The sequence below is a fragment of the Helianthus annuus genome, chromosome 17, assembly GCF_002127325.2.
Source record: "Helianthus annuus cultivar XRQ/B chromosome 17, HanXRQr2.0-SUNRISE, whole genome shotgun sequence".
NCBI classification, from domain to species: Eukaryota; Viridiplantae; Streptophyta; class Magnoliopsida; order Asterales; family Asteraceae; genus Helianthus; species Helianthus annuus.
In genome coordinates, this window is record NC_035449.2 from 51,817,410 (window position 1) to 51,889,498 (window position 72,089).

The 72,089-nt window shown below is 35.3% G+C and overlaps 1 protein-coding gene and 2 long non-coding RNA genes across 5 annotated transcripts; 2 read left to right on the forward strand and 1 right to left on the reverse strand.

Moving 5' to 3' along the window:
• Positions 1–15,258: 15,258 nt before the first annotated feature.
• Positions 15,259–15,882, forward strand: LOC110925668. Its single transcript, XR_002584651.2, has 4 exons — positions 15,259–15,306; positions 15,443–15,515; positions 15,608–15,665; positions 15,785–15,882. It is a non-coding gene; the product is annotated as an uncharacterized LOC110925668 (long non-coding RNA).
• Positions 15,883–20,046: 4,164 nt separating this feature from the next.
• Positions 20,047–23,918, forward strand: LOC110925913. The gene is made up of 7 exons (XR_002584857.2): positions 20,047–20,140; positions 21,951–22,046; positions 22,135–22,251; positions 22,350–22,613; positions 22,730–22,828; positions 23,136–23,184; positions 23,606–23,918. It is a non-coding gene; the product is annotated as an uncharacterized LOC110925913 (long non-coding RNA).
• Positions 23,919–29,831: 5,913 nt separating this feature from the next.
• LOC118489290 lies at positions 29,832–33,157 on the reverse strand. Of its 3 annotated transcripts, XM_035987087.1 has the most exons (3): positions 32,470–33,088; positions 32,058–32,344; positions 29,832–30,028 (listed from the first exon to the last, which is right to left on the reverse strand). In XM_035987087.1, exons 1-3 carry the CDS (start codon positions 32,566–32,568, stop codon positions 29,917–29,919), a joined length of 498 nt encoding a protein of 165 aa, XP_035842980.1. In that variant the 5' UTR covers positions 32,569–33,088; the 3' UTR covers positions 29,832–29,916. The 3 variants fall into 3 exon arrangements, 1 of the variants encoding a protein (XP_035842980.1); XR_004887029.1 differs by lacking the exon at positions 29,832–30,028 and adding an exon at positions 31,068–31,110 and having other exon boundaries at positions 32,058–33,157; XR_004887030.1 differs by lacking the exon at positions 29,832–30,028 and having other exon boundaries at positions 31,996–32,344; positions 32,447–33,082.
• Positions 33,158–72,089: the final 38,932 nt, after the last annotated feature.

A 72,089-nucleotide genomic window follows, 5' to 3' on the forward strand; every position in this document is an offset into this window, starting at 1 on the left:
CTTATTTTTAATTTAATTTTATTTCTAGTTTAAAATTACGTTTCCGTCATTTGTTTAAAATTACGTTTTTGCCCCCAACTCAAAATAAAATTATAATTTTGCCCCTAGCTTAAAATTACGCTTTTGCCCTCGGTTCAAAAACTCACTTTTAATTTTGTTCACAGTTTCAAATTACGGTTTCGCCCTCCATTTAAAATTACGTTTTTGCACCCATTTCAAAATAAAATTTATTTTTTCCTCTAGCTCAAAATTACGATTCTGCCCTCAGCTTAAAATTACGTTTTTGCCCACAATTCAAAATAAAATTATGTTTTTCCCCTAACTCAAAATTATGATTTTGCTCTCAATTTAAAATTATGAATTCGCCTACAGTTCAAAATATAATTTACGATTTTGCCCTCTGTACAGACATACATGTTATGAGAGATAAATATTCGGCTTATTGCCCCGCAACACGGGCGGGGCAAAAACTAATTTATAGTGTTGCGGGGCAAAAACTAATTTATATATAACAACTAATTGTAGTATAAGTGAACGTGTATAGTAAGTATAAATAAATTATCTAAAATTTAAACATGTGTGCTAAGTGTTGTACATACGTGTTACTCTGTATCTTCTCAACGTAGATTTCTTACGAATGAGGATAAGCTGGTCACTTCCTTTTGAGCTTGGTCGAGAAGTGTTTATTATAAGGGTTATTGAATTTTATCAGCTTTAACTATTGGCTATTGGTCGCTGCCACCCTTAACTATCACTTTGACGCCTGTCACCCCCAACTTAACACTTAGTGAGTTCTGTCACCACGTCGTTAACAGATAACTAACTTTTGATCCTGTTGTTATACTTTTGAGGGTTTCATAGGGATCTTAGAAAGGTTTTGGGGATCTTTGGATACACCAAAAAGTACAGTAACAGGATCAAAACTTACTGATCAGATAACGATATGGTGATAGAACACACTAAGTGTTAAGTTTGGGGTGGCGGGCGTCAAAGTGATAGTTGTGGGTGGCAGCGGCCAATAGCCAATAGTTAAAGATGATAAAATCCAATAACCCTTATTATAAATAGGAGCATGATTTCTCATTTTGAACAAACAAAATAAATGAGCACTTTGTTATTGAGAACACAATTTGTTAATAATCGTTAATGTGGCACGAGTAGATGGACACAAGTTATCGGTGATAGTTTTAAAGTATTTTCATGTTTATCTCTAGTTATTTATTAGTTATATTTATATAATATCAATTTGTAATACATTTAGACTTTAAGTGGTTGTAATTTTTGCAGTAATAGTGTTTCATGCTTAGTTTTGTTGTACCTTTATGTGTTGGGGTTGTACGCTTTGTTAAATTATATTATATACTAGAAATTTGTAATATTTGAAACATTTGTGTGCAAGTTTGGTTATAAGTTGCAGTGGCGGACCTAAGAATTTTTTCATGGGGGTGCGGAACATTTTTAAAAATATTAGGCCCCTAGGTATATAAGTAAAAAAATCGGTTCGTATCGGGTCGGGTCGGGTCATGTAAAACAAACGAACATCAAACTAAATTTATATAATCATCAAAAACATGTCAAACCTTGTTACAAACATAATTAAAACGTCGACGCCCTACGGGTTTTCTTTTTTTTGAAATCTATCCAAAACATTATCTAAAACTAATTTCTTAAGCAATTCTTTCTCTATATAACATAAGTTCATCGCTCCATAACATAATGTTTCAATTTTAATTTTAACTGGAAAAAATGTCGTCCGGTCGCCGACACCCTCTGCCACCATCACCGACAGAGAACCATCGACGCCGAAGAGCGATGTGCGGTGGATCCCCTAAGTCGACGCCGGAGAGCCTACTCCGTTTCTGCCTCCATCTCTTCTCTGATCTCTGGCTAGCAAACCCCTTTTTTCACGCGGTGGTTTTTTGATGCGTGGCAAGTAGGGTTGAAGAAGTCATACACGTGGCTTCTAAAAACGTGGAAGGTGACGTCACGTTTGCTCCACTGTTCATTCAGTTTCTCAATTATCATATTTGAATTTTCAACTATTCAAGCCCTAGAAATCATAACGTAAGTTGTAATCACCCTAAAAATATATAAACGACATAATCACCCTAAAAATCATCTAAAAGTTTTGAGCTTTAGTTATTTTATTATTAGTTTGAAATATTGTTGGGTTTGGTTAATGGGCTATGCTTGGGTCCGCCCCTGCTCTCGTTAAACATAATTAAAAGGTCGACTTAGTGGGCTAGCTAGTTAGGAATTATAAGTGGGTAAAGGTATGGGTATTTGAGTTTAGTTAGTTAGGTATTAAAAGTTATATAATTTAGGTAGTATTTTTTTTAAATAAGAGTTTTCTAAAAAAATTAAAATATAAATTGATAACACTTTTTACCTAAGAGATGCGGACGAAAAATTTCAAGGGTGCGGTCGAGAAATTGCAAGGGGGTGCAGACGAAAAATTTCAAGGGGGTGCGGACGGGATTTTCGAGAGAACTTAGTTATTTTATTCTATGTTTTACGATGAACCTGTCAAACAGGAAAAAATAGACGCGGGTTCATCATAACGCGCAAGTCCTACATCAACTTAGTTATTTTATTCTATGTTTTACGTTTCGGTTTAATTTCTTCGCATTAACACCGCAACTTCAGTGTCGGTGGTCGCTGACAGTAGTGTGGCATTAGTGCTCGCCCCCGCCGCAACTCGAGGGGGGGGGGTGTTTAATACTAGTTATTATTATTATATATTATTAGTAATATTAGTAGTACTAATATTGTTATTTTTAGGCATTAGGGTCATTATTAGGGATGAGTACTGGGTAGTCTAGCCTTGATTAGGCATGGACTGATCCTCCATGCTTAAACAAGGTAGCGTTAACCAATATCCAGCCATGATGATAACTAGTTAGATGTATCATTACCTAACTTAGAATTATGTAATTTTTGTCAGGACCTTGAGAAAGTATCTGAACATACTAGCAACTGTTACGCAACTAACAAGAAGTGGGTTTTATGAATGCTTTCCAAATGTGAGCATGCTTTTCTCAGACTGTAATAATATGTCATGACTGTTGTACGCATGTACATAACCTGTGCACTCATACAAACGATATTTGTGGTCCTTTATACGTGCCGCTACGACGGGATTTATCCGGTTTACACCTGTGGTGTAGAGGGCATTAACTATATGATGATGTGTCACGTGTTGACGTTGGGTTATGATGATATTAGCGGGTACAAAGTCATGGTGAAATAATGTAATTTATAACTTGTGTATATTCATGAACTCACCGGGAATAACTGACGTCTTTAAAGCATGTGTCACAGGTAACAATGGTTAGTTTTGTGCAAGTTGTCTATCCCGGACTTGTGTGGCCGGTGTAACATTGTATCATAGATCGGTGTGATCTGGTGGAAGTGTTGTTACATCAGACTAGACTTAGTCGGATTAGATGTTGTAATTGAGTTTCCAATATTTGTATAATATATTTATTATCAATAAGATAAACACTTTCTATATCAAACTGTATTATAAAGCATCTTTATTGGGTGGATGTCACAGTCCCAATCAAAAAATTACAAGTGTAAAACAGCACACACTATTTTTGGTGCATCATTAGCCCCTTTACCCTTGATTTGTCAACTTAAGCACCATTTACACTCCTAACCTTTTTATTGGTTATTTGGTGAGAGTGAACTCAAGTGTATTTTTTTTGTTGGCAAAAATGGAACCTGAATATGGTAGTCTGGGCAAAAAAAGGTGTTGGCTTTTCTTACTTGTGTTCCTTTTATTGATTTATGCATTTTACAAATCTCCAAAAGTGATTGCCTATTTTGATAAATATGTTGGTCAACATGACTATTTCCATAAATTTCCCAATAACAAAATGTAAAAATGATTATTTAGTGTTATGTTTGCGTTTACAAACATGATACATTCCGAGTAATACTTTGTAAACATTTCATCTACTATTTAATTATCTTTTATCTAACTTTTTATTTAAAGCATATATCATCGGAGAGCACGAAGACTCATCGGTGGCACTATGGTCAAGCATAAGCGTTGGTGGAGTGCCAATGCTTAGCTTCTTAGATAGAGAACAAATCACCTATGAGAAGAAAACACTCGAGAACATACACAAAGAAGTTGTCCAAGGTGCATATGCACTAATTATGATATGCGTCAAATGCAACATATAAATTGTATCAAATACGATATAAAAACGACCTTTTACAGTACTAATGTTGGAATAAGTGTGTTTCTTTGTTACTTTTGATTTTCAGGAGTAAAAGAGCTTAAATAAACAGAAGGAACAAATTAACGACTAAAACCAGCATAAATACGAAGGAAAGGAAGTTGATACACTATACCGACCCTTCGAGCTTCACCCTAAGAACAAAACAACAATCTAGAAGCCAAGCACGGGGCCGTGCCTACCAAGCATCAGGCCGTGCCCCACTCAAGATTCCCTAATGAAAATGACAAACAGAAGCCGACAAGGGACACGGGGCGGTGGTCAACTCTCAGATTCGCAAATTTGGGTTCGTACAGCAAGTCGAAGGGCCACGGGGCCCCCCACGGGGCCCTGCCATTGACACACGTGGCCGTGTGTGCATATGGACTGACAAGAGCATTAAATGAAGACACAGAAGGAGAAGGACACGGGGTCGTGCCTACCAGGCACAGGGCCGTGTGAACCTACTGTTTCCAACTATAAATAAAGGTGCTTAGTTCACTTGCAACTCATCCCTTGGCAAACCATTTCTCTCACTTCCACTACCACAACACCATCATCTTCCACCACAATAGTTAGAGTTAGAGTGAGTAGTAGTCTCGGGATCCAAGATTGATAGTAAGAGCCTTTGTCAAACTATGGCCATGCTTGGCTATTCTCTTACATCACGTGGTGAAGACGCAATCTTTTATGTATTACTTTTGATTTCTAACCTTTGGTCACTTTAATTGGGTATGTATTAATGATTTTAATAACTAGTTTTTTATATTGAAAGTGAATTATATTCTATTATCTCTTCATGTTTCGTTGATTCACTCATTCATGTCTTTACGGTCTATATAAAGCACGTTAACTGCCTTGAAGAGGGGGTTTGAATGGTGGTTTGGGTAAAGTTCTTGCCTCGTTCAGTGTATGGATCCTGTGAGGACTTAGTTCAAGCTTATTAGGACTTCCTTTGAGGCATATAGCATCAAACCGGGGAAATAAGAACATCTTGAATCCCTTATAAATAAAGCACAATTAAAACTTTAAACCGGCCTTGCGGGACTGTATCCCTGTTGACTCAGACCAATATGGCCGAGGGTAGCGTTTCCTCCAAAAGAGGGACATGCCACATTTTGCACTAATAACTTCTTTAATTATCTTTCAATAATCCGGCCTTGCGAGACTGTATCCCTGTTGACTCAGACCAATATGGCTGAGGGTAGCGTTGCCTCTAAAAGAGGGACATGCCACTATAACTAAGATAATCTTTTGAAAAAACCCAAAGTGTAGAAATCATCAAAGGATACTTAAAAGATGAGTTGGAACCAAGTGATTCTTTCTTGTTTATTTGTTTCTTTTATTACTTTAGTTCTTTCTTTATTTTTACATGTTTAAAAAAACCTTTTCTCAAAATTTGGGTTGATTAGACGTTGACAATAAACCGGTAGTAAAAGCTCCTGTGTCCTTGGACGACCTCGGTATCTTACCATCACTACACTACGCCAATGATGGGTACACTTGCTCTAATGTGTTGTAGAGAGTGATAGTGTTATATCGTGTTTTATAAATTTAAAACTTGATAAAAGAGTAAAAAGTACTAAAAAATATATTAAAAATCAATACACCCTCGCTCACGACAGATTGGTTTAAAGGGTTATACATCTTGGGCCATTGGTTACTCGGTTGCTAAGCTAGCTCGGACCATATTAAGGGACTAATGCAAGGTCCATCCTGTTTCAGTACTAGCTAAAGGGTTCGATAGCATTGATGGGGGTGAGGTGTTTCTTAGTTTGCCAACACAGTTGGGGAGGAGTGGAGTGACTAGTTTGCATTTAACTGAAGATGAGTCTCAGCAACTTCAAAAATCTGCTATGACCATTTTCAAGGTGCAAAACGAATTGGGAATTTGAATTTGATTAAATATCCTTTTATATTTATATTATCAAACAACCTATTTATATTTGTATGTGCATTTTGGATGCTTAGTTTATGTGTGTGATTTACGTATTATTTTATTATAGAAAGAAGAACACATGAGTTTTATCTATCTTTGATGCTTTTACCAAAGATAATTTCAAAAGAGCGCATTATAAATATATGTTTATATATATATATATATATATATATATATATATATATATATATATAGGGGATGGATCATGAGAAAACTAGTTTAAATGAGAAAACCAAAAAACTAATTAAAAAAACCTAAAAAAAACCTAAAAAAATACTAAATTTTTTTTTACAATTTTTTAAAGAAAAATCGCTACTTTTTATGTATGGAAAAAAATTTAAAAAAAAAAAAAAATTTGTTGTACTGCACATGTGCACTAATACGGAAAGCCTAAACCACTTAACCCACCCCCCACCGACACCCCCCAAAAACCTAAACCCCCCCCCCACCCCACCCTCCAAAAACCTAAATTCACCCTCTCACCAAAAGCCTAACCCCCCCCCCCACCCCCCAAAAACCTAACCCCCACCCCCCCCCCCAAAAAAAACCTAAAACTAAACCCTAAACATAAACCCGAAAAAAACCTAAACCCCCCCCCCCCCCCCCCCCAAACCTAAACCCCCCTCCCCCCACACCCAAAAACCTAATCCTAATCCTAAACCTCCAAAAAACTAACCTTAAAATCTATACTAAACTCAAAAAGCTAATTTTAAGCATGTAATGCAATTGTAGTACATGTTATATTGCACATGTGCACTACTATAATAATAGTGTTGAAAACAAGACGACACCATAAATCTTTTTTTATGTCATAAAAAATATGCTCGAATATACTTGAATGAAAGATAAGAAAATTTGTGATCTTATGGTGCCATTTTTGTTTTAAAATGATAATGTATGGAGAAATGGGAAATGTTTGAAAAGTTATATATATTTTTTTTCCAATTTTACCCCTCCTTCATTAAAAGTCCCCCCTCCTTCATTAAAAGTCTCCATCGCCCTCCAACAATCAAATTTAAAAGAGTTTTAAAATATGACCGGTTTTAATTTGCCTTATAAGCTAAATTATATGATTTGCTAATCTTGTAAAAAGGTCGTCATCCATCTCGATACTATTACTAATGGTATCAGAGCCATGGAATAAAATGGGGGAAATGTGTTATTAGTGTCATGGTTCAATACTTACATCATCACGATGATAAACTTATTTAAAAAGAAAAATACTGTTAAAAACAGTATTAACGAGGAATATGATATTCCTCAAGATCTTGATTTATTAAATAAATGGACTATAACTCATATCAATCCAAAAGTCATATACCAAATTGGAAGTTTTGATAGCTTCCTAAAAACAAAACAAGTTGTTAAGACAACTGAAGAATCTGTTTCAATTAGTAATGAAGAAATGATAATAAAACTATTAAATCTTTTCGATCTAGTCAGATATAAACAAGATTATAATTTTATTCATATAGGATTAGTTCAGGTGGCTTTTAAACCTTTAACTCTATAAGGATTACCAGAAAGTTTTATAGCAGTTTTACGAGATGCTCGTAATTTAAATTGGAAACAATCCCTAATGGGAATTATAGAAACTAGTCTAGCACATGGTCCGGTATATTTTGATGTATACCCAGACCTACACCTATCTTTATCTGATCATAATGTAGATGACGCCTTGACTTTATATGTTAAAACTCATGGCTATAATTATGCTCCAGGATCAGAAATAATTTGTATTTGTTATAGAATATATTTTAGATTGTTAACTACTATGAATGCTAGATGCAAAAGAATAAACAAACAAAATAATGAAACAATTCTCATAGAAACAAATTATGGAAAGTCAAATATTTCCATCAGGAGACCAGTTAAGTGGGAAGAAATAACCTTTCCTGAAACATGGGTCATAGATAAAGCAATTAAAAAACAACCACAAATAAAACATAGGTTGAGTAAACTCATAGAAACTCCTGAAGGAAATATAGAGGTAGAATTTGAAGAAAATGATTCAATTTCACAAAGATTTATAAAATCTAAATCTGCAAAATCTTATATTTCACCCTTAGATTATAAAGTAGAATTTCCAGAACCATCGAGAGCTTCAACTTCTCAAATGAAAGTTAATAGAGTAGAAAATTTAAATATTAATAACGATAATTTAGTCTCAGGTGTTTACCACCAAGTAAGAGAGGATGATACAGTCTCTCAAATGAGTTTTAATTTATAAATGAATAGCAAATCCTTTGATTTTAGTCTAGGATCTGCTGCTAGGAAGCAGATATGTGAAAAATATAGAAATAAGAAATGGGAACCTTTTAAAAATTGGTTTATGGAATCTTTTCATAGAGAATAAAGATTTAGAATTGGGAAAGAATTTTATAAGGATCTTGATAATATCCAACAAATCATAGAATTCCTTGTCTGGTTCATTAATAAATATTCACATAAATATATTTCTGTAATAGAAAAAAATTACAAATTAGCCACAGGAACTATTGTAAAATCAGTATTTCCTCCTACACAAGATTTTGAACTAAAAAGAGAAAATGAAGAAATTTACTTCTCTGCTTTTAAAAAATTAATAAGCAATGATTCTCTTCAAGCAACTATTCTTCATATAAATCAAATAATAAAACAGAAAAATTATACAAACTTGTGCCTCACAAATATTTCAGATCTCCTCCATGAAACAAATAACAAACTTGAGAAATATATAGAAAATCAAAATTATGAAAAAGGAGAAACAAGTAATACAAAAGAAGACAACTTTATAAAGGTTCAGCCAACTATTCAACCACCTCCAGAAATGGAAGATTATAAGGTAAAACCTTTAGATCAACTAATAGAGACTATCAGAGAAAAACTTTCTAAAACAGAATTAAATGCTTTAGAAGAAGAAGAAGAAGAATTTAGTGATGATATTAATGCTGTTAAAAGGTTAGACAACAGAGGTAAATCTGGATCATATAATACAAAATTTGCAGATAAACCAAGGCAAAGAATGTTTTACTAGCCTTTCCAACCCCTCAAGATGTACTCCATGAGGAGCAAGAATATGAGATCACTAACTCCTATAATGGAAAATCCATTTATGAATGGAATCTAGACGGATACACCGGTAGACAAATATATATGATGACACATCGAATGATGATGTATGCAACGATAGCAAAAAAATAATCAAAACACTGATAGTACCGTTTGTAAAATGATAACTGCAGGATTTACAGGTCAATTAAAAGGATGGTGGGATAACTATATAAAACCAGAAAATCAAGCTCAAATTTATAGTCATATTAAAAAGGAAAATGAAAGAGATATCTCTGATGCTGTCTACACTTTAATAGTCACAATTATAGAGCATTTTATTGGAAGATGGTCAGATAATTCTGAAACAATAAGAACATTATTAAATGGTCTAAGATGTAATACTTTAACATCATTTAGATGGTATAAGGATGTTTTCTTAAGCAGAGTTTATGAGCTCCCAGAAAATAATAGTTCTCATTGGAAATCAAAATTTATTGATGGTCTTCCTCCTCTATTCGCGGAAAGAGTTAGAAAAACTCTTAGAGGAGATAATGTTCAGATTTTATATGACAATTATACCTATGGCAGACTTATAGGAGTCTGTGTACAAGAAGGATTAGCTCTATGCAATGAATTAAAACTAAACCACCAAATTAAAAAACACAATTTAACAGAAAAAAGACAATTAGGACAATTTTGTGAACAATTTGGTATGAAATGTACTAAAGAAACAAAAGGAAGAGAAAATTATATATATCATAAGAAATCTTCTAGGGATAAATATTTCCAGAAAAGAAGAGAAAAACGTTATAAGAGAAAGCAAACCAAAAAAGAAAATTGGACACCAACATGTTATATATGTAAAAAGAAAGGTCATATGGCAAATAAATGCTACCAAAGAAGGAATATAAAAAAGAAAATTAATAATCTAAATATTGAAGAAGAAACTAAAAACGAATTATATAAAATCTTTGAATCAGAAGAATCTACCGATTATGATTCCGATCCAACTTCAAATTCTGAGGATGTGAAAATTATTGTAAAGAAGAAAACCCAGATGACATGATTTATAGAATCATATCTCAATTTCAAGATAATGAGATTAATACAGAAGAAAGTAGTGAGATTAATGTCTTGAATAGCAAGACTCTGGAAGATGTTCTTAAAAGAATAAAAAATCCGGAAGAAAAAATCAAAATCCTTGATATGATATACCAAGAAAATAAAAAAGAAGAAAATAATATTGAAGAACCAGAAGGTCCTTATTCGATGAAATATGTTCATAACATATTAAATAATAAAAAAGAAAAATCCTCTTCAACCCCTGAGGATTTGAAAGTTGAGATTATAAAATTAAAAGGAGAAATAATAAATTTAAAAAAACAAAATTTCGATTTTGAGAAAAGAATATTAAATCTGGAAAAACATGCTGAGATATCAAATACAGAAGAGACCTCGTCAAAACCTTCTACATGGGCACAATTATTTAAAAAGGATGATAATAAAGAAGGAAGGGAAACTAATACAAATGAGGAATATTTGCAAGCAATGGAGACTATTATTTCTCAAAAATGGTTAGTAAAAATAACATTACTAATCGAAAACAGTTTCCAAAAGGATTTTATTGCTCTTATAGACTCAGGAGCAGATTTAAATTGCTTAAGAGAGGGACTTATCCCTACAAGATATTTTAAAAAAACTACTCAAGTCTTAAAGGCAGCCAATAAAAAGGATATGGGAGTAAAATATAAACTTCCCAATGTAAAAATTTGTAATAACGGAGAATGTGTTCCCACTTCATTTGTTCTTGTTAAAAACATTTCAAATGAAGCTATTTTAGGAACCCCTTTTTTAAACAAGATATTTCCTTTAAAAGAAGTTGACCACAAAGGGTTTTCAGCAACTTATAAGGGGAAAAACCTTCATTTTGAGTTTATAACTCAACCTATTGAAAAAATGATAAATGAAATCTTAATACAGGCAAAGATAAATCAAATAAATTTTCTTAAAGAAGAAATCAGTATTCATACAATAGAAGATAATTTAAAAAATCCACAACTCATATCAAAAATTGAATTAATAAAGAACCAATTTAATAATGAAATATGTAATGATCATCCAAATGCTTTTTGGAATAGAAAACAACATATAGTCTCTCTTCCTTATGAAAAGGATTTTCAGGAGAGTAATGTTCCAACTAAGGCGAGACCTTGTCAAATGAATTCTGAATATTTAGAATTATGCAAGAAGGAAATAGCCTCTCTTCAACAAAAGGGATTAATAAATCCTTCAAAGTCACCTTGGTCATGTACTGCTTTTTATGTAAACAAACATTCGGAACAAGAAAGAGGTGTTCCAAGACTAGTTATAAACTATAAACCTTTAAACAAAGTTTTAAAGTGGATAAGATATCCAATTCCAAATAAGAAAGACTTACTGGATAGGTTATATGACGCTCTAATATTTTCAAAATTTGATTTAAATCAGGATATTGGCAAATTCAAATAGATCAAAAGGATAGATATAAGACAGCCTTTAATGTTCCTTTCGGTCTCAAAAATGCCCCTTCAGAATTTCAAAAGATTATGAATGATATATTCATACCTTTCTCAAACTTTATAATAGTCTATATAGATGATATTCTAGTATTTTCAAAAGACATTGAAACCCATTTTAAACATTTAAAATTATTTAAAGATATTATTATAAGAAATGGGTTGGTTATCTCTAGTCCCAAAATGATGTTATTTCAAACAAATGTCAGATTTTTAGGGCATATTATAGAAAAAGGAAAGATAATTCCTATTAATAGAAGTATCGAATTTGCTAATAGGTTTCCAGACAAAATTATAGATAAAAACCAGCTTCAAAGATTCCTAGGGAGTTTAAATTATATAGCTCCTTATTATGAAAACTTGGCTAGAGACTCGTCTATATTATATATATTATATGATAGATTAAAAAAGAATCCTAAACCTTGGAATGAAAATCATACCAAGGCAGTTATTAAAATAAAACAAAAGGTCTCTAATCTTCCTTGTTTGTCTATTGCAAATCCAAATTGGGAAAAGATAGTTGAAACAGATGCCTCAGACATAGGATACGGAGGCATATTGAAACAGATTTCTCCTCATAATAGACAAGAATATCTTGTAAGATTTCATTCAGGAAAATGGATAGAAAGCCAAAAGAACTACGCTACTATAGCGAAAGAGATACTAGCTATTTTAAAATGCGTGTTAAAATTTCAAGATGATTTATATAATCAAAAATTTCTAATAAAAACAGATTGCCAAGCAGCTAAATTTATGTTCAATAAAGACTTCAAACATGATGTATCTAAGCAAATGTTTGCTAGATGGCAATCCCAATTAGCCCCATTTGATTTTGAAATATCATATAAAAAAGGGAGTGATAATAGTCTTCCTGATTTTCTTTCCAGGGAATATCTAGATGAAAATTAAAGGCCCTCTGAAAATCTCAATTCATAAATTATGGGATGACATGAATATTCAGGATTTAATTATAAGAGATCAAATGATCAGAATCAATAACATCAGACATGATTTTACTCAACATCCTCTTCATAAAGAAATGAGTATCAGGTCTTATTATAAAACAATTTATGAAGCACAGGGCAGAATAAAAGCCTTGTATGATAAAGAAATTATACTTTCCTGCGGATAACTTTTCTGATTTTATTTTTCAGCTATGATTCCAAGGGGAAGAGGAAAATCCTCCTCTTATGGAAGAAGCCAGACTCCTTCTTATAGGGGGAGAGGTCACAATTCTGCTAGTAATAACAGGCAGGATATAGTTTTAGCCCAAATGGGAAACAGAAGACTCATAGCTTCAAATATCGCCTCTAGTTCAAATGAGGTCATAAGCAGCTCAGACACATGAGATATCCAAATTAATCAAAATGATCCCTTATATGAAAAGATCATGGACCTTATAAAGGCCCAAAAGGAGAAAGAGATCACAAAAACTCCTACCTATGCTACAACAGTACAGGACAATGATGAAGATGACTCTTGGTTCATAACTAAGAGGCAAAAGAAACTAATAATTCTAAACCAAGAAGACATAAAACTTCTTGATGACCCTTGGGTCCTCATGCAAAAATATTTAGACCCTGCATCCACTACAAAAAAAATGCCATTTAGTGGCACACACTTTTAGTAACATTTAACTTTTGTACCACTAATTTACACTTTTAATGGCACTTTAAATCACTTTTAGTGACATTTAACTATTAAACCAATATTTTAGATTTTAATGGCATTTTATATATGCCACTGAAAAATTCTCTCCTTTAAACCCTTTAAAATTTCTAGTTTCCCTCCTACGCGCTAATTAGTTTCACCCCTAAAATTTTTTCCCACCATCTCTTGATTCTAAACCCTAACATGTCCTTCTCTCCTTTCAAATCCCCCACCCCTAAATCCAATTGTTTTGCTTCTCATGTTGACTCTCTCTCAATTTGAATCGATTTCCAGATCTTCTATCATGTTGATTCTAAACCCTATCTGACCTTCTACTTATTTAATAAATAAGTGCCCTAATTCTTAAAGTTTCACTTCCTCTGTAGGTTAGAAGACAATTGAAATTCATCTCTATTTTGTCCATGGCTTCCATCATTGAATCTTCTTATACGGTACAATCATCTATCTTTTCCGTCTATATACGATTTGGGTCTAAGGTAAAATTACATGCAATTTCTAAACTTTTTGATTCATGGTTTTTTTGGGGTCAGTTTACTTATTGTGTTAATTTTCAGAATAAAAAATAATTAATTATTGTCAGTGGGGGTTAGAGAACGAGCGATGGGAGACCAGGCACGGCTACCAGCCGACCACCTTCTTCTTCATCTTCCTTCCGTTACCTCATTTGGTTATGCTCAGAGTTACAAATCTCACATTGTCCATTCAATTTTAGTCTTGATTGCAATTCCCAGCAAAATCAATTGACATACAAGAGATGGTTATTGCTTTTTTCGATCGAAAATTGAGGGGCGACATTAGGGCTAAGAGAACTTGTTCGGAGAAGCAGACTACACTATTAAGAAAAAGCCCCAAATTGCAGTCATCACGTTGGTTTTCCAAAATCAACCCAGTTATCTTCTGTTACCGGAGTTCTTGATGTTCATGATTTTTATTATTAGATGTGTCCTTATTTGAGGACCTAAATTTGAGATGAATTTTTGGCTGGGAGATTGTCAATATCCTTTCGAATTAGATTTTGGTTTGGTTTGGTTTTCGTGCTTTAGTTGTTTTAACATACAGATTTAAAGGGAGCCTCAAGATAGTTGATGTTATGGAGGAGGCTTTTAGTTTTGGGTAGATGTACCAAATGCAAGGGGCCTTTTATTTAAAGTTGGTAGTACGGTTATTCAAGTGATTTTACGTTTGACTCGGTTGTTGTTTAGTAAAACTACAATATATTTGCTTTAGTGTACAAAAATTTGTCTGTTGAAGTGTGCGTCTTATAGCGTGTCATGATGTAACTTTACCATAATTTGTATTTACAATTGCATAAAAGGGCTCTAAGGAGCAAGTGAAATACTGTTTGCGCTTAATTTCAGATTGGTTTTGTTGTAGTTTATGGTTCATTTATACTCGAATTGAATGCTGTTCCTTTTACACGCTTTATAAAGAAATGCGTTTTATTTTGTTCCATGTATGCTTCCATAGTATCAAATTGGTTCATATGTATGATTTTCTCATCACAAACTTTTTATTTATCAAATGTGGGAAATGACAGGATGGACAATACCTTAGGCCATCAGACCTTGCCTATGAGCAAGTATTGGATTCCTTAGCTATGGTGGTACGACACACGCCTGTACCTCTTCTTGAAGCACTTCTTTGATGGAGAGAAACGTAGGTCCCCAAACTCTATTTTTAATGTGCATATGTGTGTCTTTCACAAATGTTGTTCCATTTATACCATGTTATGTCACCTGATTTGCTACAGATAGCTCAAATACGTTATGATAATATGCTTCATTAGTTCATCTGTTTGGAGTTTGACATGTTATATATCTTCTTTCTTTGCAGTGAATCCCCAAAAGGTGCAAATGATGCATCTACATTCCAAAGAAAGGTTTGTATGCCTTGACCCTAAAGACCATCATGGTTATTTACCTTGTTAAGAATACATTATTCATAGGTAATAATAACGTTTTTGTTATTGATACCATTTTATTAACTAAATAACGTTTATCCCTTGAACGGAGCAGCTTGCAGTGGAGTGCATTTTTTGCTCAGCGTGTATTCGCTTTGTGGAGTGTTGTCCACAAGAAGGACTTACAGGTTAAGCGTCTCTATATTAACTTACATTTACCTCTGTAATTAAAGTTACGGACGGTATCCTGAGATAGAATGTGCTTCCACTGTCACTTCAGAAAAACTCTGGATCGGACTTGAAAACTTTTTGTTCGATTGGCTGATAAATGCTGACAGGTAACACCATATTGGCTCAATAACCTTCATCTTTTCCCAATATCTAATTGCATCAATGCATCGTGCTGAAAACAAGATTTATCTTGTGGCATAAATAACTGAAAAGTTTCTCATTGCAGGGTTGTTAGTCAGGTTGAATATCCTTCATTGGTTGATTTGCGCGGTCTCCTTCTAGATCTAGTTGCACAACTCCTTGGTGCTCTATCATGTGTCAGGTAAAGATGTACATAAATTTATGTTAGCATATTTAGAGGATTTCATATCAAAGAGTACCACATTTACATTATCTATATCCCTCAACAGGTTTACCTCTGTAACTGAGCGTTTTTTCAACAAACTCAGTACTCCTCGGATTGATACTAGTGTTGCTCGAAGTGAAACACTCAGTATCATCAACGGAATGCGCTATCTAAAACTTGGGTTATATGCTATATTCTAAATACAATTTTTTTAAATAAAAATGAATTCACATTTGAAAGAAGTATATAGTAATATACTTAAATTACTTTTCGGCAGGTGAAAACCGAGGGTGGTCTAAACGCGTCAGCTTCTTGTGGCAAAAGCCAACCCGCTTAATCGCGCCCTCATAAACGGAAGAGTGAACTTCATCACGCCCTATGCAATATGCTGTCAAACATTTTAGCACCACTCGCAGATGATAGTAAAGGTAACTGGCCACCTCCTGGTGTGGACCCCGCACTTACTCTCTGGTATGAAGCCGTTGCACGAATAAGAGTGCAACTTATGCATTGGACCGATAAACAAAACAGACATATAGCTGTAAGTTATTCACTTTATGTTATACATTTTATTTAATTTCTTGTACATTTTTTATTATTCAACCCATGTAGTACACATGCTTTTAACTCAGTGTAGATTTATATTGTCTTATGCAGTGTGTATTCTCAATCCTCTTTGGTGTTAATAAGTTCATTGGTGAACTAGGGGACTATAAATCAACGAGGGAGGCTGATGAGAAAGTTACTAGTTTACAGGTATGTTTTAGGATATAAATGTTTTTGTTTTCATATTTATGATTTTGACTTATTTTCATGCTAATTCATCAACTAGATATTTCCATGCCACATAACTTATCTTAAGGTAACTTTGACTTTTTTTCTTTTATGTCAACTATTAATGACTTGTGCATTCATGCTCTTTTGCACTAGCTCTAAATGTAAAACAACTCTTTTTAACACATCTCAATACTAATTAAGCTGAAAATAATATCTCATATGTAAAAGATATCTTTTGATCGGTTTTTTGTATTAACTTTAATCCACTTATGCATTATTTTTTTAGGTGGCTTTTTGTTACCGAAGAAGATATTAAGAGCTTACCCTGCTTCCAGGTATGTGTATGTTCTATTACTCCTTCTAGGGACGTAACTTCTAGTTAGTGGGCTATATTTGATTAAAAAACTACATCAGTAAAAAAAAGAGATTGCATGATTAAAGAATATACTTTGAGCATCTTTTAACCCTATTGATCTATTCACCACATTTTTAGCATTGTTTTAGTTTACCAATTGACCTGTTTAAGATAGAAAACTCAGTTTGACCCATTATAGACTAATGGGAAAGATTCTCATCATGAACCCTCTTTCGTTTGGTGATGGCAATTTAGATAACTAGATGTATTGAAAGAACTACCCAATCTTTGGCTAAAGAGAGCTTAAAGTGATGTCAAAAGAAGTAAATTTGTCTTTTATTAATTGCTCTTACATCTTTAATGGATATGGTTATTAACTGAACATGAATTGTGAAATTTTAGGTTGAATATAGTGAATTGGCTTAAGCGGCTACAATAAGGAGCAAGTGCAGGGAACAACTATGAAGTGGGAAATACGATTGCTAAGAAAGAGTTAACACAATGAATATTTTACTCGCATGAAGATTGTGAAAGAGATTCATGAACGCAATGGAGTTTTCAGTTTTTGTTCAAACATTTTTTTAAATATTTGTTTTGTATGTTCGATATTTAGACTTAGGTTGACACTTATTAGTTATTTCTTTGCAAAAATTTGGAATCTTTGGAAGATGATTGATTGAACTTTTTAATTGAATTGATTATATTATTATGATTTTTACATTTTACAAATTTATTTTTATTTTTTAATGTAAATAAATAATAATTGTAATCAATAAAAATTAATATGATAAATAATAACATTTAATTTGATGTGATTTTTGTGGCAAAAAATATGTGCCACTAAAAGCCTAAAAGTTTGTAGTGGCAGATAAAACAATGCCACTAAAAGCCTATATACTTTGTGCGGCAGATCTAAAAAGTGCCACTAAAAGGCTTTAGCGTCAGCACTTCTAGTGGCACTTTTTTTGTGTGCCACCCATTCCTACAGGTGTCTTTAGTGGCAATTTTATGTTGTTTTGTGGCACTTTTTGTATGTCACTGTATGACATTTTTTTTGTAGTGATCTTATAAAACTCGTCAGTATTTTGAAAATATTCTCCAATTAACAGAAACAGCTGAAATTAGACATTTTTATCCTAGTGATAGTGAAAAACATATGTATAATTTCAGCAAAATCTTTATAAAGGGTATCATACCTCCACAAAAATGGGGGCTAATTACTCTAAAAGAGAGGGAATTTATATATCCAGAAACAAATAATAGACAAACTTATAAGTATAATTACTGGGATTATATCCAGAGTTTTGAAAAATGTATGTTTTACGAAAACTCAAAGATGAAACATTCATGGTTTATAAAAGTTAGTGATAATGTGTTCAAACAAGGAATACCTTGCTGGTTTCAAAAATGGTTCCTATTATATGGACCAACAGTTCAAATTTTGCCTGAACCATTCAAAAGTTTATATACAGAATGGGTTTGTGTATCTCTAGATCTTATAGAAGCAAATTATAACAACACTTGGTTTGAAGGTATAGCTTCGATGTACTTTTTTATAGAATTCTCTATTCCATGGATCTGGAAGTGGAAGCCAACCACAGGTTATACCCTAAGCGATAATTTTCCATGTCTCAAAAGAACTTGTTATACAATGTTCTGGAACAAGATGATTCAAACAAAGGAATCCACCAAGCTTATAGAAGCTCAAGAAACTGTAAATTTGATTAATACCAAGATCGAACAATATAAGCTGCAGATCGCAAAGAAGCAACAAAGGCAGCTTCCTAGTCCATGGGAGCAAATTTCTAGAAGGCTCATCACGGAAAAACAGGATGTTTCAAAAGAAGAAATTATAAAGTCTTATATGGAAGAGATGAAAAGGGAAATTAAAAAGCATTTCTCAACAGAAAATTCGTCTAAAGCCATGTCCATATCATCAAACAGCCAAGAAGATTATAATCAATTCTCATGTCTAGCAGGAGAAGGGCAAGAAATTGAAGAAATTGATGACAAAAATCTTGATACCCAAATAAATGAATATTTGGAAAAAATGAAAGAAGAGTTTGGGGAATTACAAGAAGACCCACAAGAACAGTCTTCTCAAATAGGGGAATTGGCCTGTAATAATCCCACCTAGACCTTATTGGCCATTAATAATCCCATCTCAGAATATTCCCCCCACTAGTCCCACCTTTTTACCTACTTTTCCTACAATGGTCCCCCGTTAAAAAAACTTAATGGAGTTAAGCTTTTTTCCAAATTGCAAACAGATTTTTTAGGGCTTTTGAACAGAACGATGATACGAGTCCATTGATATAAAACTTACTTCGAAATGGTGCTCCAAGTGACTTGATTTTGGTTAATTGGAAATTTAAACACCCGAATTAAAGCGTCGTTTTCATCGTTTGGAGCACCGTTTCGAGGCAAGTTTTACATCAATGGACTCGTATCGTCGTTCTAATCAAAAGCCCTAAAAATATGTTTGTAATTTGGAAAAAAGCTTAACTCCGTTAAGTTTTTTTAACGGGGGACCATTGTAGGAAAAATAGGTGAAAGGTGGGACTGGTGGGGGGAATATTCTGAGGTGGGATTATTAATGGCCAATAAGGTCTAGGTGGGATTACTACAGGCCAATTTCCCTCTCAAATAAAGACTGACAAAGAGAAAGAAGACAAGAAGAAAAAGAAGATATAATGTCCCTCCATTATATGAGGGAATCTCTGCATTTTAGACCTGATTAGGGTCATAGGTGCCATTATATAGCATCGAATAATTACTATAACAATAATGAAAGCAGAAGACAAGAGCTAATGGTGGGCTATACCCACTAACATAGTATCTTATTCTACTTTCAAAAAATGTATGGTGTGTATCAAAAGAAAAAAAAATTGATTGAAGATAGCTGTCTATGGGGCCCAATGAGTACCCGAGTATCTTATAAATTATCTCTTCTTTTAGTATAAATATGGGATTTGTGTAATATGGGAGACACGCCAATTTTGGGCATCGCTCTCTTTTCCTTATTTCTGTACTTGTAATAAATAAATAAAATCTTCAAGCATTGAAGACTCTCCGTTGTTCAAGTAATCTCTCTTCGATCTCAAGTAAGATAGTTTCAAATTCTATTTTGTTCATAAAAAATATGATGAGCTAAGCTCATCAAGTATTGAATCATGGCATAAGTAACATCCTCTTACCCTCTTTTACAAATGGTCCTAATATTATGAGTAATTTTGGTATAAAGTTAAGATAACAAGTCAATAGTTAAGTGATTTAAGGGAACCTTGTCTATGTTTCTCCAACAATCAAATTTAAAGGAGTTTTAAAATATGACCGGTTTTAATTTGCCTTATAAGCTAAACTATATGATTTGCTAATCTTGTAAAAAGGTCGTCATCCATCTCGATACTATTACTAATGGTATCAGAGCCATGGAATAAAAGGGGGGAAATGTGTTATTAGTGTCATGGTTCAATACTTACATCATCACGATGATAAACTTATTTAAAAAGAAAAATACTGTTAAAAACAGTATTAACGAGGAATATGATATTCCTCAAGATCTTGATTTATTAAATAAATGGACTATACCTCATATCAATCCAAAAGTCATATACCAAATTGGAAGTTTTGATAGCTTCCTAAAAACAAAACAAGTTGTTAAGACAACTGAAGAATCCGTTTCAATTAGTAATGAGGAAATGATAATAAAACTATTAAATCTTTCCGATCTAGTCAGATATAAACAAGATTATAATTTTATTCATATAGGATTAGTTCAGGTGGCTTTTAAACCTTTAACTCTACAAGGATTACCAGAAAGTTTTATAGCAGTTTTACGAGATGCTCGTAATTTAAATTGGAAACAATCCCTAATGGGAATTATAGAAACTAGTCTAGCACATAGTCCGGTATATTTTGATGTATACCCAGACCTACACCTATCTTTATCTGATCATAATGTAAATGACGCCTTGACTTTATATGTTAAAACTCATGGCTATAATTATGCTCCAGGATCAGAAATAATTTGTATTTGTTATAGAATATATTTTAGATTGTTAACTACTATGAATGCTAGATGCAAAAGAATAAACAAACAAAATAATGAAACAATTCTGATAGAAACAAATTATGGAAAGTCAAATATTTCCATCAGGAGACCAGTTAAGTGGGAAGAAATAACCTTTCCGGAAACTTGGGTCATAGATAAAGCAATTAAAAAACAACCACAAATAAAACATTGGTTGAGTAAACTCATAGAAACTCCTGAAGGAAATATAGAGGTAGAATTTGAAGAAAATGATTCAAATGATTCAATTTCACAAAGATTTATAAAATCTAAATCTGCAAAATCTTATATTTCACCCTTAGATTATAAAGTAGAATTTCCAGAACCATCGAGAGCTTCAACTTCTCAAATGAAAGTTAATAGAGTAGAAAATTTAAATATTAATAACGATAATTTAGTCTCAGGTGTTTACCACCAAGTAAGAGAGGATGATACAGTCTCTCAAATGAGTTTTAATTTATAAATGAATAGCAAATCCTTTGATTTTAGTTCAGGATCTGCTGCTAGGAAGCAGATATGCGAAAAATATAGAAATAAGAAATGGGAACCTTTTAAAAATTGGTTTATGGAATCTTTTCATAGAGAAGAAAGATTTAGAATTGGGAAAGAATTTTATAAGGATCTTGATAATATCCAACAAATCATAGAATTCCCTGTCTGGTTCATTAATAAATATTCACATAAATATATTTCTGTAATAGAAAAAAATTACAAATTAGCCACAGGAACTATTGTAAAATCAGTAACCTTCATCTTTTCCCAATATCTAATTACATCAATGCATCGTGCAGAAAACAAGATTTATCTTGTGGCCTAAATAACTGAAAAGTTTCTCATTGCAGGGTTGTTAGTCAGGTTGAATATCCTTCATTGGTTGATTTGCGCGGTCTCCTTCTAGATCTAGTTGCACAACTCCTTGGTGCTTTATCATGTGTCAGGTAAAGATGTACATAAATTTATGTTAGCATATTTAGAGGATTTCATATCAAAGAGTACCACATTTACATTATCTATATCCCTCAACAGGTTTACCTCTGTAACTGAGCGTTTTTTCAACAAACTCAGTACTCCTCGGATTGATACTAGTGCTGCTCGAAGTGAAACACTCAGTATCATCAACGGAATGCGCTATCTAAAACTTGGGTTATATGCTATATTCTAAATACAGTTTTTTTTTAAATAAAAATGAATTCACATTTGAAAGAAGTATATAGTAATATACTTAAATTACTTTTCGGCAGGTGAAAACCGAGGGTGGTCTAAACGCGTCAGCTTCTTGTGGCAAAAGCCAACCCGCTTAATCGCGCCCTCATAAACGGAAGAGTGAACTTCATCACGCCCTATGCAATATGCTGTCAAACATTTTAGCACCACTCGCAGATGATAGTAAAGGTAACTGGCCACCTCCTGGTGTGGACCCCGCACTTACTCTCTGGTATGAAGCCGTTGCACGAATAAGAGTGCAACTTATGCATTGGACCGATAAACAAAACAGACATATAGCTGTTAGTTATTCACTTTATGTTATACATTTTATTTAATTTCTTGTACATTTTTTATTATTCAACCCATGTAGTACACATGCTTTTAACTCAGTGTAGATTTATATTGTCTTGTGCAGTGTGTATTCTCAATCCTCTTTGGTGTTAATAAGTTCATTTGTGAACTAGGGGACTATAAATCAACGAGGGAGGCTGATGAGAAAGTTACTAATTTACAGGTATGTTTTAGGATATAAATGTTTTTGTTTTCATATTTATGATTTTGACTTATTTTCATGCTAATTCATCAACTAGATATTTCCATGCCACATAACTTATCTTAAGGTAACTTTGACTTTTTTTCTTTTATGTCAACTATTAATGACTTGTGCATTCATGCTCTTTTGCACTAGCTGTAAATGTAAAACAACTCTTTTTAACACATCTCAATACTAATTAAGCTGAAAATAATATCTCATATGTAAAAGATATCTTTTGATCGGTTTTTTGTATTAACTTTAATCCACTTATGCATTATTTTTTTAGGTGGCTTTTTGTTACCGAAGAAGATATTAAGAGCTTACCCTGCTTCCAGGTATGTGTATGTTCTATTACTCCTTCTAGGGACGTAACTTCTAGTTAGTGGGCTATATTTGATTAAAAAACTACATCAGTAAAAAAAGAGATTGCATGGTTAAAGAATATACTTTGAGCATCTTTTAACCCTATTGATCTATTCACCACATTTTTAGCATTGTTTTAGTTTACTAATTGACCTGTTTAAGATAGAAAACTCAGTTTGACCCATTATAGACTAATGGGAAAGATTCTCATCATGAACCCTCTTTCGTTAGGTGATGGCAATTTAGATAACTAGATGTATTGAAAGAACTACCCACTCTTTGGCTAAAGAGAGCTTAAAGTGATGTCAAAAGAAGTAAATTTGTCTTTTATTAATTGCTCTTACATCTTTAATGGATATGGTTATTAACTGAACATGAATTGTGAAATTTTAGGTTGAATATAGTGAATTGGCTTAAGCGGCTACAATAAGGAGCAAGTGCAGGGAACAACTATGAAGTGGGAAATACGATTGCTAAGAAAGAGTTAACACAATGAATATTTTACTCGCATGAAGATTGTGAAAGAGATTCATGAACGCAATGGAGTTTTCAGTTTTTGTTCAAACATTTTTTTAAATATTTGTTTTGTATGTTCGATATTTAGACTTAGGTTGACACTTATTAGTTATTTCTTTGCAAAAATTTGGAATCTTTGGAAGATGATTGATTGAACTTTTTAATTGAATTGATTATATTATTATGATTTTTACATTTTACAAATTTATTTTTATTTTTTAATGTAAATAAATAATAATTGTAATCAATAAAAATTAATATGATAAATAATAACATTTAATTTGATGTGATTTAGCGTCAGCGCTTCTAGTGACACTTTTTTTGTGTGCCGCCCATTCCTACAGGTGTCTTTAGTGGCAATTTTATGTTGTTTTGTGGCACTTTTTGTATGTCACTGTATGACATTTTTTTTGTAGTGATCTTATAAAACTCGTCAGTATTTTGAAAATATTCTCCAATTAACAGAAACAGCTGAAATTAGACATTTTTATCCTAGTGATAGGGAAAAACATATGTATAATTTCAGCAAAATCTTTATAAAGTGTATCATACCTCCACAAAAATGGGGGCTAAGTACTCTAAAAGAGAGGGAATTTATATATCCAGAAACAGATAATAGACAAACTTATAAGTATAATTACTGGGATTATATCCAGAGTTTTGAAAAATGTCTGTTTTACGAAAACTCAAAGAAGAAACATTCATGGTTTATAAAAGTTAGTGATAATGTGTTCAAACAAGGAATACCTTGCTGGTTTCAAAAATGGTTCCTATTATATGGACCAACAGTTCAAATTTTGCCTGAACCATTCAAAAGTTTATATACAGAATGGGTTCGTGTATCTCCAGATCTTATAGAAGCAAATTATAACAACACTTGGTTTAAAGGTATAGCTTCAAACCAAGTGTTGTTATAATTTGCTTCTATAAGATCTGGAGATACACGAACCCATTCTGTATATAAACGATGTACTTTTTTTATAGAATTCTCTATTCCATGGATCTGGAAGTGGAAGCCAACCACAGGTTATACCATAAGCGATAATTTTCCATGTCTCAAAAGAACTTGTTATACAAAGTTCTGGAACAAGATGATTCAAACAAAGGAATCCACCAAGCTTATAGAAGCTCAAGAAACTGTAAATTTGATTAATACCAAGATCGAACAATATAAGCTGCAGATCGCAAAGAAGCAACAAAGGCAGCTTCCTAGTCCATGGGAGCAAATTTCTAGAAGGCTCATCACGGAAAAACAGGATGTTTCAAAAGAAGATATTATAAAGTCTTATATGGAAGAGATGAAAAGGGAAATTAAAAAACATTTCTCAACAGAAAATTCGTCTAAAGCCATGTCCATATCATCAAACAGCCAAGAAGATTATAATCAATTCTCATGTCTAGCAGGAGAAGGGCAAGAAACTGAAGAAATTGATGACAAAAATCTTGATACCCAAATAAATGAATATTTGGAAAAAATGAAAGAAGAGTTTGGGGAATTACAAGAAGACCCACAAGAACAGTCTTCTCAAATAAAGACTGACAAAGAGAAAGAAGACAAGAAGAAAAAGAAGATATAATGTCCCTCCATTATATGAGGGAATCTCTGCATTTTAGACCTGATTAGGGTCATAGGTGCCATTATATAGCATCGAATAATTACTATAACAATAATGAAAGCAGAAGACAAGAGCTAATGGTGGGCTATACCCACTAACATAGTATCTTATTCTACTTTCAAAAAATGTATGGTGTGTATCAAAAGAAAAGAAAAATTGATTGAAGATAGCTGTCTATGGGGCCCAATGAGTACCCGAGTATCTTATAAATTATCTTTTCTTTTAGTATAAATAGGGGATTTGTGTAATATGGGAGACACGCCAATTTTGGGCATCTCTCTCTTTTCCTTATTTCTGTACTTGTAATAAATAAATAAAATCTTCAAGCATTGAAGACTCTCCGTTGTTCAAGTAATCTCTCTTCGATCTCAAGTAAGATAGTTTCAAATTCTATTTTGTTCATAAAAAATATGATGAGCTAAGCTCATCAAGTATTGAATCATGGCATAAGTAACATCCTCTTACCCTCTTTTACAAATGGTCCTAATATTATGAGTAATTTTGGTATAAAGTTAAGATAACAAGTCAATAGTTAAGTGATTTAAGGGAACCTTGTCTATGTTTCTCCAACAATCAAATTTAAAGGAGTTTTAAAATATGACCGGTTTTAATTTGCCTTATAAGCTAAACTATATGATTTGCTAATCTTGTAAAAAGGTCGTCATCCATCTCGATACTATTACTAATGGTATCAGAGCCATGGAATAGAAGGGGGGAAATGTGTTATTAGTGTCATGGTTCAATACTTACATCATCACGATGATAAACTTATTTAAAAAGAAAAATACTGTTAAAAACAGTATTAACGAGGAATATGATATTCCTCAAGATCTTGATTTATTAAATAAATGGACTACACCTCATATCAATCCAAAAGTCATATACCAAATTGGAAGTTTTGATAGCTTCCTAAAAACAAAACAAGTTGTTAAGACAACTGAAGAATCTGTTTCAATTAGTAATGAAGAAATGATAATAAAACTATTAAATCTTTCCGATCTAGTCAGATATAAACAAGATTATAATTTTATTCATATAGGATTAGTTCAGGTGGCTTTTAAACCTTTAACTCTACAAGGATTACCAGAAAGTTTTATAGCAGTTTTACGAGATGCTCGTAATTTAAATTGGAAACAATCCCTAATGGGAATTATAGAAACTAGTCTCGCACATGGTCCGGTATATTTTGATGTATACCCAGACCTACACCTATCTTTATCTGATCATAATGTAGATGACGCCTTGACTTTATATGTTAAAACTCATGGCTATAATTATGCTCCAGGATCAGAAATAATTTGTATTTGTTATAGAATATATTTTAGATTGTTAACTACTATGAACGCTAGATGCAAAAGAATAAACAAACAAAATAATGAAACAATTCTGATAGAAACAAATTATGGAAAGTCAAATATTTCCATCAGGAGACCAGTTAAGTGGGAAGAAATAACCTTTCCTGAAACTTGGGTCATAGATAAAGCAATTAAAAAACAACCACAAATAAAACATAGGTTGAGTAAACTCATAGAAACTCCTGAAGGAAATATAGAGGTAGAATTTGAAGAAAATGATTCAAATGATTCAATTTCACAAAGATTTATAAAATCTAAATCTGCAAAATCTTATATTTCACCCTTAGATTATAAAGTAGAATTTCCAGAACCAACGAGAGCTTCAACTTCTCAAATGAAAGTTAATAGAGTAGAAAATTTAAATATTAATAACGATAATTTAGTCTCAGGTGTTCACCACCAAGTAAGAGAGGATGATACAGTCTCTCAAATGAGTTTTAATTTATAAATGAATAGCAAATCCTTTGATTTTAGTTCAGGATCTGCTGCTAGGAAGCAGATATGCGAAAAAATATAGAAATAAGAAATGGGAACCTTTTAAAAATTGGTTTATGGAATCTTTTCATAGAGAAGAAAGATTTAGAATTGGGAAAGAATTTTATAAGGATCTTGATAATATCCAACAAATCATAGAATTCCCTGTCTGGTTCATTAATAAATATTCACATAAATATATTTCTGTAATAGAAAAAAATTACAAATTAGCCACAGGAACTATTGTAAAATCAGTATTTCCTCCTACACAAGATTTTGAACTAAAAAGAGAAAATGAAGAAATTTACTTCTCTGCTTTTAAAAAAATTAATAAGCAATGATTCTCTTCAAGCAACTATTCTTCATATAAATCAAATAATAAAACAGAACAATTATACAAACTTGTGCCTCACAAATATTTCAGATCTCCTCCATGAAACAAATAACAAACTTGAGAAATATATAGAAAATCAAAATTATGAAAAAGGAGAAACAAGTAATACAAAAGAAGACAACTTAATAAAGGTTCAACCAACTATTCAACCACCTCCAGAAATAGAAGATTATAAGGTAAAACCTTTAGATCAACTAATAGAGACTATCGGAGAAAAACTTTCTAAAACAGAGTTAAATGCTTTAGAAGAAGAAGAAGAATTTAGTGATGATATTAATGTTGTTAAAAGGTTAGACAACAGAGGTAAATCTGGATCATATAATACAAAATTTGCAGATAAACCAAGGCAAAGAATGTTTTACCATCCTAGGCCAACCCCTCAAGATGTACTCCATGAGGAGCAAGAATATGAGATCACTAACTCCTATAATGGAAAATCCATTTATGAATGGAATCTAGACGGATACACCGATAGACAAATATATATGATGACACATCGAATGATGATGTATGCAACGATAGCAAAAAATAATCAAAACACTGATAGTACCGTTTGTAAAATGATAACTGCAGGATTTACAGGTCAATTAAAAGGATGGTGGGATAATTATATAAAACCAGAAAATCAAGCTCAAATTTATAGTCATATTAAAAAGGAAAATGAAAGAGATATCTCTGATGCTGTCTACACTTTAATAGTCACAATTATAGAGCATTTTACTGGAAGATGGTCAGATAATTCTGAAACAATAAGAACATTATTAAATGGTCTAAGATGTAATACTTTAACATCATTTAGATGGTATAAGGATGTTTTCTTAAGCAGAGTTTATGAGCTCCCAGAAAATAATAGTTCTCATTGGAAATCAAAATTTATTGATGGTCTTCCTCCTCTATTCGCGGAAAGAGTTAGAAAAACTCTTAGAGGAGATAATGTTCAGATTTTATATGACAATTATACCTATGGCAGACTTATAGGAGTCTGTGTACATGAAGGATTAGCTCTATGCAGTGAATTAAAACTAAACCACCAAATTAAAAAAACACAATTTAACAGAAAAAAGACAATTAGGATAATTTTGTGAACAATTTGGTATGGAATGTACTAAAGAAACAAAAGGAAGAGAAAAGTTATCCGCAGGAAAGTATAATTTCCTTATCATACAAGGCTTTTATTCTGCCATGTGCTTCATAAATTGTTTTATAATAAGACCTGATACTCATTTCTTTATGAAGAGGATGTTGAGTAAAATCATGTCTGATGTTATTGATTCTGATCATTTGATCTCTTATAATTAAATCCTGAATATTCATGTCATCCCATAATTTATGAATTGAGATTTTCAGAGGGCCTTTAATTTTCATCTAGATATTCCCTGGAAAGAAAATCAGGAAGACTATTATCACTCCCTTTTTATATGATATTTCAAAATCAAATGGGGCTAATTGGGATTGCCATATAGCAAACATTTGCTTAGATACATCATGTTTGAAGTCTTTATTGAACATAAATTTAGCTGCTTGGCAATCTGTTTTTATTAGAAATTTTTGATTATATAAATCATCTTGAAATTTTAACACGCATTTTAAAATAGTTAGTATCTCTTTCGCTATAGTAGCGTAGTTCTTTTGGCTTTCTATCCATTTTCCTGAATGAAATCTTACAAGATATTCTTGTCTATTATGAGGAGAAATCTGTTTCAATATGCCTCCGTATCCTATGTCTGAGGCATCTGTTTCAACTATCTTTTCCCAATTTGGATTTGCAATAGACAAACAAGGAAGATTAGAGACCTTTTGTTTTATTTTAATAACTGCCTTGGTATGATTTTCATTCCAAGGTTTAGGATTCTTTTTTAATCTATCATATAATATAGACGAGTCTCTAGCCAAGTTTTCATAATAAGGAGCTATATAATTTAAACTCCCTAGGAATCTTTGAAGCTGGTTTTTATCTATAATTTTGTCTGGAAACCTATTAGCAAATTCGATACTTCTATTAATAGGAATTATTTTTCCTTTTTCTATAATATGCCCTAAAAATCTGACATTTGTTTGAAATAACATCATTTTGGGACTAGAGATAACCAACCCATTTCTTATAATAATATCTTTAAATAATTTTAAATGTTTAAAATGGGTTTCAATGTCTTTGAAAATACTAGAATATCATCTATATAGACTATTATAAAGTTTGAGAAAGGTATGAATATATCATTCATAATCTTTTGAAATTCTGAAGGGGCATTTTTGAGACCGAAAGGCATAACATTCCATTCATATTGTCCGAAAGGAACATTTGTCACACCCCGAAATTATCAGAGCATTGGCGTGACGGGACTGGTATCTTCATTGCACAGCGGAAGCAAATAAGCTAAGTCTTTCTAGAAATTGAACGCCACTAAGTAATCGACTCTTCATGGTCATCCTATTCCAACCGTGCCTTGACTTTGAAAGCAACCTGAGAAAGAAACATGCGAAAAAGTCAACATAAAGTTGAGCGAGTTCATAGTTTGTTCGTAAAAGATTTGAGATAAATCTTTTGAGTTCTGAAAGGTTTGAAATAAATCTTTGGTATTGTGAAAGATTTGAAATAAATCTTTGAATAACCGGTTTTTGAAATAGTATTGATAAAATGAATTTAAAAATCATTTTCTTACCAAGTTATATGGAAATGTTGTGTTTGTAACACGTTATGTTCATAAAACCATGTATTTGTAAAGCCTTGTATTTGTATAAAACATGGTAGTTAATTTGTATGAACAAGAAGTTTCCGTAAGTATAAAATCCCTGGTATGTAGCAAATAAGGAAAAAGAGATCACCAATGGTTTGCAAGGCCATTGATATGTGTGAAGTGCAAGTAGGAAGACTCAAACCTAGCGGATTTATGCGTCGGGCACTAAGTCACCCCGAGGTCCGTTATGCTGGACCTGGGGCTGGGCTCGCTACACCCAGATAGATCTACCGCTCCTGTCCCTCGGTCCTACCATGAGGATTAATGGCCTCAAGTTTCCGCCTACCCACTCACATGATCTAAGTAGTAAACCTCCTTACGCTAACCATACCATGTATAAAGTACTCGTAATTACTGTAACATATATTCCACCCCAGCCACCCTGGCTGAACCTCCCCAGCCACCCTGACTGAGCCTTCCCAGCCACCCTGGCTGAACCTCCCCAGCCACCCTGGTTGAACCTACCCAGCCACCCTGACTGACTCCCTAGTTACGAAAAATCATTCACATTTCGAAAATACGCATTTGTTTTGTAAAAACCGGTACGTTTAGTATAAACCTTTCGTAAATCATTTGAGTTCCTCGAAATCCATTCGTGATATGATTTAGAAATACGAGTTTTACGTTTGTTCAAAACTTTGTATGTTTCTGAAAACCGTGCATGTCTTTCCACCCCGAAAACATTTACAAAAAGAATGTAAAACAGTAAAAAGTGGGGGTTATGAACTCGCCTGAATATTCATGTGCAAAGCTAGCTAATTACGACTTCGTGATGTCGTTTCCAAGACGAGACTCGCTAGCGTGCATTCTACAATATTCCTAAAACGGAATATCTAATAAGTTTCTAACCAAAAACGGTAACTAAACCACGTGTCACGAGCCCTACCGAATCGTTAATCGAACGATTCAACGATAAGTTGTTAACTTAATAGAAAAGATTAAGTTATACGTGTTAAGTCTCGTTTAATGTCGGTAATAGTTTACTAAGCCTTGAAAGTACTTAGTTTTCGAGAATTTCAAATATATAAATATTTATACAAAAATATCCATATATTGACGAAATAATGTTAGTCGCTCCGAGAAGTCATACGCGTACAAAAAGAATATTGGTATGAAAATATCATATAACCAACTCGTATTATATATCGCGTTTCGGATGATCTTTGTCAAAATATACGTATGTGCCGTTTAGGCGTATAAAATAAATATGAAAAGTTATATTTATTTTATAAAAGAATCGTCGAGTTGTATTTGAAAATAAATATATAACAATATTTATTTTTATAAAAGAACTCGTGTCGTACGATATTTGAAATAAATAAGTATATAAACTATATTTACCTTCGTAAATGAATTCGTCGAGTTTTCGAAGTCTAAAAATAAATATAATAACTATATTTATTTGTTGTAAGAAATTTTCGACTCGTCGTTTTCGTGAGTATTAAGTTGTTTTCGTACAAAATTTCAGAGTTGTATTCGTTTTTTATAAAATAGTTACTTAAATCCGATAGTTTGATTAATAACAAAACGTAGTTATTTTACGGATTTTCTCGAAAAACGGGCAGAGTTTCCTCTGTTTTTGGACGCCCCCGACAACACCAGTTGTCGTTATTAGATCAAAATTCAACCAATAATATCAATATGTTAATTTTTCTTCGTATGCTTGAAATGTAAAACAAATTTCTATCGAGTCGGTTCAAGCTCGTGTGTCACGTAACATATAAAAAAAATAACGAGATAATCGTGCCGCTTTACCAAATTTCTAATGTTGTAACGCCAAAAATGTTGACTGAGTCGACCGGGTCAACTGAGTTGACCGAGTCGACTCGCTGAGTTGACCAGGTTGACCGAGTTGACCAAAATATACCGAGTCGAAACCGAGTTGGACTGAATCGAAGCGAAGTGCACTGAGTCGAACCCGAACCCATCTGTTGACTGAGTTGACTCGGTTGACTCGGTGAGTTGACCGAGTCAACCGAACCGAGCCATCTGACCGAACCAGAACCTAATCCATGTTGTCTTGTTGACTTCATAACTCGAACCTGAGAATGAGCCGACCCATTTGACTTGAAATCAAATATATTGAACCGAACCAAAACTGAAATCAATAGGTCAGAACCGAGCCTAAACTGAATCATGTTTACCCGAACTCGAAATGAAACCGAACCTGAACCGAATAACCATCACCTCTGTCGCCGTCGCCGGTTCTGGTGACTCCGGTGGTCATGCCGTCGTCGACCACCACCATATTCAACATCATCATCATCTTCTCGGAATATTCGTCGGACCGAGACAAGGACCGCCGGTCCGAGTCAAGGACCACCGGTCCGAGAAGCAACCACCGCCGCACTCCACTGCCACCGCCGCTCACGGCGGTGCTGCTCCTTCTCCGGCGCTTTCTCTCTCTCGTTTCTCTCTCCTCTCCCGAGCTCTCTCTCTCCTCCCGAGTCTCTCTCTCTCCTCGTTTCTCTCTCTTCTGGTTCCGCTGCCGCCGTTCACCACCACCGAACAGTGGTGGTGGTGGTGGCTCGTTTTGTTGCTCGAAATGGGGGGGGGCGTATATCGCCGGAAATCGGGACGCCGGAGAAGCTTGATGGCTCCTGTGTTTGCTAATCTTGAAAAAGAGAGAGAGTGGGGGTGCTTGTTTGGTGTCTGCTTATTGAAGGTGAGGGAGAGAGAAGTCGAGGGTGAGGGTATTTAGCAGTGGATTCGTGTGGGTATTTGAGAGGTGGGTTATTGTTGTAGAAAGTGTGGGTGTGTGTCTGGTATTAATAGATGGAGGAGTGTTTTTATTGTTCATTATGTATTCAAATTACATGGTCACATGTTTTATCCATTAAATCAGAATCTTTTGGAGAGATTTGAAGAGATTTTAATAATCTTGTGAATCTATTGCTTAGATTTATCATAGATTTTGTAAGATTTAGTGGATCCGTAGGGATCTATACATTATGCGTAGGTTTAGGCTTGTGAGTTTTGGGCTTGGGCCCAGGGCCCACAAGCCCATCTTATGTGTAAGCGGCCTGTAATTTCTACGAGACTCGATATTGCAACGCAAACTCCATAAGCATGTGTAACATCCATATTTGTCGGTGTCGTCTGTATTTTGCACGGTATCAGTTCGTTGTCGCGTAATATTCAGCAGATTTTCAGTAAATCACCACACGCGCACTGTATAGTTGAACAAACGTTCCTGGGCACTCCAAAGGCTTAATTAAGTAAATTCGCGCTGTAAACACTATTTATTATCGCGTTAATTATCTGTTAATCACGTAATTAAGATCCGTAAATTACCGGTTGTCACATTCTCCCCCTGTTACAGAAATTTCGTCCTCGAAATTTAGATTATGTTATCTCTTCAGAATTGTGTTTCAAAACTTGATGTCAAGGGAAACAATATGTATAGATACAGTCACTATTTTAACTAAGTTAACAGGATCCAACAATGAACAGGAACTCCGACCAATCGAATTCCATACGAACGTTTATAACATGTAAACGAGTTCTAGCAACAATGACATCCACTGGATGAACTTAGAATCAATAATCTCAAATATAATAGTTTGCATGAAACGCTCGATCGTGATCAGCACAAGCTGCAAGTTATACCGACGCCTCAAGGTGTCGTAATGAACGAAGCAATTCAATAATATTGGTGATCGAACAAGTATCACCTGTGTTTTGCATGAAACGATCGATCATGATTAGCCTAAGCTACAAGTTTGTACCAACACCACAAGGTGTCGTAGTGATTTAAACAATCCGATATTGGCGGTGATCAAACAAATTCACCGTGTTTGAAGTCAAATGAATGCGCAGTAATGGGAATCTGAAAGTTTGTTTCTAATGACATCATAGAATTTTCAATTGAAAATGAAACATCCAAGAATAATGTTCTCGATCGAAGATGAAGAAGCAATGAATATCGCAAAACATTCGATCGATGTTGAAAGGACCGTTAGGAGGTACACAGGAATATAAAAAAAATGAATTGGTGTACCATTGTCTTAACACACTATTGTATCAAGACAGCTTTGATATAATAAATCGAAGTGGATTTAAAGCAATCAATAAATAAATATTTAAATCCGTGCATGAGATGTCTAAACGAGTTTAGCGCAAGCCTCAAATAAGTGAAAGATACCACCACAAGGTGTCGAAATCAACAAACAATTTAGTGGAGTCGAATGTCAAACAAGTTTACTTCGACTCGGAACAAATAAAACATTTGTTAAAACGAATTTTGAATATGATGCCCTCAACACATCATATGATACTCTGAAGTGAATATGTGTAATGGACAAGTTCAAACAATTGAACTTGGTTTTAGCGCAATCCGACAAAAATATATATGTTCCAAAGAGGAAATTTCGGCATGGTGACGACGAAAACCATGTGTGTAACTTGAAGAGGAAAGAAAATTTCAAGAGAATTTGTTGACTTGATAACAAAGGAGCCAACAGTTGCGATAATGCGGGTCATTCGAATCACAAATCGATAATTAGATTTAGCGAAGCAATATTTGAACTTTAATGAAACGCTTATTCGAAACGAAACCACATGCGTAGCAAACGATGCATGTGTAACATATAAATTTTCCAAGAAATCAAGCAATTAGTGTTCGCTATACTGAAAGAAATGATCGTGACACAATGACCATTAAGAGGGGTAGAGATACGAAAATCTACTCAGTAAGTGTGAAAGTCGAAATTTCAACAAAAGAAATTTGAGGACTTTACCTGGGGTTTCGCGTGTGATATCCGGTTGTTAAGTGACATTACCATGGAATGTCGAACATAGCGTATTCGTCATTAATTAGGAAGGGGGGGGGGGGAGAAATGCGGAGACAATCGTCTTCTCCCTGGCGTGATTCGTGTCGTTGCAGGATCGCGTGACAAGTTGTCGTTTCCTGATCGTTAGTTCTTCTGCTGACAGGAATCTAGCGTCGTCATTAAATTTGCGTCATCGTTCATTCTCAAAGGCCTCGCCTCGATAATCGTATGTGTCGTACTTCAACCTCCGTTGATATATAGCTTAAGTTTCACATATACCTGTGCACTAGCGTTGTGTGCCGCGTAGAAGGTGATGTACCCCGTCATCCGTTGACGTAAAAATTGAGTTCCATATATTCTCGTGCGCTAGCGTTTTGTTATGCGTAGGCTGCCTGCTCGGGACGTTAAAATGTCATAGACAATATGGATAATAGTGTGTACCCGAGTTAATATTCGCGGTTCCTACGTGATGACCATGCACAAATAATCGATCATATAATCAAATAAGCATGTTAGTCACCAATAAGCAATCAAGTAATTCCCCTAGTCTCACTAGTCTATCCTCCCAGCCTCTCAGACTAAACTTTCTAGTCCCACTAGACTATCCTCCCAGCCTCTCAGACTGAGTCTTCTAGTCCCACTAGACTATCCTTCCAGCCTCCCAGACTGAATCTCCTAGTCCCACTAGACTATTCTTCCATCCTCTCAGACTGAATCTCCTAGTCCCACTAGACTATCCTTCCAGCCTCCCAGACTGAATCTCCTAGTCCCACTAGACTATCCTTCCAGCCTCCCAGACTGAATCTCCTAGTCCCACTAGATTATCCTTCCATCCTCTCAGACTGAATCTCCTAGTCCCACTAGACTATCCTTCCAGCCTCCCAGACTGAATCTCCTAGTCCCACTAGACTATCCTTCCAGCCTCCCAGACTGAATCTCCTAGTCCCACTAGACTATCCTTCCAGCCCCCCAGACTGAATCTCCTAGTCCCACTAGACTATCCTTCCAGCCTCTCAGACTGAATCCCCTTTTCCGAAGGTCTTAAATGCATGTTTCCTATACTCTCAGAGGGTTGTGTACTGTATGTAATTGTTTTATGCACCGTGCATGAAATACCATAATAGCGTATGTTTGAAAATAATATTCTGGCTGTTTGTTTTTCGGCAACGGTTGGAGACCATATTCGAGTACTAGGCGTTCTGTATGTGTTCAACGTCTTAATAGTCTAAGTCCCCAGGGGGAAAGGTGAGGTTAGAGCCTAGGTATCACAACAGAAACCTAATTCGCTGTAACCTACAGCTCTGATACCAATCTGTCACACCCCGAAATTATCAGAGCATTGGCGTGACGGGACTGGTATCTTCATTGCACAGTGGAAGCAAATAAGCTAAGTCTTTCTAGAAATTGAACGCCACTAAGTAATCGACTCTTCATGGTTATCCTATTCCAACCGTGCCTTGACTTTGAAAGCAACCTGAGAAAGAAACATGCGAAAAAGTCAACATAAAGTTGAGCGAGTTCATAGTTTGTTCGTAAAAGATTTGAGATAAATCTTTTGAGTTCTGAAAGGTTTGAAATAAATCTTTGGTATTGTGAAAGATTTGAAATAAATCTTTGAATAACCGGTTTTTGAAATAGTATTGAGAAAATGAATTTAAAAATCATTTTCTTGCCAAGTTATATGGAAATGTTGTGTTTGTAACACGTTATGTTCATAAAACCATGTATTTGTAAAGCCTTGTATTTGTATAAAACATGGTAGTTAATTTGTATGAACAAGAAGTTTCCGTAAGTATAAAATCCCTGGTATGTAGCAAATAAGGAAAAAGAGATCACCAATGGTTTGCAAGGCCATTGATATGTGTGAAGTGCAAGTAGGAAGACTCAAACCTAGCGGATTTATGCGTCGGGCACTAAGTCACCCCGAGGTCCGTTATGCTGGACCTGGGGCTGGGCTCGCTACACCCAGATAGATCTACCGCTCCTGTCCCTCGGTCCTACCATGAGGATTAATGGCCTCAAGTTTCCGCCTACCCACTCACATGATCTAAGTAGTAAACCTCCTTACGCTAACCATACCATGTATAAAGTACTCGTAATTACTGTAACATATATTCCACCCCAGCCACCCTGGCTGAACCTCCCCAGCCACCCTGACTGAGCCTTCCCAGCCACCCTGGCTGAACCTCCCCAGCCACCCTGGCTGAACCTACCCAGCCACCCTGACTGACTCCCTAGTTACGAAAAATCATTCACATTTCGAAAATACGCATTTGTTTTGTAAAAACCGGTATGTTTAGTATAAACCTTTCGTAAATCATTTGAGTTCCTCGAAATCCATTCGTGATATGATTTAGAAATACGAGTTTTACGTTTGTTCAAAACTTTGTATGTTTCTGAAAACCGTGCATGTCTTTCCACCCCGAAAACATTTACAAAAAGAATGTAAAACAGTAAAAAGTGGGGGTTATGAACTCGCCTGAATATTCCTGTGCAAAGCTAGCTAATTACGACTTCGTGATGTCGTTTCCAAGACGAGACTCGCTAGCGTGCATTCTACAATATTCCTAAAACGGAATATCTAATAAGTTTCTAACCAAAAACGGTAACTAAACCACGTGTCACGAGCCCTACCGAATCGTTAATTTAACGATTCAACGATAAGTTGTTAACTTAATAGAAAAGATTAAGTTATACGTGTTAAGTCTCGTTTAATGTCGGTAATAGTTTACTAAGCCTTGAAAGTACTTAGTTTTCGAGAATTTCAAATATATAAATATTTATACAAAAATATCCATATATTGACGAAATAATGTTAGTCGCTCCGAGAAGTCGTATGCGTACAAAAAGAATATTTGTATGAAAATATCATATAACCAACTCGTATTATATATCGCGTTTCGGATGATCTTTGTCAAAATATACGTATGTGCCGTTTAGGCGTATAAAATAAATATGAAAAGTTATATTTATTTTATAAAAGAATCGTCGAGTTGTATTTGAAAATAAATATATAACAATATTTATTTTTATAAAAGAACTCGTGTCGTACGATATTTGAAATAAATAAGTATATAAACTATATTTACCTTCGTAAAAGAATTCGTCGAGTTTTCGAAGTCTAAAAATAAATATAATAACTATATTTATTTGTTGTAAGAAATTTTCGACTCGTCGTTTTCGTGAGTATTAAGTTGTTTTCATACAAAATTTCAGAGTTGTATTCGTTTTTATAAAATAGTTACTTAAATCCGATAGTTTGATTAATAACAAAACCTAGTTATTTTACGGATTTTCTCGAAAAACGGGCAGAGTTTCCTCTGTTTTTGGACGCCCCCAACAACACCAGTTGTCGTTATTAGATCAAAATTCAACCAATAATATCAATATGTTAATTTTTCTTCGTATGCTTGAAATGTAAAACAAATTTCTATCGAGTCGGTTCAAGCTCGTGTGTCACGTAACATATAAAAAAAATAACGAGATAATCGTGCCGCTTTACCAAATTTCTAATGTTGTAACGCCAAAAATGTTGACTGAGTCGACCGGGTCAACTGAGTTGACCGAGTCGACTCGCTGAGTTGACCAGGTTGACCGAGTTGACCAAAATACACCGAGTCGAAACCGAGTTGGACTGAATCGAAGCGAAGTGCACTGAGTCGAACCCGAACCCATCTGTTGACTGAGTTGACTCGGTTGACTCGGTGAGTTGACCGAGTCAACCGAACCGAGCCATCTGACCGAACCAGAACCAAATCCATGTTGTCTTGTTGACTTCATAACTCGAACCTGAGAATGAGCCGACCCATTTGACTTGAAATCAAATATATTGAACCGAACCAAAACTGAAATCAATAGGTCAGAACCGAGCCTAAACTGAATCATGTTTACCCGAACTCGAAATGAAACCGAACCTGAACCGAATAACCATCACCTCTGTCGCCGTCGCCGGTTCTGGTGACTCCGGTGGTCATGTCGTCGTCGACCACCACCATATTCAACATCATCATCATCTTCTCGGAATATTCGTCGGACCGAGACAAGGACCGCCGGTCCGAGTCAAGGACCACCGGTCCGAGAAGCAACCACCGCCGCACTCCACTGCCACCGCCGCTCACGGCGGTGCTGCTCCTTCTCCGGCGCTTTCTCTCTCTCGTTTCTCTCTCCTCTCCCGAGCTCTCTCTCTCCTCCCGAGTCTCTCTCTCTCCTCGTTTCTCTCTCTTCTGGTTCCGCTGCCGCCGTTCACCACCACCGAACAGTGGTGGTGGTGGCTCGTTTTGTTGCTCGAAATAGGGGGGCGTATATCGCCGGAAATCGGGACGCCGGAGAAGCTTGATGGCTCCTGTGTTTGCTAATCTTGAAAAAGAGAGAGAGTGGGGGTGCTTGTTTGGTGTCTGCTTATTGAAGGTGAGGGAGAGAGAAGTCGAGGGTGAGGGTATTTAGCAGTGGATTCGTGTGGGTATTTGAGAGGTGGGTTATTGTTGTAGAAAGTGTGGGTGTGTGTCTGGTATTAATAGATGGAGGAGTGTTTTTATTGTTCATTATGTATTCAAATTACATGGTCACATGTTTTATCCATTAAATCAGAATCTTTTGGAGAGATTTGAAGAGATTTTAATAATCTTGTGAATCTATTGCTTAGATTTATCATAGATTTTGTAAGATTTAGTGGATCCGTAGGGATCTATACATTATGCGTAGGTTTAGGCTTGTGAGTTTTGGGCTTGGGCCCAGGGCCCACAAGCCCATCTTATGTGTAAGCGGCCTGTAATTTCTACGAGACCCGATATTGCAACGCAAACTCCATAAGCATGTGTAACATCCATATTTGTCGGTGTCGTCTGTATTTTGCACGGTATCAGTTCGTTGTCGCGTAATATTCAGCAGATTTTCAGTAAATCACCACACACGCACTGTATAGTTGAACAAACGTTCCTGGGCACTCCAAAGCTTAATTAAGTAAATTTGCGCTGTAAACACTATTTATTATCGCGTTAATTATCTGTTAATCACGTAATTAAGATCCGTAAATTACCGGTTGTCACAACATTAAAGGCTGTCTTATATCTATCCTTTTGATCTATTTGAATTTGCCAATATCCTGATTTTAAATCAAATTTTGAAAATATTAGAGCGTCATAACCTATCCAGTAAGTCTTTCTTATTTAGAATTGGATATCTTATCCACTTTAAAACTTTGTTTAAAGGTTTATAGTTTATAACTAGTCTTGGAACACCTCTTTCTTGTTCCGAATGTTTGTTTACATAAAAAGCAGTACATGACCAAGGTGACTTTGAAGGATTTATTAATCCCTTTTGTTGAAGAGAGGCTATTTCCTTCTTGCATAATTCTAAATATTCAGAATTCATTTGACAAGGTCTCGCCTTAGTTGGAACATTACTCTCCTGAAAATCCTTTTCATAAGGAAGAGAGACTATATGTTGTTTTTTATTCCAAAAAACATTTGGATGATCATTACATATTTCATTATTAAATTGGTTCTTTATTAATTCAATTTTTGATATGAGTTTTGGAATTTTAAATTATCTTCTATTGTATGAATACTGATTTCTTCTTTAAGAAAATTTATTTGATTTATCTTTGCCTGTATTAAGATTTCATTTATTATTTTTTCAATAGGTTGAGTTATAAACTCAAAATGAAGGTTTTTCTCCTTATAAGTTGCTGAAAACCCTTTGTGGTCAACTTCTTTTAAAGGAAATATCTTGTTTAAAAAAGGGGTTCCTAAAATAGCTTCATTTGAAATGTTTTTAACAAAAACAAATGAAGTGGGAACACATTCTCCGTTATTACAAATTTTTACATTGGGAAGTTTATATTTTACTCCCATATCCTTTTTATTGGCTGCCTTTAAGACTTGAGTAGTTTTTTTAAAATATTTTGTAGGGATAAGTCCCTCTCTTAAGCAATTTAAATCTGCTCCTGAGTCTATAAGAGCAATAAAATCCTTTTGGAAACTGTTTTCGATTAGTAATGTTATTTTTACTAACCATTTTTGAGAAATAATAGTCTCCATTGCTTGCAAATATTCCTCATTTGTATTAGTTTCCCTTCCTTCTTTATTATCATCCTTTTTAAATAATTGTGCCCATGTAGAAGGTTTTGACGAGGTCTCTTCTGTATTTGATATCTCAGCATGTTTTTCCAGATTTAATATTCTTTTCTCAAAATCGAAATTTTGTTTTTTTAAATTTATTATTTCTCCTTTTAATTTTATAATCTCAACTTTCAAATCCTCAGGGGTTGAAGAGTATTTTTCTTTTTTATTATTTAACATGTTATGAACATATTTCATCGAATAAGGACCTTCTGGTTCTTCAATATTATTTTCTTCTTTTTTATTTTCTTGGTATATCATATCAAGGATTTTGATTTTTTCTTCCGGATTTTTTATTCTTTTAAGAACATCTTCCAGAGTCTTGCTATTCAAGACATTAATCTCACTACTTTCTTCTGTATTAATCTCATTATCTTGAAATTGAGATATGATTCTATAAATCATGTCATCTGGGTTTTCTTCTTTACAACAATTTTCACAATCCTCAGAATTTGAAGTTGGATCGGAATCATAATCGGTAGATTCTTCTGATTCAAAGATTTTATATAATTCGTTTTTAGTTTCTTCTTCAATATTTAGATTATTAATTTTCTTTTTTATATTACTTCTTTGGTAGCATTTATTTGCCACATGGCCTTTCTTTTTACATATATAACATGTTGGTGTCCAATTTTCTTTTTTGGTTTGCTTTCTCTTATAACGTTTTTCTCTTCTTTTCTGGAAATATTTATCCCTAGAAAATTTATATATTTATTTATTTATTGTAATACCCAAAATATTCTTTTTATAATGAAAATATTAAAACTAATCAAATTTAAAAGTAATATTTATGTGTGTGAAAAAAATGGGAACATATATAAAAAAAATTATACGTGTAAAAGAAAGCAGTGATATATATTGAAATCTTGCACAACTCATTGTTTATCATTTTCTTTAGAATTTGACACCTGTAAGTATTCAACATAACACACCTTACCTAATTTGACTCAATATTTAAATTAGATATTCGAAACTTGATGGCCAAGGGAGAAGGGACTCCGCAGTAAACTTCTATTTTGCTCCCTGTTGTTTGGTTACTTTAATGGTTTTGCCCTAAACTTTTAAAAATAACAATTTTCCTCCAATAGTTTGCTATGGTTTTTCCATTTTGCTTCCCGCCTCTAACTCTATCCAAATTGTCTGTTTTTTCCATTTTGCTTCAGGAGGGAGCAAAATGGAAAACAATAGCAAACTATTGGAGGAAAATGGCTATTTTTAAAGGTTTGGGCAAAACTGTTAAAGTAACCAAACCACAGGGAGCAAAACGAAAGTTTACTCTAAAATTTAAGATGTTGCCCATACAATTTTTAAGTCATCTACATCTGCTTTATATGCTGTTACCTTCATTCATACTTACAAACAGCTTTAAAAAATTTACGGCAAGGTACGATATTGAACGTACTCTTATTTTAATAATGATTTTAAAAAATCCATTCTTTTTCTCTTTTCTTTCCGATACAATACTTTGATGTTCAATTGCAAAAAAAAAGGTTAATTCCCTCACTCACTCACTCACTCACTGTTTACTTGAAGATCTACAGCATATCCATTAACAATAACAAAGCTTCTACAATTTCGTTTCGTATTATGGAGAGAGGTGAGGTGCTCGTTTCCTTGTGGGGTTTGCGCCCACAAGGTGTTCGATGAAATGCTCGGAGTAAATTTTCAATGAGCCCGGGTTCAAAAAGCCTTTGAACCGTCGGGTGTGGGTCCTAGTTCCGTTTTTCTTCTTGTTTTGAGTTGGAGACATTGCCTAAGTGTCTTGTTGAAGTTTCTCATTTCGCTTTTTCTTTTGGGCCATGTCGAATGGTTTTTGGCCTTGCCCCTTCAAAGGGTTTCATTGTTGCCCCGATGGGGTTGTTAGGTCTAAGGGGATCCCAAGGCTTATGACTCATATTAAACGTCACCATTTTGGTTCGGATGATAGGAAAGATAATTTGAGGCGTGCCATTGCTGAAGACCCTAATCTTTTTACCTCTGTTTGTGAAGCCCTTAGATTGTCTGAACAATGGTTATGTTGGGAGTGCATGTGCCTTCATTCTTTCCGGCGGGGGTGTCACCATGAAGATCGGGTTGTTCGGTTTGTGCCAACGGAAGTGGGTGAAATGGGTTTTATTGTGGGTGTCCCTAGACCGTGTACCGTAACGGAGGCTTCCCCATCTGGAGAGGTATGTGTTGATATCGCTCTACTTGACCGAGTTTTCTCTCTTCCAATTAAAACTGTTAAGAGCATCCCATTTAGTTGCCGCATGGCGTTTGCCCAAGCCTTAACCACAGCTTTGGATAATGTGGTGGCTATGCCTGATTCGGTTGATGCATGGATTCGACTTCTGCTATTACCTCGGTGTACCTTGCGTGTATTTACGCCAGTTAGCCGTCAGGATAAGAGGTCAGGCAACAGGAAAAATGGTCAATGTCTCAGTATACAGCGGGTGTTGTCCCAATGGGGTGACCGTGAAGGGTTTGGCATTCTCATTCAGTCTTTGTTTGCTCAACCTGTGAAGGAGGGTCCGGAGGGTTTTAAGAAAATGTCTGGAAAAAAAAGCGAGGATGGGAGTTCTAATGTCAAGCAGTGTTTACGTAAGGTTGCCGATGGTCATTTTACCGCTGCAGTTAAGGTCCTTTGTTCTTCTGGGGTCGCGCCACATGATAAGAAAACTATGAAGGCTCTTGTGGATAAACACCCGTGCATGCCCCCTCCGACCATGCCCGCTTTCCTTCCGTCAGAACCTCACCTTGTAGCGGAGACCGACAGTGTGCTTGGGTGTATCAAATCCTTTCCGAAAGGGACGTCATGTGGGAGAGATGGTTTGAGGGCTCAGCACCTTTTGGACGCCCTTTGTGGTGAAGGGTCCGTGATTGCGGTTAGCCTACTCAGAGCGATTTCAGCTGTGGTTAACCTTTTTTTGCGAAGTGGGTGTCCGAGGAGTTTGGCGGAGTTTGTTGCATCTGCTCCTCTTACGCCTCTTCTCAAGCCCGATAATGGGATTAGACCTATTGCAGTGGGTTCGATCTGGAGGAGAGTGGTCTCCAAGGTAGCGATGAAGGGGGTGGGGAAGGATATGGCCAAATATCTTGGCGACTTTCACTTCGGGGTCGGGGTTCCAAACGGGGCTGAGGCGGTTCTTCATAGCGCGAACAGGCTCTTAAATGCGCACCACCGAGACGGGTCGTTGGCTATGCTTACCGTCGATTTCTCGAATGCCTTTAACCTTGTGGATAGAACTGCTCTTTTAAATGAGGTAAGGAAAATGTGTCCATCTATCTCTGCTTGGGTTGATTTTTTATACGGGCAACCAGCTAGGCTTTATGTGGGGAATGATTATATTTGGTCTTCCACGGGAGTTCAGCAAGGGGATCCTTTAGGGCCTCTTCTTTTTGCCCTTGTTTTACACCCTCTTGTTCTCCGAATCAGAGATCGTTGTAAGCTTCTTTTTCACGCCTGGTACCTGGATGATGGGACCATTATTGGAGATGCTACTCAGGTTGCCAAGGCTTTAGACATCATTAGAGTGGAGGGCCCCTCCTTGGGCCTCCTTCTCAACATTAAAAAAACTGAAGTTTTTTGGCCTACATGCGACGGGGTGAAGACTCAGGAGGGTTTATTTCCGCGGGAGATTGGTAGGCCGGTGCATGGTGTGAAACTTTTGGGTGGTGCTGTCAGTAGAGATGGGCAGTTTATTAGTGGGTTGGCCCTCAAAAGAGCCAAATGTGCGGTTGAGCTGATGGGATGCCTCAAACGCCTTAAGGACCCTCAGAGCGAACTCCTCCTGCTTCGTTCATGTATGGGGGTTGCTAAACTGCTGTTTGGGCTTAGAACGTGTCAGCCTTCTTATGTCGGGGAAGCCGTCTCTGTTTTTGACATGGGGCTTCGGAATGCGATCGAGGACATTGTTGTTTGTGGGGGTGCCTTTTTCGGGGACCTACAATGGAGGTTAGCTTCCCTCCCGACGCGTTTTGGGGGGCTTGGGATTTGCTCAGCTGAGGATGCCTCTTCCTACGCTTTTGTGGCTTCAAGGGCCCAATCTTGGGTTCTTCAAGACCACATCCTTCGCGAATGTGGGGGAGAGCTGTTGGACTCTGATTACAAAGGTGCGTTGGAAAATCTGCATAGTTCTCTTCCTGATCTTGATCTTGGCGGTTTCTACATTAAAGACACCGCCCCCATTAAAGCCCAGAAAATTCTGGCGAATGCCTTATATGGTGAAATCGTCAAGACAGTTGAAGAGAAGTTTGCCTTTTCCCCTCGTCAGCGAGCCGTGTTTGAGTGTTTGCGAGCCCCCCATGCTCAAGATTTCCTGTCTGTTGTTCCTATCGAAGGTTTAGGGCAATGTATGTCGGCTGTGGAATACCGGGCTATCCTCAACCGTTTAATGATACCCCTGTTCCCGGCTGATGACCCGTGTCCTGTATGTCGGAAGTGTTGCTTGGATTCTTTTGGGGAGCATGCAGTACATTGCAAAGAATTACCGGGCTTTAAGTATCGACATGATTTAGTTCGAGATGTGCTGTATGATGTCCTTAAGCGAGCAGGTATCTCGGCAAAAAAGGAAGCTCCGGTGAACTTCTTGACTGATCCATTAGAAGGGAGATCTACGCTACGGCCCGCGGACATTCTTGTTTTTGGATGGGAAGGAGGGAAACACGCGTGTGTCGATTTGACAGGTGTGTCCCCCCTCGTTGGGTTAAGGGACCACGGGTTTGTGGCGGGACATGCGATTACCAAGGCAGAGGCGGGCAAAGTAGCTAAACACGAAAAAGCTTGCATCGAGAATCAGCACGTGTTCGTCCCGTTCGCTTTCGATACATTTGGCGCTCTCGCCCCTGACGCGGTGCGGTTCCTTAAGCGGGTTCAACAGGTGGTAAGCAGTAACACCGCACATGTTAAGGGGCAGAATTTTGTGTTTAGCAGGATAGGGTTTGCTATTCAGAAAGGGGTAGCGGCGCAGCTTGTTGCTCGTCTACCTACCATTAGTTTGTAATCGTATTGAGAAATGAATAGTATGATTTAAAATTTTGTGAATGAAAAAAAAAAAAATTATCTATGTTGGTTTATTTACTTTTAAACTAACTCTAATGTTGGGTTTTGATTATGTTCAACTCTAAAAGAAATTGATGATTTTCTCAAATCATATTTTAACGATGTTTAGTTGTTTAAATATCAATTCTAGTAAAACAATTTGTAAGTATTTTACTCTATGTGAATTATATTTATTTTAGCTTTTGATACAAATTATGCGGTATTAACATACTATATAAATGAATATTTATAATTTTAATGATAATGATAACCCATTGAAGTATTTATATTGTTTTTAAGTTGGTAAACTGAATTTTTTATTGAATTTTTTTAAATCTCTTCAAGCAATTCCAGTTCATATATAGAGATAAGTAAATTAAACAAGATTAAGATTTATATTAAAGGTATGGGTTCTTAAATCATGTTTTCATTAAATAAGTTAAAATTTTGATTTTTAGTTACTATCACAACATGAGTTATTTCTTAAATTATATCTAAGTTATGGGTTCTTTAGTCACCATCACAACATGATTTATTTCTTAAATTATATCTAAGTTATGGGTTCTTGAATTGTGTTTTCACTAAATATAAAATCATGATTTTAATTGCTATCATGACGTTTGTTTTTAAAATTTTGTTTAAGTTATCAAGATTTGAATCATAGTATATCTCATATATACTATCTTTATTAGAACTATAAAAAAACCAAGTAAATAATCCATATGTTACAGACGTAGGGGATGGTTCAAATGAAAACCACTTTTATTGTGAAAACTCGAAAACTAACTAAAAAAAGCCTAAAAAACACACAAAAATTTTTTTTTTCAATTTTTTTTATAAAAATCGCTAGTTTTTATATATAAAAAAAAATTTCAAAAAAAAAAAAAAAAAATTTTGTGTAGTGCACATGTGTAATAATACACATGTGTAGTACACATAAATATGTGCAGTATTACACATGTGCACTACACAAATTTTTTTTTTTTTTTGAAATTTTTTTTTATATTAAAAAACCTGCGAAATTTTGATTGCAAAAAAAAAAAATTAAAAAAATTTTTTTTGTATGTTTTTTTGGCTTTTTTTAATTAGTTTTCGAGTTTTCACAATAACTAGTGGTTTTCATTTGAAACTTCCCCTATAGACGTATAGGAAGTATCAATTTAAATATGTCTAAATAAGATTATAACGATATTGTAGGACTCCGTGATTGTCCAGACGTTAAATAGTTATCTCAATTTTTAGTGATCGCCACCGAAGGTACGGACCCCTCCCCACATATGTGTACGGATTTAGATTTAGATTTCCACTACCTCGTAGTTGGAAATTTAGACCCGTTACTGTATGCTTATGTGATCTTCAAGATTATGTGCTATTATAATTAAATATTAATTATATTGTTTTAGCAAATATTGATTATGACACACTGAAGATTGATTGTGTCGCACCGAAAGGTGACGCACTAAAAAATTGAATGTGAACTACTGAATATGATCATGTGACGCACTGAATGTGAACTGACTATGCATTGAACTACTGAATGTGACACACTGAAGGTGACTAACTGAAAATGTGTTATATATAATGTCTGATATGTAGATATTGTTAGGAAATTAAATATTGCATTATTGTTGTCCCACTGAGTAAACTTTGTTTACTCAGGCCTACATTTGCCTTCTTATGTACGTTAGGTTGCAAGGATTGTCTAGAAGACTTGGATCGTTGGTTCGAGAGATTAAAGACGCACATGGATTTTCATAAAAATTTTAAAATGTTTTGTACAGTATTTCGACTCTTTGAAACAATGTAAAGTTTTACAATTTATGGAATGAAGTTTCGACCTCTGATATACTGTATAAGTGACACGTCAGCCCGAGCCGGGTTGGGGTGTTACATATATAAAGACTGGTTATTGTACAAATTGCCTTAATGTACGATGCGTACGAGATGCAGTATCAACATGGGATTTTTTTTTAACATACGATTTTGGGTTTTTGGAACAATATGCGACTTCTTTTATAACATTCAAAATTTTTATTTTTTTTAAACATGCGACTGCTTTTTTAACACGCGACCTTTGGTTTTGTACAACATGTAAGATTTCCATTCTGGGCATATAATGTGCGAACTTGCCATTACGTACGCTCGTACGTTAAGGCAAAATGTACAATACACTTTCACCATATATATATATATATATTTATATATATAGAGTAGGGTTTATGAGTGAACAATGGTGTATTTGTGAACAAAATGAACAAATCTTGTCAATTGATTCAGGAGATCTTGAGATTTAATATTAATGACAGTTTTGTAATTCTTATATGTTACATGGTTTTTAATTAAAAGATATGAGGGCTAGTTAGTAATTTCCATTCTTTCAGTTATTAGGAGATCAAATCACAAATCAAATTAAACCTCCATCTCGTTCTCTCTCTCTCTAGAAATTAAAAAGAGACGACCATTTTTTTCTGTCGGCCATTTGTTCTACACCTCCATCTTCACGACGATTACCTATTCAGGCGACATATCAAGGTACCAATTTCAAGTGTATTTTGGTTTTGGTAATTCTCCGTTTCATCTGATATTTTATAGTTCAACATTTGTTCCTGTAAAAAGCTAGGCTTTTAGATGATTGTGCATATAAAAAGCTTGACATATTCAATTAGGTTGGTTTAAGTTGCTTGATTTACATTTTATTAGAGGGTTTTGTGGTAGTTTTGTTTTTATTTTGTCAATTTTCTTCTTTGTTTTAGGGTTCATCAGATTTAACAAGAAGTCCATGTTTTAAACATATATTTAAGAAACAGTAGGATATTTAAGAAACAGTAGGAATCACGTTGTTATTTGTTAGTTTATTTTTTTCACATTTTGTAAAAGTGGTATGTATTTGATAGGGTTTATAAACAAATTTATACTCTGTTTTACACATACGTATGCTTGTGATGAAGAGATTGTTCATTAGATGCTACTTTGTTGTAATGATTCATAATGGATAAGATGTCACTATACACATGTGTATAATTATGTTATAAAAATCACATATACACATGTCTATGAACTGTTATACAATAGTTTTGGTGTTTTGTTTCGTATTGGAGTAATGTTTGGTTATACAAATATTTATAATATCATTTGATGTTGTTGATATGTTTGGATTTTGTCATTGGAATGTTGTTGATTCGATTATACACATACGAATACTCTGTTGTTTTGGGTTTATCCAATTATACACATATGTATACTGTTTTGTTGTTCTTATGTGTATAAACACCTTGTGTGTAGATATTAATTGTTTGTATAGCAGTTGATTTGTTCGGATTTTGTGAAGGGTACACATATGTATATTTAGTTGTGTGATGTTTGTAAATATACATATATGTATATTGGTCGTTGTGTGTAAATTGGTCTAATTCTTGTGTGTTTGTTTCTTATAGACGGATGTAATTGAAACGTACTTAAGGAGAGTTGGGCACCCAAGACGTTTGGAGCTTGAAAGTATTCAACCATATAGGATGGACATTATGCGGGAGACTATTGCCAATTTTGTCAACTATGGTATTTTCGTGATGCACCACATGGAAACGTGGATGGGGATTATGAAAGAGAAATGGGATGTTAGGTTTTCAATAGAACCGAAGAAAATAAAAACCAAGCTAAATAGAAGGTAAATCGGAAACAAGTTACGTCGCTATCCCTATTTAAATAGTAAAACCAAGTCTTTTAAAAACTATATCCACAGATCTCGGGGCATAACGTTGTTATACATTACCCTTTGGACTCGGCTAAGTAGATCCACACCCTCTGACGCAAGGAAATCAAAAGTATCAAAAGCAAATGGGATAAACACGTGTTGGTTGTCAAGGCACACTTTCTCAAATTTGGTTACTTTGCCCAATACAACTTTTAAAACAGCCTGACCCGCCGTGAAAGCACTACCCCCAAGCTCACTAGAGGGGAAACCCCTATTAGATCCACACAAACGTGTTTTCCTCCTATATTTACAATAATTTTTGGAGTAAAATGCCATTTTAGTCCCCGTGGTTTGGGTTGCCACTTTAGTCAAAGGTTTCATTTATCGTATGTGGGTCCAAAAGGTTTTAATATTTTCATTTTACTCCAACTGACTTAACCCCATCCAATGACCTGTGTTAGTCACGAGCAATTTTTTCATTTCCTTATTATTTTAATTAAAGCTTTAAAATTTCCTTCCTCTTAACAAACCCTAGCCCCTTCCACTTTCAAAGATTCTAAAGAGAGAGGGGGCATAAAGGGAGAGAAAAAGAGAAGGGGGAGGGATGATCGGCCACCTCATAGGTCAGTGGCCCGACGACAGAGGTCTAGGGGGTTACGGGGTTAGGTGGCGGCAGATGAGGTGGTTATAGTGTTAGACGGTGGGTGCTCGTTAGCGTGGCTTAAGGCGGCTGCAGTATTGTGGTGATGGTGGGGGCGACGATGTTGTGGTGATGAACACATGGGTGGTGGTGGTTGGGAGCTTACAACAGGGGTTGTCAAGTGTAGATCGGACATCTATGTGTCTAGATCTAAACTGATCGAGTGATGGTGACGAGATTTTAAGCAGAATCAAGGAGCAACAAGGGTGTGTATGCAGGAACATGTGACGACAACTAAGGGTTCCAGCTAGATAGGGCCACTCGTTGAGTTTCGGTGAAACTTTGATGAACCAAAACGGTCAGCCAAATGGGTCAACTGGTCAACCATGGTCAAAGCAGTCAACTATGGTCAAACACGAGTCAAATGGGGAATATTAAAGCTTTAAATAAAATAAAAAGGAAATGACAAAATTGCCTCTAACTGACTAACATAGGTTATTGGATGAGGTTAAGTCAGTTAAACTGAAATGACAATGTTAAAAACTGTTTGGACCCACAAACGATAAATGAAACCATTAGACTAAAGTGGTAAAAAGGTCCAAACCACAAGGACTAAAATGGTATTTTACTCTAATTTTAAATACATTCTTTTGGTTCATTTAGAAACGCTATTTGATTTTGTGAATTGTGAAAAACTGAAATGCCGTGAAGCCCAATTAGTCATAGGCCATAGCTTCTGACGTAACGCTGAGGAAACATAATTGAAATTTTGTATCATGTTAAGGGTATAAGGAGTGGTTAAACACTTTAAAGTGGCAAACCAAAAAACCGACCAATGAGAGCGCGCCATGTCAATTAGGCAAAAGTGTTTAAACTTTGGTGAAAAATGTTGGCAATGGTTTAAACACTTGGTGAAGTGGTAAACTATTTTTTTTAAAAAAAAGGAAAAATGTGTGATTGGTTGAGATTGGAATGGACCCCACCCCATACCCCCTCTCTCTCTCCTTCTTCCCTTTGCCGCATCGGTGTTGGCTCACCGATTTCTTCACAATTTCGTCAAACATGGAAGTGGCAAATGGGTTGGCATTGGTTTGCCACCCATTGCCGATTCGGTGAAATGCTTTTGCCGCCCCCCACTCCTTACCCCCTAATATAATCATATAAACTACATGGGGGTAGGCAGTAGATGTGTTAGAAAACCCGTTAATAAACCAGAAATGGTTATTAACCAATATAGAAAAACAGATTTCCTTTTAAATTACCTGCAGGTTCGTAACCGGTTTGTGTGTCATAAATAAATAATCGGCCTTTAACCGGTTAAACCAGTTTTTTTTCTAACGATAAAAGTCGGTTAACCGATAAATTACTTTCTATTGTTTTGATAACGTGTCAAACAACATAACCGCGGTGCAAATGGTAAAAATAAAATATAATCCGATTTGTAAGAGGGGACGGGGCGATCCGTTATCGACCCCCCATCACGCGTGATGTTCAATCAGCACACCGCCGCCACTGAAAGTTTAACGCGTTAAAACAATAACGCGTGGAGTAGATAACGCGTTGAATTTGTGAACGTTGGGGCTTTTTGACCTTTTTTTGACCGTTTTTATTTTTTGAACATTGGTTAATTGTTTTTTTTATATAAAATCCCACATATTTCAATACACAACTCATACAACTCTCAACAATTCTCACACTCTCAACAATTCTCACAAAAAATTCAAAAAACTCTCAACTATTTTCACACTCATTTTTTTACAAGAAATATGGAAGGTTCAAGCAAGAGAGGTGGTGGATCGAAAAAAAGAGGTGGCGGTTCGGGTACGAAGAAAATAAGGCCCAAGGTTCGAGCGAATCTTGGTGAGCCCGCTCGATTTAGGTTGCAAGACGAACCCGACCAAGTCCCACCCTTTCAAACCCAACAATATCCACCCTTTCAAACCCAACAATATCCACCCTTTCAATCGCAAACGTACCATAACCAACCGTTCGTTCCACCGTTTCAACCTCACCAATTTCAATCGCAAACGTATCAAACCCAACCCCACACACTCGACCCTCTACTAGAAGACAACACCCTCATTCATCATTTTGCAAAAGCGTGGAATGGACCACGTGAACCACAACCAAGTCTTGACGAGGACGAGGAAGAGGAAGAGGAAGAAGAAGCGGAGGAAGAGGAAGAGGAAGAGGAAGAAGAACAAAATGTTGAGGTTCAAGAAATCATTCCAATCGGCCGACAACCTTGGACGAGCGAGGAGGAGGTCTCGTTGACGAAGGCGTATTTATATAAAAAACAGTTTATAAAAACAGTTTATTAAAAAAACAGTTTTTTATAAAAAAACAGTTTTTTTATAAAAAACAGTTTATAAAAAAACAGTTTATAAAAAAAACAGTTTTAAAAAAAAACAGTTTATAAAAAAACAGTTTATAAAAAAAAAACAGTTTTATAACATTTTATTTTTTTTGTAGAGCCGAAACCCACAAAGTGGAGCGAGCGAGGCGACGATCATGCAACAAGCCACCGAAATGTATTGCACAACGTACCATAAGAGAACTTTTCCACACGTGGCGGCATGGGAAGTTGCGAGACATCACCCGAAGTGGGTCCCCGTTGAGTTGGTTGACACGCGTGGTCCTACGGCTCCAAAAAATCGAGGCGGTTCGAAAAGATCAAAGACATCCGATTCGGGGAACTACACGACTTCCGCGTCGGATAACTTGCCCCAAATGAACTTAAACGACGAGCCTCTAGACGAACCCGATCAACCCCTTGACGAGCCCGTTGAGGAAGATACACCCACAAAGCCACGACGCAGACGAGGTGGTGATTCGTCAAGCAAAGGGAAGGAGGCGGTGGCGGAGTCGATCTTTAGAATCGAAGAGGAGAAAATGACCCAATTCAAGAAGGCCGAACAAAGGAAAGAAACAATGATGACCCTAAAAGTTGAACGGGAGCAGGCGTACAAGGAACACTTGAAAACGATCGAAAGACAAAATGATTTAAAAATCTTGTGTGAAAACCACGCCCATCTCGACGAACCGTTCAAGTCAATTGTCATCGAACAAAAGCGCGCGATTTGCGCAAAGTGGGGTTGGGAGATGCCATCGGTTTAGTTGTTTTTTTTATTTGGTTATGTAATTTTTTTTAAAGTTTAATGAAATTTATAATTTAGTGGTTTATTTTTATTTTCTAATTTCAAAATGAAAATTAAAAAAAATGGGAGTGATAGAATTCCATCACTAGTGATTCCACCCCTCCTACATTTCTATCACTAGTGATAGAAATATGGTTGATGACATGTCATGATTTGATTGGAGAGTGGGAGTGATAGAATCCATCACTAGTGATTCCACCCCTAGTCTCCTAACAGAGATTTTTATCATAGTCAATGTTGCGCACATCATTAACTTGGTTGTGCAAGACGGGCTAAATGTTGAGCCCGTTAAAGAAGTTAGAGAAAATTGTAAATATATTTTACGTGACGTTTTTCTGGGTAGTAAAAAAAAGATATGCAGATTATAGAAAATGGTGTAAAATTAAAAAAAAATGTTATAGCGTGCATTTTGACATGCACGTCCATTGGAACTCCACGTGGAAAATGTTAGATTGCACGATTTTACAAAAGAAACCTTAAAACCATTTCACGATAGTCTTGCAATAGCCGGTTTGGTGGAACCACTTGACGACCTTGGTTGGAGTTGTATTGAAACGTTAACACAATTACTTGAAGTTTTTAAAAACCGCTACAACGATTTTATCTGGAGTTTTTATCCCACGAGTAGTTTGGTACTTAAACAACTACTTTTGATGTGTCAAAAAGTAAACTATTTTGAATTCGAATGTGACATTTATGAAACAATGATTGTTCTAATGAAAGAACGAAAAGTTTAGAATACATTTTTGAGAAATGCTACCTGCTTTTACGTGTCCCGTCGCCTTAAATCCGACTATAAAGGTTTTGGGTGTTGTGTTTATGATCACAAATATTGTTTGGATTTGGATTTCAATGATGAAGACCCAAATTTAACAAGAAATGCATTAAATCGTTTTGATAATTCTTTGCACAATCTTTTTGATCATTACGTCCAAAAATATGGTAATCATGTTATTCATACACCTAACCATGGCGACCAGTTCAAAAAGCTCGAGGAAAAAATGTGGAGTTATGTTTATATACATTAAGAAATGAAAATAGTAAACGTTCTCGAGGTGATACATCAACTAGTGAACTCGGGAGGTATAAAATAACCGATTTTTTAGTCTCTATGTCACCCGAGGAGTTTCACAACTTTGATATTTTGGCTTGGTGGAAATTACAAGAACCACATTATCCCGTTTTAGCTGCCATGGCACGTGATCTACTAAGCTCCCAAGCTTCTATGGTAGCTTTGGTTTCGGCTTTTTATGTTAGTGGTAGGGTCCTAACCATTCGATGAACAAGACTCATACCTGAGGCGATGGAAATATGCATTTGTTTGAAGGACTACTTGGATGGCGGTGGAAGAAAAAATACATGATCTTAAAGTAGTTTAAGGACGAGCGCAACCACTATCCGATGATGAACTTGCCTACGATGAATCGGTATGCTTGACTAGGCCCCCAAGCAACTAAACAACGAGTGAAAAAAAAATATTGGACGAAGGGAATAAACAACTAAATGACACGACGAAAGTACTAAACGACGAAACTACTAAACGAAGAAACGACTAAACGACTAAACGACTTGACGACAAAATGATGAAACTACTAGAAGATGGGCGCAACCACTAAACGAGTAAATGACACGAAGATGAAGTTGATTCAAGACTATTAAAAAAAATGTATTGGCTAGTTTTATCTGTTTTTAGTTTAAATATGTAATGTTAGTTGAAAAATTATAGAAATTTATAAAAAAAAAAACGTTTTTTATTTGGTTTATTTTTGTGCTTTATTATTTTTGCAGATTTTTTTGATTATTAAACCTGGAAAAACCCTGTTATTTTTAACCGATTTTTAGCTAACCGGTTTATAATAACCTATTCAGTTATAACCAGTTATGCCTTTAAGCCTTGATTAACCGGTTATTAACCGATTAGTTAATAACCGTAACTGGCTTTTTGGACCCAACCGGTTAACGGATATGTGCACCTCTAGTAGGTAGGAAGTTTTATGTGCCCAAAGTTTTTATTTAAGGGTTTATATTTAAATTTTCAAATATGGGGGTTTAAAGTTTAGAGTTCCGGGATTAACGGTTTGGTAAATACAATCTAGGATAAATTTATAAGTACTATATAACAATTGGTGGCTTCGCATACATGAAGCTTTCGTCTCCACCTAGTGCCTCAAGTACGTGTGACTGTTGCCTTCTACCTAGCGTCTCACGCCTCGACTTTCAGAACCAAAGCTCCTCGAAGTGTCAGAATTTTTAAAACCAAGTGCTTGTAGCCTTTCTATACCAAGGTGCGTGAACAGGTGTCTCTCCTCATAAGTCTTATTATGGACAAATGTATAGGAGTAGATAAGAGACCATGTGAGTTAACCGGTAAAAAGAATATCTATTCAGTTCTTTTGTTATTTTGTTTTTGTTATTATGGGCTATCTACATGAATGGATCATCTATTAAAATGGGCTATTTTAATGACGCTAAGTAAAAGCCCATATAATGTGCTTCATAAACTAGAAGCAACAACGTGACTTTTCTTACTTCCTAGAAGAACAACATAACTCTTCCCACTTCTCTACATGAGCAACTTGTATGGCAACATCAAATGATATACAATTTTCCATGTTTAAAAGCGATAGGTGCTCTGAGGTGATACATACCTCGAAGCTGAAGCGAGAGGCGAAGGCGCACCCCTCACACACACTAAATGCTCCTATTTAAAGACACATTTCTAACTTTTTTTATAAATCTTATTTCGTATACAAAAAAAAAAAAAAAAAAATTAATACTACATAAAACAACTAAAATTCATAATTTGTAATTCATATATATTTTAACTCCCATTATAATATAGAAGTTCATGATGTAACTAACTAATTAAGTAGCTGTGATGGACATCAACTAACATGCCAATAATGTTAGGATTGAATATGAACATAAACATGACACTTCCACAAACAAAAAGAAAACATATGAAGGGCAAAAAAAGCTCAAAGGCGTGCCTCACTGTGAAGTGCACAAAAGTCGACTCTTGCACATGTTGTGCTTGCACTCACCCGCACGTGAATTACACATTTACACGTCGCCTTGTTGTGTATCGCGCCCAGGGGCACTTCAACACATGTTTTACTGTTTTTGTAAAATTATTCATTATTTTGTGATTTAACTACTAGAAGTGTTTTTGCAAAACAAATGCTCCTGATTTAACTATGCCATTTCAAATCCTAAAGTCAGAACCCAAACCAGTTATTCTAACTTGATTGATAACACATATCTACAACCAATCTTAGAAGTTGCAAAACTAATTATGTGAACGCAAACATGCACCGCCTACTTGTTGAAAGACACTGGACTGTTCATTCATATTGGGTTATGCTATATTATTTATTGGGCCAAATGTATGGGCCGGGTCTTACTGATTGTTATGTTTGTTGAAGTTGTTACAACAGATTGATGGGCCAGATATTTTGAAGGTGGTTTGTTGTAACTTCAGGGGTTGTTATTGTCAAGTGGATGATCTATTGGTGCAAAGTTGAACTTGTCCTGAGCTGGAGTATATAAAGGCTTTCTCTCTCTTCAGTTGTATCGCTGCTCAGTTTTTTCACTTTCACTTTGTGTTTAGATCTAGGGTTTGTTCATCAGGATCTCTGTTGTATCTTGGCTGTTGCTCTCATCTGTTTGAGAGATCTTCTGTACTGTTGGTATAGATGATCATCTGTGGATGATCATCAAGACTGGTTGTATCGTTCCTCTTTGTATTGATCTTACGATTGTAAGATCTTAGGGTTTGGGGGGCACTTTTTTGGTTTGGGTTAAATAAGATTTTGTCACCTTGTTTTGTCGCTATTTTGTGTTGTTCTTGTTGTTTCTGTTATTGGATCATCATAATACCATTGTTTTAACATGGTATCAGAGCCTTTGAGCTCCTGTTGATGATCTGTTTTGTATATCCGCTGCGTTTGATCTTGTGTTTTCTGATTAGTTTCTTTGTTATTGTTTGTTTAGGGTTTCTGTGCTCGGAAACTTTTGTTGATATCAGATCTGGTTAGATCTGGTTATTCTTGGTGGTGTTGAACGAAACCCTAGCTTAGGGTTGGCTGTTTGTTAACAGATCTGTATAGATCTGTTCACTCTCTGGAGGTTCTTTGTATCTTCTTCTTGTCAAGACTTCTGTGTTGGTCTCTAGATCCTTAGTAGATCTAGGGCAAACTGACCAGAAGGGTTATCTTGTGGTTTTCTTGCATCAGATCCAGTAGTTCTTGAAAACTACAGATCTGGTGTTCTTTGAAGGTTTTATTGCACCCACTGTAAGATTGTTCTATCTCTCTCTTTTATTTCTGTTGATTGGTTTAGTTGAAGTCGGGGTAGTGAGGACCGGCACATATATTTGTTCTTTGGTTGTTATTGGTTGTCTAGGGTAGAGTGGCTCCTGAGTAAAGGCTTGTCCAGGCACCTTTGAGTGATGAACCTGGAATCTGGTCCCTGACTCAGTTTCGCCTTAGTGTTTTTGATTGTTTGGTTCTTTGTGTGTTTCCTGTTGTTTACCTGCTGTTGTCTGTTTGAATATTTGGTGTCTTATTGTTGATTGTCATTATGCCTCCTGAAACTGCTCCTAGTACTTCTCAGACGTTGATTGGTAAACTGGATATAGGAGATCCGTTGTACTTACATCCTAGTGACTCCAGTAGTTTAACCATTGTTAGTATTAAACTCAAAGGTACTGAGAATTATGTTGTGTGGTCTAGTGCCATGAAATTGGCTTTAGAAGCTAAAAACAAGTATGGGTTTATAGATGGTAAGGTGGAAAAGTCTAAGGATGATGAAATATTGGCAGCTCAATGGGATAGATGCAATTCTGTTGTGCTTACTTGGTTATTGAATTCTATTTCAGAAGAACTGTTTCTTGGTCAAGTTTTTTCTAAATTAGCTTCTGAAGTTTGGACTGATTTAAAAGAGTCCTTTGATAAGATTGATGGTTCTGTTGTCTATGATCTGTATAAAAAAATAAACTGTATTGCACAAAATGGTAGTACTGTTGCAGAATATTATAACAGGTTGACAACAATGTGGAAGCAGTTTGATGCAATGCTTCAACTGCCTTCATGTTCTTGTCAAGCTGCTAAGGATTATAATGATTTTTCTGCTCTTATAAAATTAATGCAGTTTCTCATGGGGCTTGATGATGTGTATCAGCCTGTGAGAACCAATATTTTGACAAGAGAATCATTTCCATCAGTTAAAGTAGCTGTCTCTATTGTTTCTAGAGAGGAGTCACATAGACTCTCAAGTAGTGGATCTAAGAGTCAAAGTGTTTCTTATGTGGCTAGGTCTAATCAATCTAACCAAAACACATCAAGAAGGAATTTTAGAGGATCTAATTCAAGCTTAAAGTGTACTCATTGTAACATGATAGGTCATACAGTTGATAGGTGTTTTGAAATAATTGGTTATCCTCCTGGTATGAAAAAGAGAAGTAATGTGTCTTTTGGTAGAAATAATGGTAATAATACTAGTAGGTCTAGTATGTCTTCTGGTCCTTCTAGTTCTGCTGTGTCTGCTTTGCCTTTTACTCCAGAACAGATTGCAAAGCTAATGAGTTTAGTTGGTGAAAAGCCTGATGGGGATCAGGAGAAGTCCAATATGGGAGGTATGTCTGCTTGTGTGTCTGGTTTTCTGAGTTGTTCTAGCAGTGTGTGTTTTGATCATGACTATAATTGGGTTGTTGATTCAGGTGCTAATCAACACATGATTAAAAGTGATAAGGACATGTTTAATTGTATAGATGTGTCTGAGTGTGGGTTAAAGGTTGGTCACCCTAATGGAACAAGTGTTAGTGTGTTAAAAATTGGAGATCTTAGGCTGATTAACAATGTTATTATAAAAGATGTTTTTTATGTTCCTGGGTATAGTGTCAATTTATTATCTGTTCACAAATTAGCAAAAGATAATAAAATAGCTGTCTTGTTTAATGAAGATAACTGTATGTTACAGGATTTGAGGTCAAAGAAAATTCTGGTGATTGGTAGGCAAGAGAATGGGTTATATTTTGTTGGTAGAAATGGTAATTTTGCTAACTTGTGTTTTAATAGTTCTGTTAGATCTGATCTTTGGCATAGTAGGTTAGGTCATCCTTCTGATCAAGTTTTGGCTGTGTTAAAAGATAGTTTGGATGTAAAAAATGTTGAGCATAATCCTTGTGAGGTTTGTCACAGGTCCAAACAAGTTAGAGTCCCTTTTCCTTTGAGTGAACATAAGTCAAAGGAATTAGGGGATCTAATACATTTGGACTTGTGGGGACCTTATAAAGTATCTAGCTATGAAGGTTATAAATATTTTCTAACTGTTGTTGATGACTTTACTAGAACTGTTTGGTGTTATATGCTTAAAAGTAAAGTTGAAGTTTTTGAAAACTTGAAATACTTTTATGAGCTTGTGTTAACACAGTTTAAAAAGAAAGTAAAGATGTTTAGAAGTGATAATGGTACAGAATTTATAAATAATCAAATGAACATGTTCTGTAAACAGAAAGGTATTATTCATCAGAATTCATGTTCATATACCCCACAGCAAAATGGGGTAGTTGAGCGTAAGCACAGGCATCTTTTAAATACAGCCAGAACTTTAATGTTTCAGAGTGGCCTACCTTTGAGATTTTGGAGTGATTGTGTGCTAACTGCTGTATATATTATTAACAGGCTGCCATCTTCTGTGTTAAGTGGAAAAAGTCCTTATGAGCTTATGTTTGGTTTTAGACCCTCACTGTCTCATTTTAGAAATTTTGGGTGTCTTTGTTTCAGTACTATTTTGAATGAACCTGATAAATTTGCTTATCATGCTGATAAGTGTGTTTTGATAGGGTATTCTAATGTGAAAAAAGGTTATAAACTTTGGAGTATAGATGAGAAAAAGGTTTTCTTCTCTAGAGATGTCAAGTTTTATGAACATGTGTATCCTTTTAAGTCTAAACAGATTAATGATGATGTTAATGTTGATAACAGTTTAAACTTGGTCAATTTTTTTGATAAAAACGAAACAAATTCACCTGAGTTTTCTTTAACTCCCGATGATGAAGAGGGTACTACTGATTCTCACGACACAGTCAGTGATGATCAGCAGCCAGGTCCCTCTACATCTGCCACTCCTAGTCCAAGTAGTTCGTGTCATAACTTAGGTTCTAGTGTAGAAGGTAGTAGTAGTAGGGAGTCTGGCACGGCAGAGGACACTGTTGTGTCGACTGATGAGATCAGCCCAGCTGAGGGAAATCTAGAAGGCCTTAGACGGTCTTCTAGAAATGTGTCTGTTCCTAAACGGTTTCAGGATTTTGTGTTAAATAGTAATGTGAAATATGATATTAACAAAGTGGTAAACTATGCTTGTTTATCTGCTGATAATGTGAGTTTTATTAGTAAACTAAGTAAATCAACAGAGCCAAATAGTTATAATGAGGCTTCTAAGGATCCTAAGTGGGTTGAGGCAATGAACCTTGAAATGGAGGCCTTAATGCGGAATAACACTTGGGAACTTGTTGATTTACCTAGTGATAGGAGACCTATTGGTTGTAAATGGGTTTACAAGATTAAGTATAGGTCTAATGGTGAAGTTGAGCGCTATAAAGCGAGGTTAGTTGCAAAAGGGTATAACCAACGGGAAGGGACTGATTTTGGTGAAACATTTTCACCGGTTGTTAAAATGGTTACCATAAGGTGTGTTTTGAGTTTAGCTGTGCAGAATAGTTGGTCATTGTATCAATTAGATATAAACAATGCTTTCTTATATGGCTCAATATCAGAAGATGTTTATATGTCACTTCCTGAAGGTTATTATAGCAAAAATGAGGCTAAGGTTTGTAAGCTTGTCAAGTCTTTGTATGGGCTGAAACCGGCCCCTAGAAAATGGAATGAGAAGCTTACTAATGTGTTACTTGATATAGGTTTTATTCAAAGTTCTTGTGACCATTCGTTGTATGTGTTATCCAAGCCCTCTGTATTTGTTGTATTACTTGTGTATGTCGATGACATTATTGTGACTGGTAATAGTGATTTGGAAATTAGGAAAGTAAAAAACTTACTTAGTAATAACTTTCAAATCAAGGACCTGGGAATTCTTAAATATTTCCTTGGTCTAGAAGTCGTGTATGATAAAGGTGGTATATGTTTGAATCAGCGTAAATATTGTTTGGAACTGTTGGCTGAGTTTGGGTATCTTGGGTGTAAACCTGTGAATACACCGATTGAGTTAAGTCATATTGTAAATAAGAGGGCTGATAGTGACAGGGCTGAGTTGGTAGATGTTACCAATTATCAAAAATTGATTGGTAAGTTAATCTACTTGTCTATAACTCGTCCTGATATTAGTTATTCTGTTCAGTACTTAAGCCAATTTATGCATAAGCCATTGGCTGCTCATTTGAAAATTGCTTTAAGATTATTACGGTATCTAAAACTTAGTCCAGGAAAAGGTTTAATGTTCAAAAAGGGTGGTAGTTTTGATCTGTCATGTTATGCAGATTCTGATTGGGCTAAATGTTTAGATACTCGTAAGTCGGTCACTGGTTTCTGCATATTTTTGGGTCAAAATCTTGTTTCGTGGAAAAGCAAAAAGCAATCCACTGTTTCAAGGTCGACTGGAGAGGCTGAGTATCGTGCTATGTGCTCAGCCACTTGTGAGCTTGTGTGGATTGTGAATGTTTTAAATGAGTTGAATGTTAAGTGTGAACTTCCAATACAAGTGTTTTGTGATAGTAATGCAGCTATGTCAATAGCTGCAAATCCTGTGTTTCACGAGCGTACGAAACATTTTGAGATTGATTTGTATTTTCTAAGGGAAAAGGTGTCAAATGGCTTCATTGTTACAACAAAGGTTGAGTCCGAGGATCAACTGGCAGACATCTTTACAAAAGGGTTGAGTGTTACTCAACATAATGGCTTTTGTGCTCGTTTGGGATTATTGGATTTGTTTAAACCCAATTGAATGAAGGGGGAGTGTTGAAAGACACTGGACTGTTCATTCATATTGGGTTATGCTATATTATTTATTGGGCCAAATGTATGGGCCGGGTCTTACTGATTGTTATGTTTGTTGAAGTTGTTACAACAGATTGATGGGCCAGATATTTTGAAGGTGGTTTGTTGTAACTTCAGGGGTTGTTATTGTCAAGTGGATGATCTATTGGTGCAAAGTTGAACTTGTCCTGAGCTGGAGTATATAAAGGCTTTCTCTCTCTTCAGTTGTATCGCTGCTCAGTTTTTTCACTTTCACTTTGTGTTTAGATCTAGGGTTTGTTCATCAAGATCTCTGTTGTATCTTGGCTGTTGCTCTCATCTGTTTGAGAGATCTTCTATACTGTTGGTATAGATGATCATCTGTGGATGATCATCAAGACTGGTTGTATCGTTCCTCTTTGTATTGATCTTACGATTGTAAGATCTTAGGGTTTGGGGGGCACTTTTTTGGTTTGGGTTAAATAAGATTTTGTCACCTTGTTTTGTCGCTATTTTGTGTTGTTCTTGTTGTTTCTGTTATTGGATCATCATAATACCATTGTTTTAACACTACTTTACTATGAGTTCATGACCTCTCTCCTCGAAAGCAAGATGCACCATCGTTGTCTCTTACGAGGACAATAGGTCAAGTGATAAGCTCGAAACCCATACAAGTGTGTAAGGGATGACAAAAACGACTATTATACACACAATCAATCAAAGCAATGTAATAAGTTTTGGTCTTTAGCCACCACTTGCTATGTAATATCGGATTTGTTCAACTTTAAAAAAGATTTTAAGTTGTGTTGGTCACACAACTACACAAGATGTTGCTATCACCATTTCTGTTATTTATATAAATTCCATCGTCAACGGTATCCAACCAGATCAACGCTAAGAGCACGGGATGCTACACACCATAAATTTTGATTTCCGTGTATGGACCACTTCTTTTTCTCCTCTAGACAGATTTTGTGGGTTCATGTTCATCATATGGCAGTTTATGATTTTTCTCTCCACGTCATTTACTATATCTTATTTTTCGTTACAAAGCCTTATTTTGGTATATAAAATATTTTGAAAAAAAAAATAGCCATAATTAATTACTATATAGAGTTAAATGCCATTTTAGTCCCTGTGGTTTGGGCCATTTTGCCAGTTTAGTCCAAAGGTTTCATTTTTAACCTGTGGGTCCAAAAAAATTTCACAGTTGCCATTTTAGTCCACTTGGTTAACTTCATCCATTTTTCTGTTAACGAGAAGGACAATTTGGTCATTTTGTATGTAATTCTGTTAACTAGAAGGGCAATTCAGCTATATAGAATGACCGAATTGGCCTTCTCGTTAACAGAAAAAATGGATGAAGTTAACCCAGTGGACTAAAATGGCAATTGTGAAACCTTTTTGGACCCACAGGTTAAAAATGAAACCTTTGCACTAAACTGATAAAATGGCCCAAACCACTGGGACTAAAATGGCATTTAACTCTACTATATATATAGAGTTATTAATACTTTGATGTATGCACAAATTTAATGCTTATTCCATTTTACTACAAGGAAAAGACTAAAATGAGAAGTAAAAGATGTGATTAAACTTAATAAAATATACTTATTTCTAACGTGTAATATGTTACACTCAACAGCCAATGGATTTTTTTTTGGCATTTTAGTTTCTTAATTAATAGCTAAAAAATAAAATGTATGGCAATCCTTACTCCATGTGGTCCTCTGTCTATAACCTATTACTACTTGCATGCAAGTTGCTGGCTATTTAACTGTTTGAGAACGATATTGTTTGCTATTATTTGTCATGTATATATATAATTTTTTTAATTAAGACAGAAAAATAATCAACACCCATTTAAAGTCTGATACATGCGCATACATATACACATACAGGGATGGGTTAAAATGAGAATCACTATGAGTTATGAGAACCATGCATGAAAACTTTTTGATTCTGTGCGTGTTGAGCCATTTTTTTTTTTTTTTGCATAAACGTAGATGAAAAAATTATAAACACATTTGTAAAAAAAAAAAGTAAAAAAAAATTGTCGAGTCGTTAGTTTTGACTGATGCAAGTTATTTTTACGCCCTTGTAAAAAAATAGTTATCAACTGTAAAATTTTACACCAGCGCGTAAAAAAAAACTTGAATCAGTCAAAACTAACGTTTCGACAATTTTTTTTAAATATTTTTACACATGTTTTTATAATGTTTTCATCTACGTTTGTGTAAAAAAATTTTGGCCCAACTTGTGCGGGATTAAAAAGTTCTCACGGTTCTCACAACTCGTGGTGATTTCATTTGAACCGAATCCTACATATACTTGTGTTTGGAGAGAGAGATTTTACATTTTAGCTTTCTCTTTGCAAAAACGAATAGGTTGTGTGGCTAATTAATTTTTGTTTTACTGTCAAATTGACAATTTTTAAACGTAATAAAATGTTGTTAGCCTACAAAACATGTTAATCATATATAGTATATAGTGATCTAGACACAAACATCATAAGTGATCTAATCACTATCACTTTCTTTTACGAGATTTGAATAGACTATTTAGTTAACTATAAACATGATAAAATGCAGTAGCCAGCCCATGAAACATACTAACAAATCGTATTAGCGATTTTGACACCTATCACTTTCTGTAGCCAGATTCGAATATTATATTGATAATATTTACTCTTTTATGTGAAATAAAATAAACAGACAGCTAGAATATTACATTGATAATTTTACTCTTTTATGTGAAATAAAATAAATCGACAGCTTTGTTATTTTATATGTTTGTTGCCTCTTTATTAAAAATCCATACAATATATTTATTAACAATCCATACTATATAACTAGGGAGGGTTTCGGTAAGCCAATTTACACTTGATGGGATTTGAACCCATAAGCACTACGGTGACATCGATCAAACTATCGACTTAAATTATATAATCTAAAACGTGAATGTTAGGGCTTTACTATTATTAAACTTCTGTCATATTGCGATATTATTTGCATCATATATAATAAACGAACCCTAAAGTCCGATCAAATAATTGTTCGATCAAAATTTAGCTTCGGTAGCTTTGTTATGAAATGGGGTGTTCCAAACTTGATGTCCGATTTTCATTCCTTTTAGTTTTGCAAGTTCTTGACTTCTAGTGCAATACTCTTGGTCGAAAAACACACACACAATAAAAAAAAAAAAAAAAGTAGTACTTCACAATAAACTTATTCCATCGCAAATGTGTCGCGATTCCGCCACAAATGAATGTATGTGACAAATCCGTCACAAACTTATTCCATCGCAAATGTGTTCTTCACAATAACGCCAGATGTCCTTTACAACCCATCAGATCACTACTAAACAAATGAGTATCACTGGTTCCGAAGGTGAAACTTGTTAGCGACGAGATTCGTCAGTTAAAGTGCGCCAGTCATGGGTAAAATGTACGAAGAGATTACCGACGAGTTCTCTACACTGACAAGTCTTCTTCGGTGGCCGCCGGCAGGCATGTCATTTTAGAAATAAGACGTTCTTAATATTTTATCAAACTACTTTTTGGGGTATATGTTGGAAATTCGTCTGTACGGAATGCTGTTTGTTGGTAATCAACCCTCGATGATGATACTCTTTGTTTAGTGGTTGTTAAAAGATTATGTTATAATATAAATTGTTCATTCATTCGGGCTTTATTCGTTATGTTGGACTTATATTGGGCTTGTAATATTGGGCTTGTAAACAGGCTTAGCATTATTATCTGGACTTATTTGTTGTTGAGTGGTTCAGGTTGTTGCAACAACTTGAGGGGCCTTTATGGAACATCTGGAGGACTGCGATCGTCTTTGTTATTTCTCATGGGCTGAAGTGTAAATTGTTGCTTTGGAAGTATAGAAGAGCTGAAATATCTAGATCTCAGTAGTTGTAACCATTGTTTACTTTCTCAATTTCTCTCTGTATTTCTAGGGTTTGTACGCTGCTGTACTTGGTGATTTTCTCTCTGTTGTTGAGAGATTGGTGCAGTATCTTGGTAGATGATCATCAGTGGATGATCATCAGTCAGTGTTGTATTTCTGTATCGTTCTGTATTAGTTCAGATCTTACATTTATAAGATCTGTTTTGGGAGATTGGGGGTAATATTTTTGGGTTGGTTTAATAAGAGTTTTGTCATTTATTTTGTCGCTATTTCATTGTTTGTTATTTGTTGTTTGTGATACAATCATCTCCATACCAGTGTTGTTAACATGGTATCAGAGCTATCGAGCTCCTGTTGATGAGTTGATTGTTCATCCGCTGCATCTTGATCTTGAGTTTTCTGATTGTGGTTGTTTTTTGTTGTGTTTAGGGTTTCTGTGCTCGGAAACTTCTGTTGATAATAGATCTGGGTTTTCTTTGGTGAGATCTGTTAAAACCCTAGCTTAGGGTTGTGTGGTTATAAACAGATCTGGGTAGATCTGTTCTGTTCTTGGTGATATTGGACGAAACCCTAGCTTGGATCTGTTGGTTGATTGGCCTGCCTGTTGTTCGATCAAGACTTCTGTGTTGGTCTCTGAATCCTTAGAAGATTCAGGGCAAACTAACCAGGAGAGTCTTCTTGTGGTCTTCTTTTTACCAGATCCAGTAGTTCTCGAAAACTACAGATCTGGTGTTTGACGAAGGTTTAGCACCCACTGTAAGATCGTTCTTATCTCTTTTGTTATTGTTTTTTGTTGGTTGGATTAGTTGAAGTCGGGGTAGTGAGGACCGGCACCTTATTTGTTCTGTTGTTCTTTTTGGTTGATTAGGGTTAGTGTGGCTCCTGAGTAAAGGCTTGTCCAGGCACCTTTGAGTGATGAACCTGGAATCTGGTCCCTGACTCAGTTTCGCCCTTTGTTGGTTTATATTGTGTCCCTTGATTATCTGTGAATTTCTTGTTGTTGATCTTGGTTTATCTGCTCTTGTTTGCCTGTGTTGATTGCTGTTATTCTTGTCATTATGACAGGAGGTGCGGGAACCTCTGTTACAATGATTAGTAAGTTGGACATAGGAGACCCTCTTTATTTGCACCCTAGTGACTCAAGTGCCCTGACCATAGTTAGTATAAAACTAAAAGGCACTGAGAATTATTCTGTATGGTCCAGTGCAATGAAACTTGCACTGGAAGCTAAAAATAAATTTGGTTTTATAAATGGCAAGTGTGAGAAACCTAAAGATAATGAAGTGTTAGCTGCTCAGTGGGATAGATGTAACTCTGTAGTGTTGACTTGGTTGTTAAATTCTGTTTGTGATGAATTGTTTTTAGGACAGGTTTTTTCCAAACTTGCTTCTGAAGTTTGGACAGACCTGAAAGAAACATATGATAAGGTTGATGGTTCTGTTGTCTATGATTTATATAAAAGGATAAATTGTATTTCTCAAAATGGTAGTTCTGTGGCTAAATATTATAATAAGTTGACAACTATGTGGAAGCAGTTTGATGCAATGGTGCAACTGCCTTCATGTTCTTGTCAAGCAGCCAAAAACTATAATGATTTTTCAGCTTTAATAAAATTGATGCAGTTTCTCATGGGTCTTGATGATGTATATCAACCTGTGAGAACTAACTTGTTGACAAGAGAACCATTTCCTTCAGTAAAGGCTGCTTATGCCTTAATTTCTCGAGAAGAGTCACATAGACTCTCTAGTAGTGGGTCTAAGGGACAAAGTGTTTCATATGTTGCTAGGTCTAGTCAACCTAATCAAAGTTCATCTAGGAGAAACTTTAGGGGTTCTAACTCTGTGTTGAAATGCACTCATTGTAATATGATGGGTCATACTGTTGACCGATGTTTTGAGATAATTGGATACCCTCCTGGTATGAAAAAGAGACCTGTAGGTCAGTCAGGTAGAAACAATGTGAATAGTAGGTCAAACCAATCTGCTGCTCCTTCTAGTTCTGTTGCATCTGCTCTTCCTTTTACTTCTGAGCAGATTACTAAGTTGATGAGTTTAATTGGTGAAAAGTCAGAAGGAGAGCAGCAGAAGTCTAACATGGCAGGTGAGTCTGGTTATGTGAATAGTTTTGTTAGCTGTTCTAGTATTGTTAATTTTGAACATGGTTATAGATGGGTTGTTGATTCGGGGGCAAATCAGCATATGGTAAATACTGATAAGGATATGATTAACTGTGTTGATGTTTCTGAATGTGGTTTAAAAGTTGGTCATCCAAATGGAACTAGTGTAAATGTTATAAAGATTGGTGAATTAAAACTGATTAATAATGTTGTTTTAAAAGATGTTTTCTTTGTTCCTGGTTATAGTGTCAATCTGCTTTCTGTGCATAAGTTAGCAAAAGACAATAATATTGCTGTGTTGTTTAATGAAAGTAATTGTATGTTACAGGATTTGAAATCAAAGAAAGTCCTGGTGATTGGTAACCAGGATAATGGGCTGTATTTTGTGGGTAGACATGGTAATAGTGTGAATTTGTGTTATAATAGTGTTGCTAAATCTAATGTGTGGCACAGTAGGTTAGGCCACCCTTCTGATCAAGTTCTGGCTGTGTTGAAAGATAAGCTTGAAATTAAAACTGTTGAGCATGATCCATGTGAAATTTGTCATAAATCAAAGCAAGTTAGAGTTCCATTTCCGTTGAGTGACCATAAGTCTAAGGGCATTGGTGATTTAGTGCACTTAGACTTATGGGGTCCTTATAGGGTTACAAGCTATGAAGGATACAAGTATTTTTTAACTGTAGTTGATGACTATACTAGATCTGTTTGGTGTTACCTTCTTAGAAATAAAATGGAGGTTTTCGAAAATTTAAAAGATTTTTACGAGCTTGTCTTAACTCAGTTTAAAACTAAAGTGAGAATGTTTCGTAGTGATAATGGAACTGAATTTGTGAATAATCAGATGAATGTTTTTATGAAACAAAAAGGTATTTTGCATCAAACCTCCTGTTCATATACACCACAACAAAATGGTGTAGTTGAACGTAAACATAGACATCTTTTAAACATACCCAGGGCGTTGATGTTTCAGGGTGGGCTACCACTGAGGTTTTGGAGTGATTATGTGCTAACTGCTGTGTATTTAATTAACAGGCTTCCGTCATCTGTGTTAGGTGGAAAGAGTCCGTATGAGTTAATGTTTGGTTTTGAACCCTCCTTGTCTCATTTGAGGTCTTTTGGGTGTTTTGGGTGTTTATGCTTCAGTACAGTGTTGAATGAGATTGATAAGTTTGCTTATCATGCTGATAAGTGTGTTTTAATTGGATATTCTGGTGTAAAAAAAGGATATAAACTATGGAGTTTAGATGAGAAAAAAATCTTTTTTTCTAGAGATGTAAAATTTTATGAGCATGTTTTTCCTTTCAAGTCTAAACTCCTTAGTGATAATGTAATCAAGGCTGATGTTGATAAAAGTTTGAATCATGTAAATTTTTTTGATTTGTACGAAGCATATTCTACTGAAGTTCCTCAACCTCCCAATGATGAAGAGGGTTTAGACAGATCTCATGACATTGTCAGTGATGATCAGCAGCCGATTCCCTCTACATCTGCCACTCCTGGACCTATTGATTTAGATCATAGTGTAGAAAGTAGTAATAGAGCGGAGTCCGGCGTGGCAGAGGACACTGCTGTGTCAGATGTTGAGATCGACCCATCTGAGGGAAATTTTACAAGTCTTAGAAGGTCGTCTAGGTCTACATCTGTTCCTAAACATTTTCAAGACTTTGTGCTTAATAGTTCTGTAAAGTATGATATAAATAAGGTGGTTAACTACTCGTGTTTGACTGAAGAGTCTGTATGTTTTATTAGTAACCTGAATAAGTCTACTGAGCCAAACAGTTTTAATGAAGCTTCAAAAGACCCTAAGTGGGTTGAAGCTATGAATTTGAAAATGGAAGCTTTACTTAGAAACCAAACCTGGACTGTTGTTGATTTACCGGCTAATAGAAAACCCATAGGATGCAAATGGGTTTTTAAAATAAAATATAAGGCTAATGGGGAAATAGAAAGGTATAAGGCCAGGTTGGTTGCAAAGGGTTATAACCAACAGGAAGGTTTGGATTTTGGGGAAACATTTTCACCGGTTGTGAAAATGGTAACTGTTAGGTGTATAATAAGTCTGGCCATTCAAAATGGCTGGACATTGTATCAACTTGATGTTAATAACGCTTTCTTATATGGGTCCATAACTGAGGATGTGTATATGAGTCTTCCTGAGGGTTATTACTCTAAAAGTGATAAAAAAAGTGTGTAAACTAGTTAAATCCTTGTATGGGCTGAAACAGGCCCCTAGGAAGTGGAATGAGAAGTTGACTGGTGTTTTAATTGATGTTGGATTTGTTCAAAGTCAATGTGATCATTCGTTGTATGTGTTGAATAGAAGTTCTGTTTTTGTAGCCCTGTTAGTGTATGTAGATGACATTGTTATAACAGGGAACAACCTTTCGGAGATTGATAGGATAAAAGGTCTTTTAAGCGAAAGTTTTAAAATAAAGGACTTGGGGGTACTAAAGTACTTTCTTGGCTTAGAAGTTGTCTATGATAAAACTGGTATTTGCTTGAATCAGCGTAAGTATTGTTTGGATCTTTTATCTGAATTTGGTTATCTTGGTTGTAAACCGGTTAATACCCCTATTGAGCTGAGTCATGTGATTAATAATAAAATGAGTAGTGATAAGGAAGAACTGGTTGATGTTACAAATTACCAAAAATTGATAGGGAAACTTATCTACTTGTCATTAACTCGACCTGATATATGCTATGCTGTTCAATTTCTTAGTCAGTATATGCATAAACCATGTGTGTCTCATCTCAAAGTTGCCTTAAGGCTGTTGAGATATCTTAAATTATGTCCTGGACAAGGTTTGTCGTTCAGGAAAAGTGATAGTTTTGAGATAATGTGTTTTGCTGACTCTGATTGGGGTAAGTGTCTTAATACTAGAAAGTCTATCACTGGGTATTGTATTTTTCTGGGTCAAGATTTGATTTCCTGGAAAAGTAAGAAGCAGAGTACTGTGTCCAGGTCATCTGGAGAGGCTGAATACAGGGCCATGTGTTCAGCTACTTGTGAGGTTGTTTGGATTGTGAATCTGTTGAGTGAACTTGGTGTTAATTGTAAAGTTCCTGTTAGGTTGCATTGTGATAGCAGTGCAGCTATATCCATTGCTGCCAATCCAGTTTTTCATGAGAGAACAAAACATTTTGAACTGGATCTATATTTTCTCAGGGAAAAGATAAGTTCAGGTTTTATCCAAACTGTGAAAGTTGACTCTGAAAGTCAACTTGCAGATATTTTTACGAAAGGTTTGAGTGCAGGTATGCATGAGGTTTTTTGTAAAAAATTAGGTCTTGTGAATGTGTTTAAAGTCGTTTGAATGAAGGGGGGATGTTAAAAGATTATGTTATAATATAAATTGTTCATTCATTCGGGCTTTATTCGTTATGTTGG

Excerpts from the sequence above, each read along its gene's own strand:
- LOC118489290 (XM_035987087.1), bottom strand. The coding sequence starts at position 32,568 with ATGATGATGATGTTGAATATGGTGGTGGTCGACGACGGCATGACCACC. Across the intron at positions 32,345-32,469 it reads GTGATGGTTATTCGGTTCAG|GTTCGAGTTATGAAGTCAAC; the intron begins GTTCGGTTTCAT and ends GCTCATTCTCAG. Across the intron at positions 30,029-32,057 it reads GTTACAACATTAGAAATTTG|GTTGCTTTCAAAGTCAAGGC; the intron begins GTAAAGCGGCAC and ends TTTCTTTCTCAG.